We start from the raw sequence: 70,698 nt of genomic DNA on the forward strand, positions 1-70,698 counted from the left end.
TTCCTATATCAAAGATACCCAATTTTTCGCGTTTCAGGAAACCACAACCCGTCGCCGACGGCCTGGGACCCGTCGGCGACGGCCTCCCTAGTTGCTGAAATCACCCGACGGCTTGTTTGGCTGTTTACGGGCATTTTTTCACGACGGAACTTTCTAGAGCCCGTCGGCGACGGCCTAGAGCCCGTCCCCGACGCCCTCTAGTTTTTCCTGTTTCGTCCGAAACTGTTTTCTTCATAACTTCTTCGTTATAGTTCCGTTTTACTCACCGTTTTCGCCCACGTACTCGTAATTCAGCCCTCTATCATGCCATCTTCCAATATATTCATTTTAAATCCATTAACATTCCCAAAACACATCCAATCTTCGTGATTAACCCGGTTTTGTTCATTTCACATCCCCGGTTGATCCGATTCACGTCCCGGTGCTCCGTTTAGCTCCCGATTAGCTCCTTAAACTCTTTTAGACCTGTAAAACACAAATCCCATTAAAAGTAGGCTATTCAAGATTAAAAGCTATGTAAAAACATCAACTTAAGCACAAACGATAACAAGTTTTCGACCACGTATCATATACCCATCATGTGAGTTGCATGTGACAATTAATTAATTAGGGTAATGGGTTGAGTTAGACTCAGGGGCCAAAATAGTTAGTTATAGAGACCATGAGGGCATATATGTTAAAAAATTCTATTTTGGACTAATAGGGTAAAAGTGATATAACCACATGGGCCAAAATTGTAATTTACTCAAAAAGAAATTTGCCGTTCAAAAAAACTTTCACCAATTGGCATTTAACATTCTCAACTTTCGATTTGTATTATAACACTTTCAACTTATTTTGCTTTGTAACTCCAAACTAACTGAAACCTAACCCAGTTAGCTTACTCAGATGCCACGTCATCAAACAAGTGCCAAATCAGATGCCATGCCAACAAAAAATACCATATGCCATGTTAGACGTCACTTCACTAAATGGGTGCCACATGAGACGCCACATCAACAAAAAAGACCATGGAAGATGCCACATCATTAAACAAAGTGCCATATCAGCAAAAAAATTAACTGGGTTATAGTTCAGTTAGTTTGGGAGCGCCAAAACAAAATAAGTTGAAAGTTGGTATTGGTGTGGTACAAATCAAAAGTTGAAAGTGTTATCGGCCAATTGATGAAAGTTAGAGTTATTTAAATCTAATATCCCACAAACCATAGCAAAGAAGATGTAACCAATCAACTAAGTTGCACAATAAGTTAATTGTATATCTTGGTTCATCCCCTCAAACTAAAAGTATAATGACTTATTAGACGTCAATTAAAGTTGGTTGATATATAAGCATCAAGAAAAGTTGAGAGTAAAAGGAAGAAAAACAATAACAAGAGTTAAATTGATTAAACCATTTAGTGAAGATTTTGACCCAAAGGAGATTGACGTTTTGATTCTTTATTTTGAGATCGATGGTGTCAGTATAGTCCGGTGATTTTTCATAGAGAGGTATCTCTATGACAATAATATACTTTGTTTGTTACAAGTTGTGTGGCGGTCATCATGTTCCATTTTGAATTTTGAGTCACTTTATATTATTTTTAAATATTTCATTATCAGTCATTTGGACTGATCATATTGAGTCACTTTATTATTTTTAAATATTTCATTATCAGTCATTTGGACTGATCATACATATCGTATTTTTAATTTTATAAATATAATTTGTAAAGATATTGAAAATAAATAAATGAATAAATAAATAGTAGAATGTCTTTATTGAAGTCTTTTAATAAGTTTAATGAAAATAAATAAATGAATAAAACATTTAAATATATTGTTTCCCGGTTTCCCATTTTTTAGTATTCCATATTGAACCTCACACACTATATATATATATATATATATATATAGGGGAGGGTTATCTTGAGAACGCTAAATATTGCGAGAACCGTGAGAACGAATGAAAAAACCAATCAAAACCAATTTTTTTTATACAAACTCATTGTAATTAAGATACAACATCAAAACTAGAATTTATAACATCAAATAATTCATTTCTCATTTCAAAATCATTCTTTTTAGATTTTTTACACATGTGTAAATATAGCAGATTTACACATGTGTAAATGGCAAACATACACATGTGTAAATTTTCTTTATTTATGAATTCACGTAAATTTAAACGTGTAAATTGAATTTCTAACATTGTATTCGAATAATAATGATAAGTGTAGAAAATTTTTTTGAATTTGAATTGTTTTTGACCAAGTTCTCATGGTTTTTTCATTTGTTCTCACGGTTCTCACAAATATTTAGCGTTCTCATTTAAACCATTCCCTATATATATATATATATATATATATATATATATAGGGTTAGGTTAACGTACAATGGTTCTTATCGTACAATATGTACGCGATCTCAGCCGTACGATCTGGTGTGATTTCACTCTTGAACATGCGATCTGTGCTGCTGAAAAACCAATATGCGAAATTGCTTTATATACCAACATGCGATTTCATCATAGTTACCAACATGCGAAATTGCCACAAGAAAACCAACATGCGATTTCATCAAAAATACCAACATGCGATTTCACAATATCGTACGAGCGTACGATAAGCCCTAATTGTACGTTACATTTTTTCTATATATATATATATATATATAGATAAAGTATAATGTACTTCACGCCTTAACGTACATTAACGTACTTCACGAAATATATAACATGCGTAATTATTTTTTTACCAAAATAACGTGCGTGATTTTGGATCCCATGCGTGATTATGTGGTCCCATGCGTGATTATATGTTCCATGCGTGATTATATCCCTGATCCAACGGTTACCATTGTCTCCTACGTGAAGTATGATAAGCCGTGAAGTATGTTAACCTTTCTCTATATATATATTCTTTATCTGATTTACATACAACCCTTAAACTTTAATAAAGTTATCATTTTAAGTTTTTTCACGAATTTTCTATTAGGCGGTTTTGTTATGGGTTTCATTTTCTATATCAATTTCCATGCGAGTTATTTTTATCTATATTAACGTGATTATTCATAATGTTGTTTCTAAACCGACTGGTTGTTTTAAACATTTTATTTTAAACTGTTTGATTTTAAACAACCCGGCAACATTCATCTCTAAATACACCATTGCTCCGTGTATTTTTTTGTGAATTTTCTTAACGTTGTTTTCAAATCGACCAGTTGTAATACACGGTCGCCGTGTTTATCTTTATATACGTTTTGGAATAAATTTTGTTCGAATAATTTGACTGTTGTATACAATAATATAACTTTTTCGTGATTTTCAAATATACCTTTGCGAGGTGGGTTTTTGCTATTTCTATTTCTATCGTTGCGTTTGGTGTATCGATTTGACCCCCTAGTTGAAAATAGTAGAATGTCTTAATCGAAGGCATAGTGATTAGAAGAGTGTGGGGGCGTGTGGTGTAAACATTCCACACCCACTTTTCAACTCGAAATCAGAGCCTTCCAAACGGGAACAATCTTTGCCTTCATGCCCATACATCCTCCCCCAAGTGTGAGGTTACCATTTCAATGGGCCTTTGCACTTTCCTTATTTTTTTTTTTATTAAATTCCATTACTAACTTCACATGACATGAATGGCACCTCCATTCGTTATTTGGAATTAGGCTCATCTAGGGGTTTTGATTCCTATAGAGGTGTTCTCGTTTTTTTTTTCTTTTAAACAAATCGGTAAAATGATCATATTTATAAAACTAAATTTATGAAAAATAAGTGTTTCTCCACTCTTAAGGACAAAAAAGGTGATGGACGAGTAAATAGTTGTGACTATATACGTAATTTTAGGGCTGGCAAATCGTGTCTTATTGAGTTTAACAGGTCTCTAACGACGCGTGTAACACAAATATTAAACTTGAATACAACTCGTTTAACTACTTTATATCTTATGTTTATAACACAGTTTTACGTTTTATGTACCAAAAAGAAGAAATGATGGATCCTAACCTCATAATTATATTTATTTTTAAAATGTGAAAAAAATCACGTTGCGTACTTTTTCAGTAAACAGGTCTAATCGTCTCTTGTACAGATATCTATTGCAAACCTTACGTATTTTCTTAATAACTAAAATTCTTAATAGTTAAAATCAGTTAGAGTAAACTGTTAAAATGGTCCCTCAGGTTTGGTCACTTTAGTCTAAAACTCAAATCTTTTGAATCTGGGTCGTTGGTTTGAATTTTGTTGTCATTTTCATCCAAAAACAGAATCTGGTTAGATTTTTTAGTTAACATCCAGTTTTTTTTATTTTTTTTTATTTTTTTTTTGTCTTTTTCCTCTCTTTTAATAAAGGGTAAAATGGTCTTTTAACGTTTTATTATAACAAATTAGAAAAATCTGACCATTTTGCTCTTCATTAAAACGGAGGAAAAAGACAAAAAAAAAAAAAAAACTGGATATTAACTGTAAAATCTGACTAGATTTTGATTTTGGATGAAAATGACAACAAAACTGAAACAACAGAGACCCAGATTTAAAACGTTTGAGTTTTGAATTAAAGTGACAAAAGTGATGAAACCTAAAGGACCATTTTAGCAGTTTACTCAATCAGTTATGAAACTTGACTTTTATTCATAAATGTTATTGTCATTTGTCAGTGAACCATTATTTTGAGTGTAACAAATTATGCAATGTCACATTCAAAATACCAAACAAATAAAAGTATAGGGTACTAAACTGCAAAGTAACATGCTTCAAATACTATTATCATCCTTTTCATTTCAATAAAAAACAAGACATCCCATTTCATTTCAATTGTAACAACTTATGGAAAATAACACAAACCCAAATAACATCAAGAGTGTGGCCTCAACGGAACCGAATTCGACGCTTAAACGAAGATAATAACCTGCTTCGAGTGTTGTGTGGCACGCGCGGTGTGCTTTGAAGCAAGTTCTTCTAGCAGAAAAAAAGGTGAGAAAGATTAAAAGATATGAAATAATTCATTTTCTTTTATGTTGTTTTATTGTTTAATGATCAATTGTTGTTGTAGGATACATGATGAACATAGAACATAAAGAGAATGGAGAAATCGAAAGAGACAAAAGAGAAGAACAAGATAAGAAAGATGAAGGTGATTATGATCATCATCAGTTAGAGGGTCCAACAAGGCTGCAACCATGGACAAAACAAATAACGCCTCGCGGGATTGTAGCAAGTGTTATCTTAGGGTGTATCTATAGTATTATCGCGATGAAACTCAATCTCACGACTGGTATGACGCCTAATATGAACGTTTCGGCTGCACTTCTTGCTTTTGTGTTCATGAGAACTTGGACAAAGATGCTCCAAAAATCCGGGATCTCCACTGTTCCATTCACCAGACATGAGAATACCATGATCCAGACATGTTCGGTCGCCTGTTACAGCATTGCCATAGGAGGTTTACTAATTAGTGGAATTTGATTCCTTTTTTCTTACAATTTTTTTTTACAAAAATAGTTATGGTTTTTGGCGATGAATATGTAGGTGGATATGGGTCTTATTTGCTCGGATTGAACAAGAAGACGTATGAGCTAGCCGGAGGAGCAAGTTCTCCGGGGACTTACAAAGAACCCGGTGTGGGCTGGATGATGGGCTACTCTTTCTTGGTCTGTTTTATCGGCCTTTTCGTATTGATTCCACTTCGAAAGGTAAATCATAGGGCTGCCAAATCGTGTCTTAGCGGGTTTAACAGGTCTTTGACGATGCGAACACAAGTTCTAAACATAAATACGTCTCGTTTAACTAGTTTTATATCTAAGATAACACAGTTGTATGTTTTATGTACGAAGAAGGAGAAATGATGGATCATATCCTTCTAATTTTAATTATTTTAAAAAAAGTAAAAAAATCATTTGGTGTAATTTTCAATAAACAGGTCTAATCGTGTCTTATACATGTTTAAATCTTTATGATATCTTGTAATTGTAGCAAACTCGAAGTAAATTATGTAATCATAACACTTAATGGAATATTAACAGGATGATTGACACATTAGATGTGCTTTTAGATTTAAATATACACATTATATAAAAACAAATGGTATTTAAAGATCGGTTGATTGATTGATTGATTGATTGATTAATTGAGTTCTGTTTGGTTAACCACAGGTTTTAATTGTTGACTACAAACTAATATTTCCAAGCGGGATGGCGACCGGGGTTCTTATTAACGGGTTCCATAGTCAAGGAGACGATATCGCAAAGTACTTAAATTAATTGAAACTTTTTTTTAAAAATTTTTTTTCCCAGTTTTGCATCTATTCTAATAATGTAAAAAATCATGATTTTCTTATATATTTTGAATTTTTTACATGTTTGTAGGAAACAAGTGAAGGGATTTGCAAAGTATTTTTCAGCAAGTTTTCTATGGGGATTCTTCCAATGGTTTTTTACAGGGAAGGAAGGAAATTGCGGATTTGCGCAGTTTCCGACCTTTGGATTGGAAGCTTGGAAGAACATGTATGACCATCATTGCTTGTAAAGCAAGCAACTATATGGGAAAATCACGAAAATGGACATGGCCCAGTCAAAATTACAAAAATGAACATGCTTCGCGCCTATGGTAGCCTCAATCCCTGACTACTGCGTCTCTGCCATAGACTCATGAATACTAGCGAATAAGAAGTTGACATGTGTTATCATCCTTACTCCTTAGGGTTTTTTTTTTTAACTTTTCAACTACGATTTTTAAATGAGCATAACTTTTTCATACGTTAATATTTTTAAGAAAAGTTTACCCCAATGTAAAAAGATTTTTTTTATCTTTTATTTGGTGCATTTTTAATAAAAAAAATACTATGGTATAAGAAAGTAATCCTCGTTTAAAAATCGTGGTGGAAAAAAAAGTAGGCGCGGAAACCCATGGTACAATCTTAGACGCAAACTTTGAATCTCAGACGCAAACTTTGAATCTTAGACGCAATAGTTAGGGAATGAGACTACCATAAACGCGAAGCATGTTCATTTTCGTAAAGTTGAAAAGTCAATGTCCATTTTCGTGATTTTCCCCAACTATATATATATTACATTAACTGATGCCCTTGTTGATTGGTTGTAGGTTTTACTTTGACTTTAGCATGACTTATGTGGGAACAGGGATGATCTGCCCTCACATTGTGAACATATCATTGCTATTTGGAGCAGTGATTTCATGGGGTATAATGTGGCCATTGATTGGACAAAAAAAGGGAGATTGGTTTCCTCCTGGTTTGCCTGAAAGTAGCATGAAAAGCTTAAATGGTTACAAGGTCATTAATCTCCTTCCCTTTGATTTATTTTGCAACATTTGATTAGGCCTGTATACGAACCAATCTAACGCGGACCCGCGGGGGGGGGGGGGGTTCATGTTCGTTCGTTAAGAAATTAATGTGTTCTTGTTCGTTTATGTCCGCTCGTTGATATTCTCAACGAACGTAAATTAATGAACATAAATGGTAAACAAATGAAGGCATGTTCTTGTTCGTTCGTTATTCGATCACCCAAAGCTTTGTTCTAATGTTAATAACTAAAAGTAACGAATATAAACAAACATAAACAAACATAAATGAACGATCAGGGTATGTGTTCATGTCCGTTTCATTACTTAAATAACCAAAAAAAATTGTTCATATTCGTTCTTTTATTAAATAAACGAACTTCTCGCCAAACAGTTCAGTAACTAAAAGTAACGAATATAAACAAACATAAACAAATGTAAATGAACGATCAGGTTATGTGTTCATGTCCGTTCCATTACTTAAATAACCAAAAAAAAATTTGTTCATGTTCGTTCGTTTATTAAATAAACGAGCTTCTCGCCAAATAGTTCAGTGAATGTACGGTTGCACGAACGGTTCACTTAACGTTGGATCTATTTAAAGTCTTAAATGTGATTATTATATATTTATGACTTTTTCTTGGGTTGGCAGGCCTTTATTTCCATTGCATTAATCCTTGGTGATGGGCTATACAATTTCATCAAAATACTATATATCACATCCAGGAGTGTTCATGGAAGAATCAGGACCAAAAACCTTAATCCAGGTGGTTATTAATTAACATTAACACATACATTAAATATGTATATGTTTTGTTTGTTTTTATGTTTGGTTAAACAACCTTAACATGTCTTGTATTTGTAACTCTAGTTATCGAAAAGAAGGTTAGCGAAGAGGAGCAAAAGCAATATGAGATTTTCACCAGAGAAACTATACCCATGTCGATCGGAGGAACCGGATACGTTATCTTCGCCATTATCGCAGTAATCGCGTTACCATACATGTTTCCCGAGGTTAAATGGTATTACGTAATCATAGCGTACATATTCGCTCCATCTTTGGCCTTCTGTAACGCTTATGGAGCAGGGTTGACCGACTTTAACATGGCGTATAACTACGGTAAAATCGGGCTTTTCATGATGGCGGCATTGGCGGGGAAAAAGGACGGCGTGGTGGCAGGAATGGCGGGGTGTGGGTTGGTGAAGTCGGTTGTTTCGGTTTCGTGCATACTTATGCACGACCTGAAAACCGGTCAACTCACTTTGACTTCTCCTAGAACCATGCTTGTTAGTCAAGCAATCGGTACCGCCATAGGGTGCATTGTGTCACCTTTAAGCTTCTTTTTGTTTTACAAAGCTTTCGATATCGGAAACCCTGACGGTGAATATAAGGCACCGTACGCGATAATCTACCGAAACTTAGCTATACTCGGAGTCCAAGGGTTTTCGGCTTTGCCTAAACACTGTTTACAATTATGTTACGGTTTTTTCGCTTTTGCAGTGGCGGTCAACATGGTCAAAGACATGTTACCGAAACGAATAGGAAAGTGGATGCCGCTGCCGATATGTATGGCCGTGCCGTTTTTGGTCGGTGGCTATTTCGCTATAGATATGTGCGTTGGGAGTTTGGTTGTGTTTATTTGGCACAAGGTTAACGCAAAGGAAGCCGAACCAATGGTGCCTGCGGTTGCTTCGGGTTTGATATGCGGTGAAGGTATGTGGACCCTACCGGCGTCGGTTCTTGCTTTGGCGAAAATAAATCCGCCGATTTGTATGAAATTTTTAACTTCTTAAATTAGGAAGAGTTTGTTATTAGTTTCGGAAAGAACTCAAAGAAGAAATGGTATAGCCAGTTATAGTTTCTGTGTTAGTAACAGATTTGGTTGCTCTCAATATCAATATATTTCATGATATCAGTGGTTTCAACTTGAACAAACTATCCGGTTATTATGCCCGCTAGAACATCGGTTTTACCCCGTGCAAATATCGTGTAAACTAGTCGTAGAGCATCAAGCCATGAGTCCAAGTATTCCCATGAATCTGCAATCTGAAAATAAAATAAAACAGAACATACATTTAAGCATTGTAAAAGTTAGAATTTTAGAAAGGGTTAATGATGGTTTAGCCCTCAAAGTGTTAGCATTTTTCTTTTTAACTTTTTACCCTTTTAACTAGAGTAAAATGCCATTTTTGTCCCTGAGGTTTGGCCAGTTTTGCGACTTTCGTCGAAAGGTTTGTTTTTCCGCATCTGGATCCAAAAGGTTTGAAATCTTGGCATTTTCATTCGGCTTGTTAACTCCATCCATTTTTCTCCGTTAAGTTAGGGGTATTTTCGTCTTTTTTGTTAACTTAAAGGGCAATTCGGTCTTTTTCACTTTATGTACGTATTTCCGTCTTTTTTGTTAACTTAAAGGGCAATTCGGTCTTTTTCACTTTATGTACGTTGTACATAAAGTGAAAGTGAAAAAGAACGAATTGCCCCTTAAGTTAACAAAAAGACGGAAATATCCCTGACTTAACAGAGAAAAATGGATGGAGTTAACGAGCCGGATGAAAATGACAAGATTTCAGACCTTTTGGATCCAGATGCTTTTTAACTATTTTTGACAATATTTAGAGGGTTGAAACATTATTAACCCTTAAGATTCAAAACAACATATGCAGTCAACTCATTAAATTTCACAAAATGAAAAATACCAAAAAGATTTGTCCGTTAATTGTATCGATGATGATGGAAGGACCAGGTGGTAAGGTCAAATCCGAGCATACTTTTACCGATACAATATCCTGAATATCGACTCTGATAGCTGGTCTGTCATTAGTTTTTTCTTCATCATCATGGATCTAAAATAATGAATAACAAATAACAAATCACTAAATAAACGAAAGAGTAAACTGCCATTTTGGTCCCTATGGTTTGGTCAATTTTGCCACTTTAGTCCAAAACTCAAACTTTTTGCATCTGGGTCCCTGTGGTTTCAGTTTTATTGCCATTTTAGTCCAAAAATGAAATCAGGTCATATTTGTCTTATAAAATCCTGTTATTTTGTCATTTTCTGCAAGGGCAAAATGATCATTTCTTTTTTATAAATAAACACCATATTTTATAAGACAAATATGACCTGATTTGCCCCTGAGGAAAATGACAAAATTGCAGGATTTTATAAGACAAGTATGACCTGATTTCATTTTTGGACCTAAATGGCAATAAAACTGAAACCACAGGGACCCAGATGCAAAAAGTTTGAGTTTTGGACTAAAGTGGCAAAAGTAATCAAACCTCAGGGACCAAAATGGCAGTTTACTCTAATTTACGATTTAAAATTTTAAATAATCAGAAACATAAAAAGAACAGAATGATACCTGCTCGAGTCCTTCATGGTTCAAAACAAATTTAAACCGTTTCCAATCACAATGCGGAGCAACTGGATTTTCCACTGGCGGCACCGTAAGATATCCGACTTTTAGATACGGTAAAGGAAGCTGCAAAACAATTCATTATCAGTTTATCGCTAATCCTGATTCGGTAATCAAGTTTATGTATAAAAGTTTTAAATTACGTACTGACCATAGACCGCACAAGCTTTAACGCACTAGTGTAAACCTGTGATTAATAAAGCTTTCAAGTTAGAATCGAATTTAAAAACTATACCGAAATAACAGGGTAGTAACTAGTAACCGAGTAATTTGGTTTCAACGCATGAGCAGCAGCAACATAGATAGCAGATTGACTGTATAATTCATTGGAGGAAATCTCGTTTCCGATTACTAGCACTCCGGTTCTTGATGTGTCTTCTGCTAATCCGTACTGCAGAAACAGGATTAGTAGTGTCAGCCCAATGGCCACCAGCCCGCATTCTAACCCGGAGGTGGCGGGTTCGAGTCTTGCTCGTTCCCAATGCCCCTACGGTAGCGGATTTACCCCCAGACTCAGACTTGCTGGGTGGCGGTCTGCGAGGTGGGATCACCTCGGCGGTTGGGAGGACCGTGGAATATCCCCCCCCCCCTATATAGCATAAACGGGTATAAATTGGATGCAAACAAACCGAACGAACACGAACAAGACCTTGTTTGTGTTCGTTTCTTAAGGAACTATATGTGTTCACTTACCGAACAAGATTTTCTGTTCGTGTTCGTTCATTAAGGAAATGAATGTGTTCGTGGTCGTTTGTTAATTTTAGGTAACGAATGCAAACAAACGTTCATGAACACAAACACAAACACAAACTAATGTTCATGAATATAAATGGAAAAAAAACGAACACAAACAAGCCGTCATGAACAGAATTTATAATACACTAATGCCTATTAAATACTTTATTCATTGGAATTTTGAAGTATATAAATAAAATATAAAAAAAGGAATATTGGATTTTAATAATCCCAACTATTCGTCGTTGGCCGCCAATAGTCCCAACTTAAAAAATAACCACTAGCAGTCCCAACTATTGACATATTGGCCACCAATGGACCCTGACTAACGGAACCCTAACGTCGTTAGTCTCCGGTCGCTGGAAAACCGTTTTTTGGCTAGAATAAGGTTTCTAAAGGTCCGATCTAAGGTTACAGAGAGGTTTGGGATGAATACATTGAGATTTTCAGCCAAAAAGTTGAGTTTTTCGACCAAAAAGAAGTTTTCCGGTGACTTCAATAATTGGGGTTTTACTAGAAAAAAAAGGTTCTTAAAGGTCCGTAATAAGGTTTACAAAGAGGTTTGGGATGAAAATGTTGAGTTTTCCGGCCAAAAATGAGTTTTCTAGCAAAAAACGTTTTTCCGGCGACCGGAGACTAACGCCGTTAGGGTTTTGTTAGTCAGGGTCCATTAGAGGCCAATATGTTAGTAGTTGGGACTGCTAGCGGTAATTTTTGAAGTTGGTACTGTTGGCGGCCAACGACGAATAGTTGGGATTATTAAAATCCAATATTCCAAACGAACACGTTACCGAAGGTTCACGAACATAAACGAACTTCCCGCCAAACAGTTCAAAACGTTCGATTCGTTTGCAGCCCTAGGTATAATATTGGGAATGGGGTCGGTGTAAACTGACCAGAACAGTGCCGAGGTTGTAAATTGCTCGATGGAAATCAAACTGCAACCGTATTGCTGCACGAAACTTACTGATTGCGGTTTTTACTATCGTCTGTTTTTCTCGTGCAGTGACAATTGCACTCAGTTCCTGCAACACTCGTTATTTATTTAATTACTAAAATATCATATCAATGTATTAAGAATTATATAACAAGTTTTAGAACGAAGAATGTAATATTTTGACGCACCTGTAAAGCAAGTCCCCAGTTGTTGAGAGCCTGAAATGTAACCGAATATATAAATAAGAGTTAATTACTGTTTTCATCCCTGTGGTTTGTCAAAAATCACTATTTCAGTCTATTAGTTTAAAAATTGCGATTTCAGTCCCTGTGGTTTCACTTTCGTAACCATTTCAGTCCACCTCCGTTAACCCCATCCATTTATTCTGTTAAGTACACATGAATTGACCATAATGCCCTTATTAATAAAATACAAAAAAGATATCTAAATGAGTTAATTATTGTTTTCGTCCTTGTGGTTTGTCAAAAATCACTATTTCAGTCCTTGTGGTTTCACTTTCGTAACCATTTCAGTCCACTCTCCGAACACCGTCTATTTTACCGTTAAGTTTTTAATGAAATACCTAAATTACCCTTGTGTTAATTAAATATGGACTTATATGATTTTATTGTTGTATGACATATGGACTTAAATTGGATTGTAGGGTTCGACCCACCATGGCTTCAGTAGAAGTAGAAGTCTGGCACTATTTTTACATATATGGTTCCAAAATTATAATTTTGGATTTTAGAATGAGAAAATGTCCAGGTAAACATTATTTTCCAAAGTTATTATGTTAATTGATGCTGCTAGGAATATATTAATTGGGGTGGGGTAATGGGTCGCTGGACATTAAGAGGGTGGGTTGCGATGCCGGAGACTGGACTAAAATGGTTACGAAAGTAAAACCACAGGGACTGAAATCACATTTTTTAAACTAATGGACTGAAATAGTGATTTTTGACAAACCACGGGGACGAAGACAGTAATTAACTCATTTAGATTCTTTTTGTTTTTTTATTTATAAGGGCATTATGGTCAATTCACATCTACTTAACAGAATAAATGGATGGGGTTAACGGAGGTGGACTGAAATGGTTACGAAAGTGAAACCACAGGGACTGAAATCACAATTTTTACACTAATGGACTGAAATAGTGATTTTTGACAAACCACAGGGACGAAAACAGTAATTAACTCTATAAATAATTATATACATATGCATATACACAGATGATTCAAAGTAAATTGTTTTCGTAGTTACCTGAGGACTATTCCAATTTAGTTGAACGGCTTTTTCGTAACTCTTTGTTGCCTGCTTCCATAACGCTTCAGCTTCCTTTGTACGACCATGCAGTTTGGCTCGATCTGCTATGGCAATAGCCCAGTTATAATACGCCTGAAAACCGACATAATCATAGTCATAATCATAGTCATAATCATAATCATAATCACATCATTCAAGAAAATGAACGATTGCACGATTGGATAAAGCTGCATACGTCATGCAGTGCAGGGTTTAATTGGGTAGCCTCATCGTACTTTTTGCAAGCCTCTTCGAGCAATGCATCTTTAGTATGCGAATTAGCACTCGAATTAACATTATCTGCACATTCCTGTAGATAACATTAATCAAGTTTTAACAACAATTATGATGCATTTGTAATTATTCAAATTAAACAACAATATGATTGATAGTTACTTAGACCTGAAGAACAAGTGCCCAATTATAAAGTGCATCGTAATCATCCGGATTGCTCTCAATAGCACTTGCATACCTGAAAAGTTTTTATTAATAATAGAGTAAACTTCCGTTTTGCTCCCTGTGGTTTGGTCACTTTAACGGTTTTGCTCCAAACCTTTAAAAATTGATTGTTTTTCCATTTTGCTCCCCGCAGGGAGCAAACTGGTAACAAAACCAAAACATCAGGGAGTAAAATGGCTATTTTTAAAGGTTTGGGGCAAAACCGTTAAAGCGACCAAACCACAGGGAGCAAAATGGAAGTTTACTCTTAATAATATGAGCAACACATTCAAAGTTAAATGAAAGAGTTAACTTTCGTTTTGCTCCCTGTGGTTTGGTCATTTTAACGGTTTTGCTTCAATAGTTTAAAAATAGCCATTTTCCTCCCCGATCTTTCGAGTTTGTCGCCAGTTTGCTCCCTAATCTTTCGAGTTTGTCGTCAGTTTCCTCCCAGATGGAGTTAGAGGCCGGGAGCAAAATGAAGATAAGTTAGAAAAATCAGCGAGGAAAATGACTATTTTTAAACTATTGGAGCAAAACCGTTAAAATGACCAAACTACAGGGAGCAAAATGAAAGTTAATGTTTTGATCCCTGTGGTTTGGTCACTTTAACGGTTTTGCTTCAAACCTTTAAAAATAGCCATTTTACTCCCTGATGTTTCGGTTTTTTTGCCAGGCCGCCTCTAACTCCATCCAAATTGTTTGTTTTTCCATTTTGCTCCCCGCAGGGAGCAAACTGGCAACAAAACCAAAACATCAGGGAGTAAAATGGCTATTTTTAAAGGTTTGGGGCAAAACCGTTAAAATGACCAAACCACATGGAGCAAAATAAAACAGTAATCATTAGTTTATTACCTCTTTGCAGCAAATTTGAGCATTCGTTGCCTTGATCGCACGTCGTCAGAACTTATGATAGTATCGATCAAGGCCATGATAACGCTGTTTTGTTCTTTATATTGTTTGCTTTCTTGACTGAAGTGCAGAAAGAAAAGGAAAACTGTATATCAATATGAATTCTTGCTCAAGAAAAAAAAAGACATTAACCAATGCAAGAAGTAAAAATAGCATACAACAAACTAACTATAAAGATTGCAGTTAGTTAGGTAAAAATGATTTTGCTGTCACACAATGAATATGAGATTGTATATATATTTTCTTTAATTTTTACTTCACCTCTTATATTATAAATAAAATATACATTTTGTTAAAAAAGCTGAATATGTCATTTTGTTAGTTTTCCTTTCTCGACGTTCCGGTATAAATTTCGTTGAAAACAGAACTGTATTCAAAATAAAGCGTTTTTAAGTATCGTAAGCTGTCCCCCCACTTGTGGCCTAGTGGTAGGAGGCTTGGGTTTTCCAATGGAGACTCAAGTTCAATTCCCACTTGTGTCATATTGGGGTGGATATAGGCAATGAAGGATTTAGACTAGGCCTTGTGTGAGGTTGTAAGTTTGATTCCCGAGCCCAACTGGGTTTTCGTCCCACCGTTTGTTACACCAGAGAGTTCTGCTCTTGTGGTGGCACAACGACTGTCAAGTGGCAGCCAGCGGTATGGTTTCCTGAGGGAACGCACAAAAAAGCCAAACTTTGAAGCCAGCGTGGGGCCGGTTAAGACAACATAGTCTGGCCAAAGTGGGGTAATATGGGGCTCTCCGATTTGGAGAGTGTGGTAACCTTATACATGAAGTTCACCGTTAAAAACAAAAAAGTATCGTAAGCTATAGCAAGCGCCGGTGCCACGACGAACTGAACAACATTGGCACCGGTAAGGGTGTGACGGTTCAGTTCGGTTATTAGCATTAACTGTAACCGTAATCGAAGTCATTGGTTAACCGGTTCGGTTAATTCAGTTAATTCGTCGGTTTTCGGTTCGGTTCGGTTAATTTCGGTTAATAACCAAATCAAACAAGGGCTAGAATTTTTGCTTAGAAATACATGAAATAGATGTGTAAATACATGAAATAGATGTATAAATAAATGAAATGGAGATATAAATAAATGAAATGGAGGTATAAGACATGAAATGGAGATATAAAAGCTAGAAATATATGAAAATTTTAATCGTTCAGCTAATTTCAGTTAACCGATGGTACAAAAAATAACTAACAACTGACTTTCAGTTAATTCGGTTTCGGTTAATTTTGGTTTCTGTTAACAATTCGGTTATTGCTCACCCTAGGTTAGGTACCGGTATCAGCATCTAACCGTTACTGGTATTCGTTTCTATGAATATATCACTACTTTATTTTTGAGTTTCCTCTTTCCATTGCTATACCGGGACCCTACCGGGACCCGATACTGTCCAACAATGCGTGATGGAATTCCACTAGTTAGATCAAATTCAGCATGTATTATATTTTAACCCTAATTGCAGCTAAAAACAAAATGAAATTGGGGGAAAAGTCAGACCTACGAGAAGGCGTAGAAACGACAGAGGATGGAGAATTATCATTGCTATTGGTGGATCCATTCTCCAAAGCACTGAGCAATTCTTTCATTGTGACAGTTGGTCTACCATCGTCTTTACGTAGGCCAATAAAAATGGGTTGTTTGTGATCCGATTCAACAACAGCCTTAGGACTGCGAATGGGAGAGCGAGGGGCATTGTTTTCCGGTGAGGGTGGGATGGAAGCGTGTTGTGGTTCATGTGGATCGTGTTTCTGTTTCGTGTGGAGTTCTGCAGCAGGCTGATGATCAGTGTTTGTAGACATTGTTGATAGATAGATAGGATCAACAAATGTAGTGATGATGTGATTGTGGAGGATGTTATGATCAAGAGGCAGGTTTTGGTGTTACTCGATGATGATGATGATGATCAATACATTGATGTGGTAACGTAGCATGGAGTCGCCAGTTTAATTACAAAAATGGATAGGGATGTCTAATAACCGAACCATTAATCTTAACTGGACCGAAATTAATCGAAACTGAACCAGAATCCGAACCGAAATTAACCGAAACAGAATTAACCGAAAGTCGGTTATTGGTTATTTTTGTAGCATCAGTTAACCGATATTAACCAAACTAAACCACTTATATTTTCATATATTTCTAACTTTTATACCCCAACTATGTTTTTACCCGGGTTTGCTTCCCGGGCTCGGGAAACTCAGTTATATTAATTACTATTTGTTACTAATACAATCACATTACATCAACCATCTCATTTGGTTCAACAACAATGTCTTCAAATCACCGGATTAGATCATGAACTATTATTAGAGGACAAAAAAAAAAAACACAACAGGACCATATGAATAATATCATTTCCACTTTTACTTCAATGCACTTACATGATAGGGTGATTTGGGATTTTGTAAAAATTTTTGTTTTTGTACTTCTTTACAAAATAAGATGTTGACCAAATTTAAAACAGATGTTGACCAAAAGTCAATCAGAAGTTGACAAATAGTCAAACAGATGTTGAGCTTAAACAGATGTTTGGTTTAAGGTCAAACATCTGTTTAAGGTCAAACATCTGTTTAAGTCCAAATATCTGATATAGAAAGCGAAATACCTGTTTAAGGCAAAACATCTGTTTAAGGTCAAACATGGGTTTAAAGTCAAACAACTGTTTAAATTCAAACATGTAATATAAAAGGCCAAACATCTGTTAAAGGCCAAACATCTGTTTAAGCTTTAACAGATGTTTAACTTACTAAGATCTATTGTCTTCTCACACTGTTTTCCTCTTCAAAAGGCAAACAGATGTTCAAACCATTGTTTGTTATTGAACTTTTTTACAAAATTAGATAGAATTCAAGAAAATGAAACAATGACTTAAAGAACTATAATTTAACACAGGATCTAATTGGGCAAATATAAAACATAAAGTGCTAATAAAAGTGTTTTATCATCTTAGCCATATATAGCAACAAATCATCAACTTAATAATTAAAAAAAAAACATACAACATCACCATCAAAAATTCATAGTTATAGTATCTGATATCAGAACAGACTTAAATGTGTTTGTTAAACTGATGTAACTTCATTTAATACAATCTTCTGTTGCGAAGACACGTATGTGAAGTGCAACATATCACCAAACCTCAAGTTATTGCCAGTCATAAACTTTCGCCAACCGTCCAACGCATAACGTGGGTTCAATTCATTTAACTCAGACTTAACATCATAAACCTCCACAACTCCAACCATGTTTTGAACTTTCAAAGGATGAAGATCAAGAGAAAGACCTGCTCGTCTGGCAACTTCAGCAGGAAGACGCTACATGTATTGTGTGAAAAAAAAATAATAGTCAGACAAATAAACATAAATCATTAGTTTGTTATAAAAAATGGTATACGGGCCTATAGTCTCCTTTGCGATCAAAATGAAAGAACTCAGGGTCGAGAGGATGTCCAGAATGTTTTTTTGCAGTCTTTGCAATCTTATTTCTACTGTTAAGCTTTTTTTGAACGGTGGCGGCTCTCTTCCCCTTGATGAAAAAGTAAACATATACATGTGAATTAAAGGAATGTTGAATATATGCAAAAAAAAAAAAAAAAAACAGTTTATATAACATATACTAATTAACTGGCAAGTATAGATACCTTAACTTTATGAACAGACGAAGAACATCCAATATGATCACTTGTGTCGACAGGAAAGGCAGCATTTCCCTTAGTCCTATTCTTGACCATCTCCTTATATGCTGTTTTATTAAAGTAATTAAATAATATTAGAAATAATATGCAACGTAGGAAAAATAAGAGAGAGAACATCAATTTTAAATTACCATTTTGGAACAAATAGTCATCAAGAAATTTTTTTATTTTTTAATTTAACTTTAAATTTTATCATTAAAACAATGTTGGAGGAACTCTTATGTCATTCGAATGTAACGATTAAGTAAAATGGTAATTTGATTGTAATTCTAGTTTTCATTTGATAATTTCAATATATAACTAATTAACAACATCAATACTAAAAATGTGAGCAGTGACTGTTTTTTAGGGAAATAACTGATGGTCAATATCAGTGGATGTCAACAATTCCAAAGTGAGCAGTGACTATTTTTTCCTATCAGTGGATACCCAACAGTTTTTGAAACACTGATGTTTGGACAGTCAGTGGTCAACACGGAGATTGAAGAAACAGAGGTTGTATTTCAGTAGTGGATAACTTTTAACAATCAAATGTTTGAACCAATTTCAAGAATACTATACCCAAACAATCAATATGGGGAGCTTAATAATCATCACAGTGTATTTGATTTTTATTTATTAGTATAAATATGAAACAACTGTTCAATTTATAGTACAGATCAAACCACTATAGAGATGTGATAAATAATGTTACATATAAACACTGTTGTAATAAACACTGATGCAATAAAAATTGTTACATATAAAACACTGATGTGATGACATCTAACAACCTAACAGACTATAAAACACTGATGTGAAAAACACTGTTACATAAAAACATTGTTAACATAAACAAAGATAGAATAACTAATGTTGAAGCTGAACCACTTTTGTTGTTGGACACTGTTGTTGGACATCATAAATTTCAGATGTAATTTCAAAGGTAAGTAGTGTATATCCTTATATGCTGCTTTATTAAAGTAATTAAATATTAGAAATGATATGTAAAGTAGGAAAATAAAAAGAGAGAGAACGGTAATTTTAAATTATCATTTTGCATATTTTGAATTTCAAAATTACTGACATTATCAATAATTACTGACTTGATTTAAAAGCAATTGACATGATGACTTTTCTAAATTTTATTTTAACTTTAATTAAGAGATAATAACCGTCAATTTAAAATTCACATTTTGCTTAATTCAAATGTCCAAAGCTCAAAAATTAGCATTAATTACTGATTTGATTTGGAACAAATAGCCATCAAGAATTTTTTTTAATTTTTAATTTAACTTTAAATTTTATAATGAAAACAATGTTGGAGGAACTCTTATGACATTGGAATGTAACGATAAGGTAAAATAGTAATATGATTGTAATTCTAGTTTTGATTTGATAATTTCAATCTATCAATAATTAACAACATCAATAATAAAAATGTGAGCAGGGAGTGATTTTTAGGGAAACCACTGATGGTCAATATCAGTGGATGTCAACAATAAAAAAGTGAGCAGTGACTATTTTTTCCTATCAGTGGATAACCAACAATTTTCGAAACACTGATGTTTGGTAAGTCAGTGGTCAACACGGAGATTGAAGAAACAGAGGTTGTATTTCAGCAGTGGATAACTTTTAACAATCAAATGTTTGAACCAATTTCAAGAATACTATACCCAAACAATCAAGATGAGGAGCTTAATAATCATCCAAGTGTACTTGATTTTTATTTATTAGTATAAAAATAAAACAACTAAAGTGATGTGATAAATACTGTTACCTATAAACATTGTTGTGATAAACACTGTTACATATAAACACTGATGTCATAAAAATTGTTTCATATAAAACACTGAGGTGATGACATCTAACAACCTAACAGATTATTAAACACTGATGCATGGTTGCAAAAGTCGCTAGGCGCTCCCTAGTCGGTCGACTGGGGAGTTGAGAGTACTCGGCCTAGGCGGAGAGTACACGGGGAGTACTCGGACATGCCAAATTATAAAGAAATTAGTTTTCGGAATTAAATATATGTCAAATAATATAAATTTACTAATATTTATAACAAAATACGTGAAATTGATATTTATTCTTTAATATGATAGGCATAGAAATTATGTTTTATTTTATTTTAAGTCAAACTCGGCCTGAGTTGACCTACTAGATCCGATTTTGTCCGATGTTGACCGCATTTGACCGATTCCGAGTAATTAGTCGGAGTTGAAGATAGTCGCCTCGGCAACCTACCTTGTAGCGACTACTCGGAGACTACTCGGCCTTGGAGACCTTGTTTTACAACCATGCACTGATGTGAAAAACACTGTTACATATAAAGACTGTTAACATAAACAAAGATAGAATAACTAATGTTGATGCTGAACCACTCTTGTTTTTGGACACTATTGTTGGACATCATAATTTCAGATGTAATTTCAAAGGTAAGTAGTGTATATCCTTATATGCTGCTTTATTAAAGTAATTAAATATTAGAAATGATATGCAAAGTAGGAAAAAAAAGAGAGAGAACGACAATTTTAAATTATCATTTTGCATATTTTGAATTTCAAAATTACTGATATTATCAGTAATTACAGACTTGATTTGAAAGTAATTGTCATGATGACTTTTCTAAATTTTATTTTAACTTTAATTAAGATATAATAACCGTCAATTTGAAATTCACATTTTGCTTAATTCAAATATTCAAAGTTCAAGAAATTATCATTAATTACTGATTTGATTTGCAACAAATAGTCATCAACAATTTTTTTTATTTTTTAATTTAACTTTAAATTTTATCATGATAACAATGTTGGAGGAACTCTTATGTCATCGGAATGTAACGATTAGGTAAAATGGTAATTTAATTGTAATTGAAGTTTTCATTTGATAATTTCAATCTATCAAAACACTGATGTTTGGTCAGTCAGTGGTCAACACGGAGATTGAACAAACAGAGGTTGTATTTCAGCAATGGATAACTTTTAACAATCAAATGTTTGAACCAATTTCAAGAATACTATACCCAAATAATCAAGATGAGGAGCTTAATAATCATCCAAGTGTACTTGATTTTTATTTATTTATTAGTATAAAGATGAAACAACTGAAGTGATGTGATAAATACTGTTACATATAAACACTGTTGTGATAAAAACTGCTACATATAAACACTGATGTCATAAAAAGTCTTACATATAAAACACTGAGACGATGACATCTAAGAACCTAACAGACTATAAAACACTGACGTGGAAAACACTGTTACATATAAAGACTTAAAGACTGTCAACATAAACAAAGAAAGAATAACTAATGTTGATGCTGAACCACTGTTGTTGTTGGACAGTGTTTCACCTTTGGTTCATCAGTGCTTGTCTTCAACAGGACTTTGTTGTTGATCAGTAGTTTGATAATTGAACAGTGGATAATGTTCATCAGACTTTGTGTACAACCATCGTTATATCCAACAGTTGTTAGGCAGATCAGTGTTTTGCCTTATTAACTTGTTATAACCACTGTCATTGTAGGAAACTTAGCTGGGCAGTGCTTATTGGGGATCTACAAGCGATTACAAATGAATCAATGCATCAATAAACGGTAAATCAAAACGTTACAAATACCAAAAAATAAATCACACAAATTGAAGTTACCTTGGAATTGTGCAATCACTTTGATGTCCATGACAAAAGCACCTTCATAAAAAACAATGTAAAACTGATTGTAAGATTAACAAACCTGGTATCACCTTTCAACAAACCTGGTATTACCTTTTGTGCTGGTATCACCTATCAGCAAACCTGGTATCACCTTTCACATTTCCATCTCCTCAACAATCGTCCGGCAGAGGTTGCTTCTAATCAACAAACTCTATAAAATAATAACAATAAAAAAATAAGCATAAATCTATATATTCTGCTTAGAGTGCTAGAATAATAGTATAAAAGTTGAAATAAAAATAGAGGATCAAGAAACATAGGAGCATAAAAAATTACTAACATGGGTGAATAAATCAACAAAAAATCTTATAAAAGACATAAACTACAAACATATCAAAATCAGTCTACTCCTAATCACATGATACAACAAACCAAACATCTGAAACAATAACAAAGGAAAGACAAAATCAAAAGCTACAAACAGATTTATTCATAAATTTCAGATATATACAATAATAAAAAGATTATTAGAACATACCAGTGTCAACAATTAAGAGGAGTTGTACAAAAGGGTTCATCGAGTAAGATAAGAAACCTTAGAAGATCTGCTTCTTCTGAGGGTACAAAAGGGTTCATCGTTTTCAGTATGAGAAAATAGATAAAACGAAATAAAAGTTCTGAATGAAAAAACATATCTTACATGATTATTCTCTTCTTCAACCACTCGACGGTACATGATTTAGGGTTTAAAACGCAAATGTATCCAATAGAAGTAACCTCTGCCGTACGATGTTGAGGAGATGAAAATGGGAATGAGAAGGATGAACATCAGAGAGAAAGAGGATCTGAACATCGATCGGAATAGAGCAGAGCAGAGGGAGGGAGAAAGTGGGAAGCCCTAAATCAGTAAATGAGGGAGGATATAAATAGAAGAGGGCAGTGGTACTGTTGGGCGGGAAAAGAGAATTGAGGATGCCCTAATTAAGTGACACGTGACCCAAATAACTTTAATTTATTATATATAATAGATAATAGATTTCATGTATTTTATGTTTTTATACTTTTATTTCACGTATTTATACCTCTATTTCATTTATTTATACATCAATTTCATGAATTTATACATCTATTTTAGTATTTATACCTCCATTACATATATTTCTAAGCAAAAATTGTAGACAAATTAATCGAACCGATTATAACTGAATCGAACCATGCATGGCCGGCCCTGGCCGGTGGGTGCCCTGAAGGTGGGCGAGGAGGACCACCAGTCAGGGCACGTTATTTTTTATAAAGCATCGATATGTATATGTAAAAATAAATAAATTAATAGGATATACTCATACAAACACCAACATAAGCCCACTTACAAAATGATTTTTATGGTTTAGATTAGGTATTAGCCCATTGGCATTAGGTTTAAACCTTTAGTGGGCCCAATACCCAATCTCGTTAAGGCCTAAGGATATGTTTTTTCGAGTTCGAATATGGTACATGAATTCTTAGGGCCGGGCCTGGAAGTTGGAACCATGCAAACCCCTATCAGATATTTAAGTGTAAATAAAATCAAAGGATGAATAGGCACGGATCATCCGATAATGAAATGTGATACCAAACAACCAATTTTGTGATTTCTTTTACATAAAGGAGTTGATTAACATCTAAATATGTTGGGAGGTAAACATAATCTCCAATCAAAATTAAAATGGACTATCAATCTTCCTGATTAATATACTAGGTTAGAAACTCGTAAATTGGGTTAAATATATGAAACATTAAAATAGTGAATAATTTTAAAACGATATTTTAACATAAGATAGAAAATACGAAAGGGTGAAATAAAAGAAACGGGAAAAAGAATCTTGTATGTACAAAATTATGACAAATGACGTAACTAGTTATTTATTTATTAGGTATAGATTAAGATAAGAATAAATCTTAGTTTGTGATTCATATATACATCAAATTGCATTTTTTGGTCTCAACTGTTAAAGATTACATGAAATGTCATTATAAGTTTTTAGTTGTAGTTAGTTTTCTGAAAATAACCATTTTGTTCTTAACAAAACATGTAATGTTTACCATTTTTCTTTGTTTCTCTTATCAATTCATTATGTTTTTTTCCTTTACTTCCTTTTCTTTTATTTTGTTCTTAACAAAACTTGTAATGTTTTCCATTTTTCTTTCTCTTAACAATTCTTTATGTTCTTTTCTTTTACTCCTTTTCTTTTATTCTATTATTCTTTCATCACTTCTATCTTTTACTCTTTCAATAACTGACCTGCATTATAAAAACTCAATTTCTTTATAGGACTTTAATTAGTTATATATATTTTTTCAACATTTATTATTTTTACACACGATTTCTTAATAACCACTCTTGCATATAACAAAAAACTAGATTAGAACCCCGTGTATTACACGGGCTGAATAAATGTGAATTTATATACTAAATAATAAAATAATATATCTTTAAAAACTTTGTTTATTACATGGATTGAATACATATAATTTTATATACTAAAAAATAAAAAGTTATATCTTTAAAAACCCCTTGTATTGTTGTACAGGTTGAATAAATATAATTTTATACATCAAATAATGAAGACTAAATTGCCATTTTAGTACCTGAGTTTTGTCCAAATTTGTCATTTTAGTTCAAATAGTTTTTTTTTTTGCCTCTGGGTCCCTAACTTTTCCCTTTTGTTGTCATTTTGATCACATACACTAACTCAATCCAAAAACTCCATCTTTAACCAGGGGTATTTTGGTGATTTTCATTTTAAATGTTTTCAATTGTCATTTTGATCCAATTCCAAAAAATCAAAAAAATTCCAAAAAAATTCTAAAAAATCATAAAAATTCTAAAAAATCATAAAAATCCGTTTCGGCGCGAACCGTTTCGAACCCGAACCGTTTCGAGCTGAACCGTTTCGACGCGAACCGTTTCGACCCGTAATTTACAAAAAAATTATATCTTTAAAAAACCCCGTGTATTACACGTGTTGAATTTATATATCAAATAATAAAAAAATATATTTTTAAATACCTCATGTATTACACGGGTTGGATAAATGTAATTTTGTATAGTAAATGATAAAAAAAAGTTGTATGTTAAAAAACCCTGTGTGTTACACGGGTTGAATAAATGTAATTTTATATAGTTAATAATAAAAACTTATATCTTTAAAAAACCTCGTGTAATACACGAGTTGAGTTCTGATTAATTTCAGATTTTGATTTCCTGCATTTTCTCTCCTATTAAATAATAATAATTTTTCTCTCCTTAAAATTACATCTTAAGTCATATTCTTATTTTTATAAAACATATTTAAAAAATATGTAATATTTTATTTAAAATAAATATATTTAAAACATTTACTGATTATAAAAAGTTAAATATATTTAAAACATATTACTGATTATAAAGAGTCATAGACAATTTAAATATGTTACCTAAATTTGGATGTAAAAGTATAAACGTAAATATTAAAATAAAATCTCTCTACGATATAATAAAACTATAATGTAACCTATTCCTATATCTAAGGAAATTTATTATAAAAATAATAATTTAATATTAATAGTATATTTTCTAAATAAGTTTTTAATCTATACTATATCTCTACCTTATAATTATATATATTAAATAGTAGGGGATGGTTCAAATGAAAACCACTTTTATTGTGAAAACTCGAAAACTAACTAAAAAAAGCCTAAAAAACACACAAAATTTTTTTTTTTCAATTTTTTTTTATAAAAATCGCTAGTTTTTATATATAAAAAAAACTTTTTAAAAAAAAAAAAATTTGTGTAGTGCACATGTGTAATAATACACATGTGTAGTACACATACATATGTGCAGTATTACACATGTGCACTACACAAAAAAAAAAATTTTTTTTTTTAAAAATTTTTTTTTTATATTAAAAAACCTGCGAAATTTTGATTGCAAAAAAAAAATTAAAAAAAAATTTCTTGTATGTTTTTTTGGCTTTTTTTAATTAGTTTTCGAGTTTTCACAATAAATAGTGGTTTTCATTTGAACCTTCCCCTTAAATAGTATATCTCTATGTATATCTCATAAATAATTATTTAATTTTAAATAATTATTTAATTTTAATAGGCTAAAAAATAGATGGCTCCAATGAGTGACATGTGTCCTCAAAGTGGTTTCTTTTATTATATAGTATAGATAACTACGTATCTGGAAAATGCATTTAACAAATAAAAACCAGATTCATTGTTTACAAATTTTAAGTTCATATCGCAATTCAACTCATCATTTTGTATACGTTTATTTGCAATAATAAATAACACAAGTCGAGATTTATGTGACCAACTTATTATATTTCTAAGTGACCTAGTGGTTTAACGCTATGTTAAAACAGTTAATTTAACGCTAGTTTAGAACTTTTATTTAACACTAGTGGTACAATTATATAGATATAGAGCTCTAAACAAATCTAAAGTTAAACGAGTCAAACTTGAAGTTAGGTGGGCTCAGCCGGTTTACATTCCAAATATGATCTATTGTTTGTTTGAAATATAAAAATGAGAAATGAAAAAAGCAAATAACTAAACTAAATGAAAAATGCCTTAAGCATAAAGAAAGATGATTCATATAATTTTTGAAGATTAATTATAAAGGATGCAATATCTAAATACATAAAAGATGAAAAAGTGACCGATTAGGTCTGATTTTGACCGATTTTCCCTGATTTTGACCGATTTTGACCACTGCCGCCTAGTTTGACCGATTTGCCAAAATCCAGGCGGCAGACTTCCGATGAGCGTTTAATCACCGCCTAGGCGCCGCCTAGACGCGATTTCTGCAACATTGACTAACACAGCTAACATGCGTCCTCTTCTGATGAATTTGAACTTGCAAGTGGATAAACTCGTCAAGTGACGACAGGGGAATGGAGGACGAGTTTACCAAGTGCAAGCTCACGTGTTGAAATTGCATCAGGAACAAGTCAACTACGACAAAATCAGCATGGGTTGACCATGGTTCACCACCAGCAGAAGCTAAACGAAAAATGCAACATTCTACACTTCAACTACATAACAAAAACACATGTAAACGTATTTTTTTTCTAATTTCTCGACATTAAGACAAGAGCCGACATGTTTTAGAAACAAGCCACCATCACTCGACAGAGTGCGGGCACAGAAAAGACAGAAGTTCAAGTAACTTATTGAAACGAGATGTAGATGCAAGTGGAAGGGGGTGAAACGTAAATTAAAAATAGATAACGAAAAACAGTAAGAAATAAAAAATAAAGATAACCAACTAACCGCTCCTAAATCTTGTCATGGAGGGTTACAACCAAATCATGTGCATCATCTAGAAGCTTCCAAACATCCAAATGTCCAGCCATGCTATTACACTCTCTCAATATCTCATCCATGCTGCTATACTTCTCTATAATTTGCTTCCTCCGTTGTAATACACACGCCGCTATTGCATACAGCAACAGGTCATCCGTCGGTGGGGCCCGCAGCCTCATCTTCCCCCAACCCGATTTTGTAATCCCCGCTCTAATGGCGGTCTGATCCGCCCACATCACCTCCCACAGACACAATGTTTGTTCGAAGTTGAGCTCTCTTCTGAACAGAACCACCACCATTCTGTACACAAAGAAACAATCCTCCGCCTGCATCTCCTCCAGGTGGCGGTATAGATGCGAGTCTTTCCCCTTGATGATCTTTGACACTATGTTCAACTGCCGCCTGATCCCCACCTCATCGAGTCGGAAATTATGGCGGGCTTTTTTCATGAAACCGACGAAACACCAGAAGGCTTCACTGTCGTCTTCTACAACTGAAATAATCGGCGAAAGTAAATCGCTCATTCCTTGACAGTAACCGATTTCCGAGTCGTACAAAGCGTATGCTTCTAGAATTGAAACTAAACGTGCAGCGTGGAAGATTCTACACGCTTCCAGATGAGTGTAGTCCTTGAGGCATACACTCTCGGCTAACTCGTGTGCTTTAGCGGAATCCACTGCTGCTTGAGACGGTGTGTAAACGATCCATTCGTCGTTTGCACGGATGGCGTCCAGGCGAATGATTCGCTGCCATGTGGCGAAACTTTCTGACTTGTGTGGATTTATGGTTTTACCTTCCGTGTTTGAGGAAGTAGTATCGGATTCTTGTGTGGTTTTTTCGGGGCCCGTGCCATCACATTCTTCAGATGAGTCGGAATCAGACGACTCACTTTCGCTTTTGCAAGCGATTTCGTTTCCGTCACCAACTTCATCCAGTTTAACGCTGTCTGTTTGATTCTCAGGACTAGACTGGTCAATAACTTCACCACCATCTGTGCAGTCGTCCTTGCTGTCGCTTTCACAGATTTTGTTTATCTCGGTGGTTTTTTCACGTAATTTGTAAGTTTCTTGACACTGTTTCCTAAGCTTCTCATACTCTTTCCTGCAAGGAAGAAATTCCATATATAAATTAATTTTAAAAACATTATTTGGGAATTACAAATTACAAAACCAATTAATAAGTAAAATGATGGCTTCATGGGGTCAAAATGTTAGATACCTATTTTTAGTTTTCACGGCATCTCGTTCTTCTTTCGAACTTTTAAGATCATAGCTGCAAGGGAAAAAAAGCAAGTTATCAGGTTACATGATGAGTTCTTTTTTTAATGAATTATAGCTTAATTAATAACTAAACAAACAAAATGTAAATAATGTAAAAAAAAAGGTTAGAATGACTTTGCAACAAAGGAAGGTCCTGCATGAATGGTAAGAAAACAATACATGTAGAAGTTAATGCACCTTAATGTCAATGCAAAATACATATTTTCTAAAATGTTTAACATGTATAGGAACGCATGATAGGTTTTAGGGTGCTTACACTCCAAGAAGAAATGTCCAAACTTCTGCTCTTAAGCTAGGATGAACACCCTGCATAAAAATTACAAAATCAAATAACATAAGCATGCTGAAAGGCATTATAGCTAAAAGTAAACTAATTTCCAATTATAAAACACGCTTTCATGTGAATTTATGCAATAAGGTAACAACATACCCCACTTCTAACTTTCTTCAAGAATTTCACTCCACCGTCACATAGTCTTCCATCTTCATCAAATAAGCTTCTCCATTGTTTCGGCTGAACAGCATGTTTTCTTCTCTTTCTCGACCAAGGTGATTGCAGATGACCCCTACATCACAATAACCATTAAAAACATTAAACCTATTATACAGAACCACATATCAAACAAAAGTAACAAGAAATTACAGACAATATAAAACTTTAAAAACCTCTAGTGTGCAGTGATAATCAATAACAACAACTAGTGTGGAAATCAACAGTATATGATCTTCTCAGTTCTCATCACTCTTTTCACATTTTATAACTCCATAGTCAACGTAAACTCACACAATGTTCTAATATAACAATTTTAACACAGGATTAATGAATTTGTCACAGTCCATACTCCATACCGAACAGTATTAATGTGACTTTTCACAGAGTGATATAATCATAAAATCAGACAATTAAGTAATTAATTTGAACAATGTTTTGTAACTCCATAGTCAACTTAAACCTACACAATGTTCTGATACAACAACTTTAACACAGGATTAATAAATTTGTCACAATCCATACAGAACAGTATTAATGTGACCCACACAGATTGATAAAATCAGACAGTTAATTAATTAATTTGATATTAATGTGTGCTTAAGAGTGCTGGAGTAAGACATCATCCTCGCCATGAACAAATAATAATAAACAAAATCCACAGTTTGAACATTTTCACTACAGAAGTAAGAAACCTACAACAGATCTGCTACACAAGCAGAGAAAACAAGAGATTGAAGATCGAGATCTGGAAAACGAAGGAGAAATGAGTGAAGAAACTGACCTATTTGTAGAAATTGGCGAGGACGATGATGATGATGATGACGACGAAGAAGCAACGACTAATAAAACCGATCGCAAATGAATCCACGACGACGACGGAGACGACGACGGCGTCGGAGAAGACGAATCCGGTGAAGACGAAGTGTGACTCCGCCGGAGTACTCTCAATACATGTTGTTTAGGCCGTGACGCCAACATCTTTCCAGTTTTTAACTAAATCTATACCTAACTATATCTATAACAACCTATACGAGCCCTAGATACTCAAATCACAAACTTAGGGTTTCAAATTCAACCGATCTATCAATAATCCGATTTTGAATCTGAATGTGTTTTTGTTTTTGTTTTACCTATTAGAGTAAACGAGAGTAGCAGCCACAGCGAGTCCAGCCATCACCGTGACGGCAATAGCTATTCCGGCGTTAGATTGAGATCCATAACCATAACCACCACCGCTACCACCACCAACGCCGCCGCCGGTCATCCAAAAAACCACACCTACACCTCCGTCGCTCTTTCCGTCAACGAAACCGTAACTTCTCCGACGAGCATCACCACCGGAGAATAAATCAAACATCAATGAGCAAATCAGCACCAGAAGAAGTGAAATTACAACATTAACCTTGCTGTTCTTCCTCCTTATTGTTGTTGTTGTTAGCCCTAATTTTCTCCACACCATAACCTCTTTAAACACCTACTCTGGTCCCCTTTCTGAGTGCTTTAATTTGTGTTGTTTATGTTGAATTGATTAATTATTTAATTCTACTGCAAAATACTCGAATCTGATTAAGTATCGTTGATCAATGAAGATGATGATGACGATTACATATCTGGTTTCTCTCTCACACACCGAAAGTGACACACTAGAGAGAGATAATAAGGCATATTTGTGTGTGTTATCAAATGGTAGTAGTTATCGAACTTTTGCCTTTATTAGGCCCAGGCCCAAACTTTGTCAATACGCTTCTTTTGAGAAATCATCAAAGTTGAAAATATCTTGTTTGAGATAAAATAAAGTTAATTTGTCTCATTTGCACTTTGCAACATGTAACATGCGTTCATATTGTAACATGCGTTCATATGATATGTGAAGTAACAATGTAACATGCCTCTATATGTTTATATGATGTGTGACTTTGGTATTTTAAGGTTTGAATTTATTAGTCAAACAATATTATAACATAGGGTTGGAGTTGGAATGCATTTTATATAAAGAGTTAAAAGAGAGTTGTAATAAGTGTTTATATATAGTTTTGATTAGATGCAAAGAGAAAAAATCACAGTTGCGGTTGGAGCGACAGAGAATGTGGCTATAGGAAAAAATCACAGTTGCGTTTTTAATCTTTTATGAATCATATTTGAAACTATAAGGCCATAGGATGTGGCTTAGCGCCACCCCGTCATCTCATCTATTTTAGCGTCTTTGGGCGCCATCAACCACACCACCATCGTTAACAAGGGGGCGCTATGGCATCCCCACCAGCGTGCTAACGAGTGTTGAAGGGAAAAGCTGGAGAGGCCCATATGATATCAACCAATCAAATCTTTTCACTTTTTTGTATTTTGTTTAATAAGAGGCTTTAATGGGCTTTAAACAATTGTATACAAGTTAAAGGGAGTGACTTTAAAGCTCCTTATGTGACATGACACTAATGTGGCGTGATAAAGCCCCTAGAGGCTTTATACCACAACCTCTAGCCTAAGTTAGTTTTTGTAGTTCTATAGCTATTTTTTTGTAATAAATGTCCTCTAATGTTATAGTACTTATTTGCGATTTATAATTAGAAAAAGGAAAAAGAAAAAGTTTGTTTTATTTTCAAATTTTAAGGGCTTGACCATAGTTTATTCCATAAGTAAATGAGATTCCCATTCTTTGCTTTTATTAAAGGAAAAGGGTGGTTTTTGGGAATTCACTTTTGAAATACATACATACATACATACTTTTTTTTAATTGTTGAATGATTAATCATATTAAACAATTAAACAAGACTTAAATTAACAATCTATATATTAATGGATTTAGTAAACCTTGACTTAGCAATGACTAACTTCATTAGGGAAATAACTCTCTGAATTAACACAAACTACCATTGATTTGTTACAATATTAATTTACCAAACATCATAAATTAAATTCCTGCAACCAAATGTAGATCGAAATTTCCAGATTAAATGATCATTAATAAATTAATTTCTAAGTTATACAATTTGTATTATTTATCATCTCTATCTAGTAAAAAAGGATAAAGATAATACAATTTTAATATTTAATTAACAAACAAGTTAAATTTCCTCATCTTCAATGTATATCATTTAAAATCTACCTATGGAATTGGTAAAGAGGCAAGAAAACTTAACAATAAGGGAAATTTATTAATTCAAGATTAAAAATTGGAAAGTTTGGTTGTAATTGGAGAAAATTAAGAGAGTTTGCACATGGCAACTGTAATTGTATGATGTGAGGGGACAAGACAACTCCAAGGATAAACCCATCCACATGGATGTCAATTGCAAATCACGTGAGGTTTTTCGATTTCCGAATATGTTTCATTACCATATGATCATAATTGTTTGCTCCATCTTTACACATGCATATTTCATAGTTCATGCTTTTATTTATTTTAGAAATCATTCACTATCATATGTTTCGAGTACATGATCTGAAAGTACGGAACTAGTCAACTAGAGTACGTAGTAGGTACAGATTGCAAAAGAAAGTAATACCAGCCGTTTAGTAAACATAAACAGCTGGTTGTCCCAAAATGATGAACAAAAGTGTAAGTAGTTTTTCATGGTAAAACAATTCCTTACTTACCTTGAGCAGGGCCAAGAGGCTGACCGCGTAAGCCTCGGCTTTTCGATCTTCTTATCCTCTTCTAGAGAGATCATGGCAAGGTTAGATGGGTTCTCTATCATAAGCTTGGCTACAAGGTACCCCGAGATGGACCACGTTTGATACTTCCTCGCTTGCTTCCCGATGTAACGTCCCTTCTTACCGTCATAGTACTCGGGCCACGCGTCTTTTGAAAGCCGCTGCTCCACCAGCTCTATCGCTCTTTTCGCAATTTGAGGCCTTCCCGCCTTGATGCATGCGGCTGTCAGCAGCCACAGAAGAACTGCAAAACCGCCACAAATATGTTGTAAATTTTAGCCAAACATTAACCTAGATTAAACTTTTAGTTTAGCCGTTTAGGAGTCACCTGGCCAAGAGCCGCCATTGTGATAACTCCAGCGTGTGTTCTTCGGATCACAACCCGTGACGATGTTCCACTCGTAGCCCTCCAAAGCGGGGTATGCAATCTTCAACGGCATCTCGCCAATCAGGTCTTCCCAACGTTCCTCCACCAAGTCCATAATAGCCGTTGTTTGCGCCATTGTGGCTAAAGAACTCAATATAGCAATACAGTTGCCAACTAAGAACCACCTGAAGTCCATGCGAGCTGGGCTCACGTTTCCAATGAAGTAGCCGCCTCTCAACGGCATGAAATCAAACACCCAATCTGGGATGGACTCGGGTATGACATTGAACTTGTTAACAGCTGTGTGGGAATACTCCTCTGTTTTGTATCGATAGATGTTGTTAAGTTGGGTGAAATCCAGCCAGTAGTAGTTTCGGATGTGGTAACTTAGAGCTGTAATCCTTCTTTCGATCCGTTCAATCAGTTTGCTTGAATCGGTGTCCTCTTTAAGCATTTGTTGTGCACACCTCAGTGCAAAAAAGAAGAGAGCTTGGATCTCAATTGGATATCCATATACACCCTGCCACACATGCAAGTTGGAGCTGATTATGTAGTATCATAAATGATAAATCTTAGCAGACCAGGTTAAGGAAATTAAAGCTTACCATCCTCCTGTCAATCATGCTACATCCGTCGGCGCATAGGAGGGTCGGGAAAGTGTCAAAACCATCAGACAAGCAAAGGTCGAGTATTAACTTCATTCCTTTTTGCACCTCAGGTTGCTCTGCCAAGGTGTAATCTTTTGTACACTTAGTGTATGACCTTAAGAGTATAATCCACCAGAAACCGGAATCAACTGGTGCAACTCTTCCAATTGCACTGCCACCGAAGTCAGCCTTCAACACCTCCTTTTTCTGGAAAGATTCATACATGACCTTAAAACTGGCAGGCATGACACCTTCTCCGAGAGTGAAATTGTCGATTGTCTTTTTCCATCCTTGGAGATGAAGAGTCTTTAGCAAGAAGTTTTTCACAATCTCTGGCTCGTGAGATGGAACTTTCATTAAGTAGGCCAAGGCTGTAGGTACAAAGTCTCTCACAAACACCTGCACCAGAATTGCACAGTTCAAGGTTGAAAGACTATACAAATAGCATCTATGGTGGACAAGTGTATATACGTTCGTCCATAATGAATGTTATGATGTATCCATATATGTTCCACCAGTTTTGCTAGAAACCAAAGTGGAGTGACACAATTGTGGACAACACACATATGAATTATGCTACTAGACATCTACCAAATATAGATACAAATTCATACCACTATACGTAGTGATAGGATCAACGCATATCATCCCAATAATTATGCTACAGGATATCTATCAAATATAAAACATATACATTATATATCCTTGCTAATAATATGTCGACCAGTTACTACCATTTGTGCATTTTGAAAGTGATATTGATTGATTAACAAATTAAACGTAAACACTTTTCTGGTTTAAATTAATGCTGCTAGAATGTAGCATTTGTTTCTATACGTGCACGCATAGTTGTATATCATCATTGATTGAACCTATCGGACCTATGTGAATCTACAGACACATCACATCAGCATATAAGCACATTTGACATATATGCATCAAGCAAAAATGATCATACAAACACACTTGCAAACAAATCAACGATATACACAGTCAAAGACAGAACATAAACGCAAGCAATGAGTTCCACTGGATCAGATAAGCAGTGGTGAGTGGAGTAAATTAATTACAATTCACGAGCACAATATCGATCCGTTCCAGCTGTATGACACATTAAAATGATTATGTGAAACAGAAGTTAATTATAAGGATAACATGTGCAACAAATAAGCCTGTGTAATATGCATATGCACTAGTACAATTTGTCTAAGGCAAGCAGATTAGTAATATTAGGTCTTCCTATGCCTAATTAAATGTATCACACAATCGTTCATGCATTTTAAAAGTGATGATTGATCGATTAACAAAAAACTAACGTAATCACTCTTCTGGTTTGAATTAATGTTGCTAGTATGCTAACTTAGTCCAGTGCAGCACATTGTTTAGAGTGTTAAACAATGTTCAGGAGTCAGGACCTCAGCAATAGCTGGCTAAAGATATGGTACTTTTCTCATCTTCTGGCAGGCCAAACAAGTAGATTATTAGTAGGTACAAAATGCTTCAGTTAGCATTTAGATCCTATTATTAGCTAACCTAAACATCAAAACTGCCTGAAGTTTGCATTCTTTTGGTACTGCTTTGTTAACATTACATCTCAAACACTATCCACAACAGAATTTCAGATCAATTTATATCAGAGAAACATCTCCAATAGAATATAGCATATTTGTTTCTATACGCGACCGCATATCATCATTGATTGAACCTATTCGAGAGTATGTGTATCTACAGACACATCACATCAGCAAAATAAGCATATCTGACATACATGCATCAATTAAAAAATAATCATACGAACACACTTACAAACAAATCACCTATATACAATTCATGAGCAATATTAATCCGTTCTGGCTGTATGACACATTAAAATGATTATGTAAAACAAAAGCTAATTGTGAGGATAACATGTGCGATTTGTCTAAGGCAAGCAGACTAGTAATGTTAGGTCTTCCTTATGCATAATTAGATGTATCACGCTATAAAGCACTCAAGGAGTAAACTGTAAATAGATTGCACATATCTACGAAGAATTATAGAAATCATCAATGAAAATGTGCTTATAGTATATACCTGATTGTAATTCAATTCCTCTGCACTAGGATCGAGTGCTGCTGCTAGTGTTCCAACCGGTTTACTCTGAAAATAAACAAACGAGTTTTTCAATCGAGTCCACGCTTCATCCATCATTGACGGACAACCGCTATCAGATCCATTTGATTTCGCATTAGTCGCCTCAGGCAGAAGGTGAATAAGACTCGTACCGACGCTAGGAGACGGTTTCAAAATCGTTTTATTCTCGAACGAACCACGTACTCCTGACTTCTCCTTCTCCGATGACTCCTGATCAGCTGCAGACTGCAATTGCTTAGATGAATCATGAATATCAGTGATCGGAACAACTTGTTCTTCAGTTTCGAGTGCAAATGTTAATGCATTAGTTCTCTCTAATGCATGCTTCTGGAAGCAATCACGATTGCTGTTGATATTTCGCCAGATATCATCAGTCGAGTTGTTTTGCTTCATCAGTGACATCGACGATACAGATTTCTCTGCATTTGCTTGATCTTCATCCATCTGAAACTGCAGTTCGTCGCTTGAAGAGGAAGTTACTTTCTCGCTCATCGTAGCTATTTCTGTATTCTAGAGAGAGAGTTGAAGATGGAGGGAATGAAAGATGCGTGAGTGTACTACGTACTGTTTAGTGTTTAAATATCGTGACGGGGTATTCTGTTGGAAAATGTTGAATAACTTGAAGGAATTACGTGAATGCCATTCCGTTACATGTCAGAAGCTATGGGTGTGTGGCATAGCTTGTAATTACTACGTAATTGACGGGTTAATTGGATATGTAAGATGGGCAAAACGTGAACGTAAAATTCTTGTAACCAATGATGGTATAACATGTGGACGCGTAACAAACTTTATGAAGGAATGTTGAGGTGACGATAGCTTAAACTCTTAAACGACGTCGTCTTGCTTCAATTGTGTACCGTTTTCTTGGAGACACTTCTCGTCTTTCACTGATTATTGGGTGTAAACGAGCCGGATTGAGCCCGAGCCCGACCAGGCTTGAACTCGGCTCGTCATGTTTTTGTAAAGCTCGAGCTCGGCTCGGTTCGAGCCTACTTATTTGAGCTCAAGCTCGGCTCGCGAGTTAAACCTAAAGCTCGAGCTCAGCTCGAGCTATTTTAAGTACAACTTCAAACAAGTTAAAAGCTCGGCTTGCCTATGTTATCATCATTATTATTATTATATTATATATAAAAAAATAAAAATTTTGTTTTTGTAAGTCAATTCAAATGCTAACATTTTCGAATTTGTGATTTGTAAGTCAATTTAAATGCTAACATTTTGGGTGTTGCCACTTTTTAAGGCTTCGATTGTCGTCTCATGCTACTTTATTATGAACTTTTTTCATTTGACTAGGTTTAGTTGTAAATTATAACTTTGGGCATTTAACTTTGTGATGGTTTATTAGTTTTACAAACTTGTACTTTTAAAATGTTAAATAGTTTTATAAACTTGTACGTTTAAAATGTTAAATAAAAGTATGTCTTGAAATTGGAACTAAAACAAATTCTTTTTTTCCCTCAATTTGAATCCAATCAAATTAACTCGAATCCAAACCAAATTTATAATTCAAACTTGAATCAAATCAATTTTTCCAAGTTAATTGTGACTTTGAATCGAATATAAATCTAGCTTCAAATTTTGAATAATACGATTCGGTTACGACGACTAATTTCAAAATTAAAATATTGAATTCGATTCATATAAACAACTTAAATTTCAAAACAATTAGAGTTAGAGGTGCACAAAACCGAGTTTTTTAATACCCGGGGTCGGGTACATACTCGAGTACAGGTATGACCGAGTTTAGAATTTTCAGGTATTGCCAATACCTGGGTTGGGTTCAGGTCCGGGTATTGGCCAAGAAATCCATACCCTGTGTACTCGGGTATTATAATACCCTATTTCCGAGCCTGGGTAGGGTTCGGGTATGATACATGTATTAAAAAACCCGCATTAGGTATTCAAAAAACCCGGTGCGCTGAATAGAAAAGAAGATGTGCAGCGAACTGTTGTGTGGGTTTGTAAGCGATTTTTTGTAGCTTTTTGTTATTTGACTTCATAAACAGCATGCAGTCCCCAACGACTCTATCAAGGTATCCACTTTCAGTTTGGCGCCAAACTATTTTTTTGTAGCTCTTTGTTGTTTTGAAAAGAAACAGAACAAGTCCCCAACGGCTATGTTACCATTAATAATTTTCATAAAAGGCTCTTGTGAACACAACATGCAATCCAACCATACCCAGTGCAAACTCGGTTCCAGGATTTTTAAATCTAATGTCGGATATTATGTAAACCCGGGTACGGTGTTATGTAAACTTGGGTACGGGTATTTTGAAAACCTGGGTATAGAATGGGTACAAAAAAACCTGGTCACGGGTTCGGTTTCTGCGAAGAATATACATACCTGGTCCCTACCCGAGTAGAGTCGGGTTGAGTATAAAAAGCCTGGTTTCTAAAATACCCGAGTCCGTTTTTTTGCGCACCCCTCTCGCCGGCGAATCAATCAAAATCACCATCTCTGTCAACACTAACCGTCCGACGAAAGTCACGAAATCAGGTACACAATAGCTACATTTTCTCATCGTTTTCACACATAAATTCGCACTAATCAAACGAATTTACTCAGCTAGTTAGTACTAACGTACTCTGTCGTTCCTTTTCACGATCGAAATTTGTGGCTTTTATGCGGTGATTAACAGGAATCATGGATGGAGGTACAACTAATTTCAAAGCGTGGAATATACTGTATCCTGTATACATAAATTCAAAGAAGACAATTGCTGAAGGTAGAAGAATCTCCGCTTCAAAAGCATGCGAAAACCCTACCGCTTTGGAAATCGGCGATTGTTGTGGCCACCTCAAAATTCCTTTCGCTATTGAGGTTTTTCATTTTTGCATTATTTAATTAGATTTGGAATAGATGATAGCTTAATTTACCTAATGTTATCAATGTAAGTATGTTAGGTTTTGAGTTTGTTATTTGGGATTGAAGATTAGGTCCGTAAACGAACCGAACTGATTGGAGCCTTGTTCATGTTCGTTTGTTTTCGTTTAGCATTGAACTTGATCACGAACACAAATGAACATATATCATTTTAAACATAATAAAAGTACATCCTTAATCCCAAACATTAGACAGTAATCTACTTGTTAAGCACTTAATATAATAATCATAAACATAATTATCACAAAACAAAGGCATTAGTTAGAGATAAAAAGCATAAACATAAAAATCCCAAAATAATGTTTCAAAGATGTAAGTTTCTAATGACCAAACACAAACTAAACAAAACAAACGGCCATGAATGGACATAAACCAACATATTACCGAACGTTCACGAATACAATTGAACGATTGCGACCTGTGTTCGTGTTCGTTTGTTTAATTAATAGAACGAAATTTCTTGTTTATGTTCGTCCGTTTATTAAACAAACGGACATAAACGAACATCCAAACGAAGGGTTCACAAACGGTTTGCTGAACGATCGGTTCGTTTACAGGCTTACAGCCCTTTTGAAGATAGTAGTTTTTCATGTTTACTTTGGAGATCTTTAATGGTTAACTTTTGTGATGGTTTTGAAGATTGATAAGGCATATTCAAGGGACTTCATGCAAGCAGGGAGGGTGAGGGTTATGCTGAAAAGATCAGATGGGAATCTGCACAATCCCCTTATTGCATCCAGTAAGCATAATTATATTATATGTGGTTTTTACTTATTTGTTATGATCACATGACTATTAGGCCACCTGGGGCGGTCTACTTTTTGCCCGTGATGAGTGTATATCACGCGTGAAACAATCCCAAACACCACCGCCACTCAATTGTATCACGCATCAATTTGATAACGCGTTGAATGTATCACGCTTGAAGAATGAAAGAATGTGAGGGAATGTGATTAATGGGCATTTCCACTAAAATCCATCACCAGTGATGGAATAAAGCTCAATGACGTGGCGGAACTTGATTGGAAGTTGTGAGTGAGTGATGAGTGATGACCACCCCTACCCCCCTATGTTGATAGTGTTGTATTTGCTTAGATATATGTTGTCTTGCCAACGAAGCGGTGTTAATAAAACGATTTCATGTATATGCAGATTAGTTGATATATTTGGTATGAATATGTTTTAAGATTTGGTAAGTAAGTTTGGTGGAACGATATTGCAGAAAAGCAGTTGATGCTTCGCGTTGCTGAATTGGTTCCGAGACATCCGGGTAGAATAAAGAGACAAGAAGCTGCAGCTTCTGCTTCAAATGCTGCTGCACCTTCAAAGTCTGGGAAGGCTGGGAAAAAGAAGAGATAAGATTCTCATTAAAATTTATAACTTTTATTTAGGACCCCCTCTTGTTTCTATGTACAAACTGGCTTTACTTTAAACTAGGCCCTTTGGTTGCTCAATTGTGAACCACAATAGACATTCTTTTTAATGTTGTGTGTGCTTTTGATCAAGGTTTAAAAAAACGGAAACGAGTTTCGAGGCATTTTCCCTTCGCCTCACGAGGCATAAGCCTCGAGGCGAACCGAGGCGTAAGCCCGAGGCGGAGTTAAAAAATAAAAATAAATATAAATATTATATATCTTATAAAAATAGTAATACTAACTAAATTCATCATCAAATTCATCAAAATAATAAAAAACACACATAAAAAAGACGTAAATTGCTTGAAATTGACACAAAAACTCAAAAACATCAAAAACAAATATCAAAAACCCCTGAGGCGCACCTGAGGCGCAGCCTTTTTAGCGCCTCATCCCCTCTGAGGCGCACATACAGTATAAACCCCCCGAGGCACGCCTCAGAATCGTTTTTTGACCGTTTCGCCTCGAGGCGCACGCCTCAACCGTTTTTTAAAACCATGCTTTTGATATCAAGCTACTTGAGCTTATTACATTTGGTTTATGACTTTTAGGCATTTATCTGCTGTGTATAGAGAACTAATATAGAAGCAGTAGTTATGCTGAAAATGGTTCTTATTTGTTATATAAACGATACCTCTTAAATAGGCATGGAAAAACAAAACGGAATTAAAAACTGAAACTAAACAACCTGATCGTTTATTCAGCAATAACCTACGAAAAACTCACGATTATCTTGATGCATTCTTTCTCAATGGATTCTTCCAACTGTCACGTTATTTGAATTATAACTTTAACGCCTTCCCTTGATTCAAAACGATTTAGTGAGGATGTGTGCCAATTGCTCGTGTCATATGTTTTTCAACTCGCTTAAGATTTAACGATATTTTATGTCAATGTGTTTACTTCTGACATGCTTGATTGTTTCTTAGAATACGGCTCGAGTTATTGTCACAAAACAATGTAGTTGCCTCCCCTCCCTCTTGTAGTAACTCATGCATTAGTTTCCTTAACCATCGGCTTGGCATGAAGCCACTTTTGCTGCAAAATATTCAGCTTCTGTGGTAGATAAAGCTACCATTAATTGCTTCTTTGAACCCCATGAAGCTGCCCCTAACCCTATTGAGAACACACTTGCCGAAATGCTTCTTCTATCCTCATGATGCATTTGTTGTCAAAATTGTACGATTTGTATTATGATCGAGCCGGGGGTCACACTGGAAGCAGTCTCTCTATTCCTACGGTGTAAAGATAAGGCTGTCTACATCATACCCTCCTCAGACCCTACCTCAGCTTTGCTATTGGTGGGATTTACCGAGTATGATGATGATGATGAGACTGAGGGCAGTATCCTTTGATAACTAGAATGAGCGGGTTTATTTATTGAGTTTGAGGTGCACCTACTAACTACAAAAATTGTGTTAATATATTGAAGATAACATTCAAGTATCCCAATACCTCAAAAATACATAACTATAAGTCAAAAATTACAGAATAATTGAAAGATCTCAACAAGATAGTTGTACCAAACCTATTAAAAAGGAAGATATCATTGTAGCTACCCAAAACTTGAGAGATGTGATTCAGAAAAATATAATGGAGACACCCATTGTGAAACATCCAACAGCTACCCATGGGCTCAACCGCTCACCTGTTCCAAAAATCAATCACAGGTGAGATACAAACCGCATTATGATTCATGAAAGCAAATTCTTTTTATCACACACTTACCTATTCGAGCAGCCTTCCAGAAGAATCCTCGAAATCTGCATAACACATCATCAGAAAGCTACTATTAGAAAAAACTCAAAAAGTGATCGGCATAAAAGTTTTACGAGTACAGAGACATACGTTAAGACTGTGCAAATGGACAAACTACTAATTGTTAGGTGGTGTTTGTTTTTTGGCCAAAAGCTCTTCTGAGCACTTATGTCTGCGTTGCGCAGATGCACGCAGACATAAGGGTCCTGCAGCTTGTTTGTTTTCTTGAAGATCTGCAGAGCTTTTACCTCTGCCTCACCTCTTCATGTACAAGAATGTGTGTGATCCCATGGTCCATTCAATGGATGGAAAACAAATGCCAATATTTTTTCTAGATTCTAAGGAAATAGTTTGTTCATGAAGTCGTCTTCGCATCACACAGATTTCCGACATCAAAATTATAAGTCACTAAACATCACTTCTTTCAGATCTCCACATAAACTGTAGATCCTCTCCAGGTTGTGTTAATAAAAAAATAGGATTTATCACCGTCGGAAAATTCTATAATTAACCCCAGAAAAGGAATGCTGATTACAGTAGTAGGTCAAGATGACCTAAACAAGCAAAACGCTTAAGCGAATCTCACATCAGTGTAGGACGGGGAGGATGTTGAGTCCATAAGACTGTGTAGTGGGTTTAACTAAAAAGTGCAAAAGAAACTACTACGTCATTGGCACGTAGGCGGTGAGGTTTTAACCAAACCACCATTTCACAAGATTGTAGTGGCAAAGCCCCCATTGGCGCCTCTTTCACCCTTGGTCAACTTGCTAAGCAATTGTCAAATATGGGATGGTACACTGCCCGTTAAGGGCATCGGGAAACCCCCATTTCCCCATTGACGCCCCTTTTTGACGCCCAAGTTGTGGTGGTTTTGGTACCCTTTTTTGGGTGAGTTGGCATGGCTTTCACGCCCACTACGCATAGTCTAAAAATAAAAATGTCTCGCCTCAAGTACTATCAAAAAGTTTTGGACACTTAGTTGTGGTGAGAGAACTTCACAGTTAATTATGCTTGGGTTGGGCTAGAGAAATTTGTGACCTTAGGGAAGTCTCCATTTAGGTAGCAAAAAACAAACTTGTGAGCTCCCGATACGCAAAGAGAACAATAATGAGTGGTACAAAAAAACAAACTTGTGAGCTCCCGGTATGCAAACAAAACAATATTGATTGATACGAAGATGTGGATGTAATGTAACTCTTACGTCGTTTAAGATGGTGAGCCAAACCTAGGATGACGAGTTTGTAAGAGAATGAATATAACACCTTAGGCTAATCTTATATCGGAACAAGGCATATGCCATATTATCATCATACTCAGTAAATCCCACCAATAGCAAAACTAAGGTAGGGTCAAGGAGGGTAAGATGTAGACAACTTTACCTCTGCCCCGTAGGAACAGAGAGACTGCTTCTAGTAGTGAGACCCGGCTAACAAGTATTGGCCTCAAATAAAACAAACAAGTGTTGAACATTTATGATAAAACATTAATATTTCAGTTACCATAAGCCTTTTAATAACTGATCCACTTATTTGAAATTTTCACAAATTTGGGATTGTTTTCTGTTTCAACCTAGAACAATAATAAGGAATAAATTAGAAATTAAAGATAGATAAAAAAGAGAGGATCTAACCCAGTTTTCTGTTCAAGTATGGTAGGAAACTGCATCTTCAAGAAGGTGCATGTGCAGATTACAAGCAAAACCACCGTCAGAAACGAATGGAAATTGAATAGGGCCGACTGCGTTAATCAAATACAAAGTTTAATAAGATTTAATTTAACATAAACCATCACACAAATACAAAAGGTTAAGGAATCACCATGTTAGTGGAACCGTGATGAACTGATGATTAGATTAAAGAAAGGTTCTTCTTCTTAAGCTCCGATCACGCAAAAACATACACGATGTAAAAAAAGATATAAATATTACATAGAGTAAAATTATGGTAAAATTTCACGGTTAGTCTTTTCTTTTTGAAATTACATTTATGTTCCTGGTATAGGATCATATACAAAGTGGGACTTTTGTAAGAAGTATGAGAAATAATTTGGGAGTGACAAGTGTCCTTTATCCTAATTAATTCAAAAGGGTATATTAGTAATTTGACTTTCTTATCATTTAATTGATTTCAAAGATAACTGCCAAAAAAAAAAAAAAAAACTTGCGATGAGTTTTTATAGGAATGAATCGAATTTTGAATTAGGAGAAATTTTAGGAAACATTATACATCTGATTCTTTTATCTTCTTCATCATCTTTTAATCGCAACATCTTTTAATCATATATTGTTCATGACGTGGTGTTTTAAACATTTGGATACAGTGTTCATGGCGTGGTGTTTTAAACATCTGGAGACATTGACTATGATTCAAGTCATGGTGTTTTATCAGGAGACATTGTTCATGGCGTGGTGTTTTAAACATCCGGAGACATTGTTCATGGCGTGGTGTTTTAAACATCTGGAGACATTGACTATGATTCAAGTCATGGTGTTTTATCTGACTTGAATTCCAGATAAAACACCATGACTTGAATCGTCTGTTTGTTTGATGATTTACAATGTTTTTTGGATTCCAGATAAAACACCATGACTTGAATCATAGTCATGGTGTTTTAAAATATGGGAATATTTTGTATTGATAAAACACCATGACTTGAATCATAGATGTTCTGGGAATGTTGTGTATTTGATAAAACATCATGACTTGAATCATAAATGTTTAAAACACCACGCCATGAACAATGTCTCCAGATAAAACACCATGACTTGAATCATAGATGTTTAAAACACCACACCATGAACAATGTCTCCAGATAAAACATCATGACTTGAATCATAGTCAATTTATCCAGTTGTTTTAAAACACCATGCCATGAATCTGATTACAGTTCTCGTTATGATAATGTATGACGAATATGCAACCAAAGACCTCCTATAATTAAGGTGAATCATTAATTCCTATATTTAAGGAAAAAGGAGTAAATATAGGAGTTTTTTGGTCGTGTATGATATGATTACCATATTTCAAACATTAAAAAAGACACTATTGCCCTTCAATTTTACATAAGGTCCCTCTAATTAAAACATAATTTACATTTTTATACCCTATTGATCTCAACCATTAGATCAAATATCCAATGGTTTAAAACACTTCTTACCCTTCTTACATTTCAGACACTTTTTACCATATCCCTACCCTATGTTCCCTATAGTTTAATAACTTATTACTCAGAAAGTTAGTTTTTGATGTTAAATGAATGTAATGACAATAGTGAATAAAAAAAACCCAAGTGACCCCACCTGAGTAACAAAAACAATTTAATTAAAAAAAATTGTGGGCCCCACCCCACTCTAAGTGGTCAACCCCAGCTGTCGGATGATTTACCCAAGGAGGAGGAGGAGCCTGGCGCGGCAGGTGGTGATGCTGATGACGAGGATGGCGATCACGCTGTGTCTGCGGGCCCATCTCGACCGAGAGCTCACACCATCGCCACCGCAACCGTAGGGGGTGCCTCGGTACACCTTATCTTAGGCTTGATCACAACATCAAGGGGAAATTAAGTTTTGTGATGGCTCGTGCCTGGAGATTAAAGGATAAGGTATGGTCGTCTTGGAAGGGAATTCTGGGGATGGTCAGTTGGACGAGATAGGGTACAAGATCACATTCCAAGATGGTATAATTTGGATGTTTGAGCAAGACATAACTTTGCTAATGATGGTACCTCGTTCACCTAATTGCATTTACAAAATTAATCTTGAGGTTGTATCTCCAGTTTGCTTACAGAGTAAAGATGACAAGGCTGAAAATAACGACCAAATAGTCTTTGATGTGACAAAAATTAGTGACCAAATAGATCAGTCAGCAACAGGAATCAACGACCAATCTGAGCAGGTAGCGACACATCAGACATTTAGCAATCAGACTAACCCACTAGCGACATAATCTGATCAGTTAGTGACAACTTTTAACGACCAGTTTGTGACAGTTCGAAATTCAGCACTTCAATGAGTTCAAGAGGTCCGAATCAAGTCTATATTAGCTCAGAACACTTTATCAGATCAAGGGACAAGTGTGAAAGTCGAGAACTTACTTCGAGAGAACGTTAAAATGGAAAGTGGTAGCGGGGATTTGCAACCAAGACGACATCCTCACGAAAACCATGCCACGATTGAAGATTATCGAGATGAGATATCTACTTGGTATTGCAAGATTAGGTGGTGATTGTTAGATTAATCTTGCATATTTTGCTTAAGTTCGGGTTAAAAGTGACTGACTTACAAAGCTCGGGTAAAAAGTGACCTAGTTACAAACTTAGGGGTTTTTTTTTTTAATCCTAGTCTAAGTTAAATAGGCTTACTTGTTGATCAAGTTTTAGACTTATAAAAAAAGGAATTATTGTAACCTAAATCAACCAATTATCAATAAAATCGAGTTTTGTTATCCAATTCTAACAGTCACGAATTTAGTTTTTAGCTTTACTCTTTCGCTTGCTATAATGAGTGATGATACCATAACAAATCAACCAGATACCGATCAAATTCCCGTCGTGAAGTACGGAGAATCCCACTAGTTATATACAAGTACCAATTTTAATTAAGGGGTTGTTTGTTTACCTCTTAATGAGTCTCTTAATGGTTCAGACCTCTTACTGATTCAACACTTAGAGGCTGTTTGGCAACATCTGAATGGTTAAGTGCTGAACCAGTAAGAGGTCTTAGGGGCTGTTTGGCAACTTCTGAATGGTTAAATGCTGAAGCAGTAAGAGGTCTGAACCATTAAGTGCTGAAGCAGTAAGAGGTCTGAACCATTAAGAGCCAATATAATGATTAACCCTTCAGAGGCAAATATCTGACCAATTCAGATTAGAGGTCTTAACCATTCAGACTTTGTATAATACTTAACCATTCTGAGGCAAATGTCTGAACCATTCAGACATATGCTCACGAAACAAACAGTCTGAACCATTAAGTGCTGAACCAGTAAGAGATCTGAACCATTAAGAGCCTCATTAAGAGGTAAACATACAACCCCTAAACCAGTAAGACGTCTGAACCATTAAGAGCCTGTATAATGCTTAACAGTTTAGAGGCAAATGTCTGATCAATTCAGATTAGTGGTCTTAACCATTCAGACTTTGTATAAATCTTAACCATTCAGAGACAAATGTCTGAACCATTCAGACATCTGTTCGTGAAACAAACAGTTTGAACCATTAAGTGTTGAACCAGTAAAAGGTCTAAACCATTAAGAGTCTCATTAAGAGGTAAACAAACAACCCCTTAATGGTTCAGACTGTTTGTTTTGCGAGTAGATGTCTGAATGGTTCAGACATTTACCTATGAATGGTTAAGGTTTATACAGAGTCTGAACGGTTAAGCATTATACAGGCTCTTAATGGTTCAGAAATCTTACTGGTTCAGCACTTAATAGTTCAGACCTCTTACTGGTTCAGCACTTAACCATTCAATTGTTACCAAACAGCCCTTAAATAAATGTACAACATATGTTACATGACATACAACATGACAATGTTGACTTGTTTACCATGAATTTGGCTAAAGTCTAGTTCGACGTGTTTTGCATTTACACTAAGCTTTAATGTGGTACTATAAATAATACACAAATAATTAGTGAGCTTTATCCCAATCAACTTAAAACACTTGGAGATTTTAACTTTCAATCCAGTGATGTCAACTATTGTCAAGCACAAGTTTGTTCGCCATTGGGGAACATAAAATAAAATCCGTTTAACCAGATGAAAAATTCACACCAAAGCCCCTCTTGATATTTACACCTGTAGAAGCAGGAGAATTCCCAGTACTTGTTTTACTCCATGGCTATCTTCTTAATAACTCCTTTTACTCTCAGCTCAGCCATCAAATAGCTTCCCATGGCTTCATTCTCATCGTCCCCCTGGTTTCCTCTCATTCCTTTTATTAGTTTGGGATACACTGGATTTAAACAGCTTTAATTTTCACTAACGATTTGTACCACACCACTTCTAACTTTCAACTTATTGGCCGATATCACTCTCAAACTAACTCAACACTAACTTAGTTTGCTTACATCAGTTGCCACGTCATCAAAGTTGGAAATGTTGTGGTACAAATCAAAAGTTGGGAGTGCTATCCGTCAATTGGTGAAAGTTAGGTTATTTAAATCTAATATCACTGTTAGTTTTGCATATTTCCATTTAACTTGATCTTGTTTTCTTTATACCATAAACTATTGAAAGCCATCTACTGGGTGCAAGTTGCTATTTACTATCCCGCTGGTTAATAGGGTATCGATGAGTCCTCTGAAATAACGGGTGCTCATGGCTAAAAAAAACAAAGGGTTATTGGATTTTATCACCCCCAACTATTGGCTATTGGCCGCTGCCACCCCCAACTATCACTTTGACGCTCGTCACCCCCAACTTAACACCTAATGTGTTCTATCACCATATCGTTAACTGATCACTAACTTTTGATCCTGTTACTATACTTTTGTGGGTGTCATAGGGATCTTACGAAGATTTTAGGGATCTTAGGACACCCCAAATGTATGGCAACATGATCAAAAGTTAGTAAATCAGTTAACGACGTCGTGACAGAACACACTAAGTATTAAGTTGGGGGTGACGGGCGTCAAAGTGATAGTTTGGGGTGACATCGGCCAATAGCCAATAGTTAGTGGTGATAAAATCCAATAACCCAAAAATAAATCTTGGTTTTCGTAATCCGTCAGATTCATTACCATACGTTTTTCTATATATTCGTACACTTAATTAAGTTCATTAAAATTACATCTTGGGGAAGTTGGTTTTTAGGGTGTACGGGGCACCCTTCGGGGACCCCATCGGTGACCCAAAACCCCTATTAGGGGGGTGCTGCCAACCTTTAGGTGAGTTAGAGAGAGGGAGTGAAATGGGTGAGTGGTTGCCGAAGAGAGGGGAGGAGAGAGGGAGGAGAGAGGGTGAGTTTGACCAATCAAAAATTTTCTTTTTTTTTTTTTTTTTTTTTTAAACCAACTCCCCTAATAGGTGAGTGCCGCCATCAAAAAGGGGTATTAGGGGAGTGTTAGAGGGGAGTTGACGTGGCTTATTCTGGTTGGTTGTGTGTAAGAGGGGGGACTCACCTAAGAGGTGAGCACCCCTTACACCCTTATAGAGTGAACGATAGACTTTGTAATTTAAATATTTTGCAGTCTATGCTGTTAATACCTGGGTAAACGTGACAAAAATTATTATAATTTTGGTATATAAATTACTTTATATAAATGCATGAGATGAGATTTTTGTTAAGAAGTTCATGCTGATTAGCATATACAAATGTCTAAAAAATGGTGAACATAGCGAAATTAAAATAATTAGGTTTTAGGTTGTCATGTATAACTTTTAATGATACGTTCAATCCGTTTTATTCACTAAGGCTTGTTTGTATTGGCCAATTAACATTTTTAGGTAAACATATCGGCAGTTTGAAATTAGAATCAGCATTTATTATGCACATGATACTGTGACGAGAATGCTTAATTAGTTCTTATTACTTTTGTAATGATAGTATATGTAGATAAACTTTTCAAAACCAAAAAAAAAAAATACTTAGAGATTTCTTTTGGTACCATGTGACAGTTATTCAGTGACTGGAATAGACGCGACTAAAGAAATCGATTACGTGGCTCAAATAACAAACTGGCTACCCCAAGGACTTGCAGAGTTCCTTCCGTCGCATGTAAAAGGAGACCTAACAAAGCTAGGACTGGCCGGCCATAGTCGTGGCGGAAAAGTGGCTTTCGCTCTTGCTCTAAATAGAGTTAAAACCGAACTAAAGTTAAATTTTCGGCATTGATTGGGATTGACCCGGTTGATGGAACTGGCAAAGGCAGCCAAACTCCTCCAAAAGTTCTCACTTATGTTCCACACTCATTTAATCTTGAAATGCCGGTAATGGTTATTGGTTCGGGCCTTGGTGAAGTCAGGAAATACAATGTGTTCCCGCCTTGTGCTCCAAAAGGGGTGAACCATGAGGACTTTTACAACAAATGTTGTAAACCGGCTTGTTATTTTGTCGCGAAAGATTATGGGCATCTTGATATGCTTGATGATAAGACTAAAGGGATTGGGGGTATGTTTATCAATTGCATGTGTGAAAGTGGCAAGTGTAGAGAACCCATGAGGAGATTTGTTGGAGGGGTTGTGGTTGCTTTCTTGAAAGGTTATTTACAAGGGAATTTTAGTTTTATAACGGCTTTAAAAGATGATGAAACTATTGCACGTGCTTCAAAAAGTTGACTTTCTACTTTGACTTTTATGTGAAGATGACCTTTGTTTACTATTGAAGCACTACTTATGATATTGTTTGAATAAAACCATGTATTATACGGAAATAAAATATAATGTTATGTGCAGACGTTTCATTTTAGTCTACTGAGTTAACTTCATCTGTTTTTTCTGTTAACTAGAATGGCATTTCGGTCATTTTATATGTAATTATGTTAACTAAGCTAACAGAAAAAATGAATGGAGTTAACCGAGTGGACTAAAATGACAACGTTTTAAACTATTTTGACTAAAATGATAACGTTTCAAACCTTTGGACCAAACTGACAAAATATCCCAAACCACAGAGACTAAAATGACATTTAACTCTAACAAGCATACACAATTAAGTTAGGGCCTGATTTGGAACATTATAAACCATGAGGGGTATGGCTGCAATTTCCCCTTCACTAGATGTAAGCCGAGAAAACCTGGAATGTTATTACAAAACGCACATCCGTAGGTCAAGTAAACGGCAAAAAATCCGGTACCGGAAACTCTCACCAGCGTCATCGCCGTCGCCGTCGTCGTCCCTAGGTAATACTTCCTCAAAACTTTTATCTCAACTTACACAGATTCTACTTCAAGCAATCAGATCTACTACCACCATAGGTTTACACGACTTCGAATTTATTATATTTTTACTCTTTGTTTATCCGATTTGCTATGTAATATAATGAATTTGAACTTTAATTGGAAGATTTATCGTTGCTGAGCGTGCTAATTTACTCGATCGATTAACTGTTATCGTTGTTCGTTGTTATATGTCAATGTTTATTGATGATTTTATAGGGGCGTTTTAGTTTAGGTTATGGAAATTGTACATATTGATTAGTGAGGAAAGTTATTGGATCTGTATAAATATGTAGCCTTAGCTTAAGATGATGAATTACTAATTTTAATAGTTGTTTTATATCAAGGATTTGTATTTGTTTTTCAATGTGTTGGTGAGTTACTTTTGAAAAAAAAAAAAAATCTCTCTGCTCTAGAGATGATAACTTGATTTATAACTAGAAATGATAACTTGGTTTATAAGTAGAGTTCATGGTTTTAAAAAACGATTGAGGCGAAACGCCCAAAAAACGATTCTGAGGCGCTAAAAAGGCTGCACCTCAGGTGCGCCTCAGGGGTTTTTTATATTTGTTTTTGATGTTTTTGACTTTTTGTGTCAATTTCAAGCAATTTATGTCTTTTGTATGTGTGTTTTTGATGATTTTCATGATGAATTTAGTTAGTTTTATTATTTTTATAAGATATATATTTTTTATATTTATTTTTTAATTCCGTCTCGGGCTTACGCCTCGTGAGGCGAAGGGAAACGCCTCGAAACTCGTTTCCGTTTTTTTAAACCTTGGTAGAGATGATTCTTGTGAGCTATAAGCCTATGACTAGAGATGATACTTGTTATATGTAAATAATTGTGCGTATAAATGACAGTTGGCTTATGGTAACTTGATTTATGTGCTGCGTTCTACTAATAATTCAACCGTATAGAGTATAGACCATTAGTTCTTAGAGCATCTCGAGTGAGAAGCCTAAAAAACGCATCCACGTCACACTTGCCAAAAATGCTTCCTCTTTCGCTCGTCCCTCCCTTTGCTTGAAGTTTGCTTCTCTCACAAAACAAACACACAGCCAAAAATGCTTTCTCTTTCGCTCGGCTCTCACTTTTCCACTCTCACAGAGTCCGTCCAAGGGCATCTTTGGGGAGGGATGCTGCTCATCTTCTCTCTTACCCCTCTCCTCCACGTTGGTGCCACGTCCTTCACGAGAGCCAAAAATGTTTCCGTTGGGGATACTTGTGATATGCAAATGTTTTTGTGTATATTTGACAGTTGGCTTATGCTAACTTGATTTATGTGATGTATAGCATCTTGACGTTGTAATACTAATCGAAACCTTATATACCCTTAGGATTGTTACAGAGTTGTATATATTTAGATCATTAATAACATCTTTTTAACATGTCTATTTCATAATTCATAAAATAGAAAAAGGATTAAACAGTCGACTCTCATGTCTGTTCTTGTTCTATCTCATTTTCTCATATCTTCCAAACGTATGTGTTTTCTTTTAGAGGTAGCAAAACAGATGCATGAGTTGGGTTTGGTAACGGGTCAAACAGGCGGTGTTGACCCCTAAACCCTTTTCTTTATCTTCTTTTGTAATTGCATAAATGATTTATATAGTAATAATCTTATGTCAAATATTGTCTTATGCATTTTGAATACACATCAAGCAATATCTAACACATTGCCACCTCTAGTTTGTGCAACTTGTGTATTCATACTTACATATCAAGGCAATTTCTTAAAGTCATTAGTTTTTTATGCATCGATTTTCATGTTTTGTTGGTTTTTTACTACAGAACTAAAAATGGTGGGTGGCCGAGTTGCGCATCCTGTCTTGAAAGGCCCTAGTGTGGTTAAAGAACTGATCATCGGGTCAGTGCTTGGGTTAGCCGCAGGTGGTTTATGGAAAATGCACCACTGGAACGAGCAGAGAAAAACAAGGGCGTTTTATGATCTTCTAGAGAAGGGCGAGATCAGCGTGGTTGTACAAGAATGAACCGAAAACATGAACAGTTTCATCTCCTAATGTTTAATTCCGACGCTTAAATCAGAGATAATGATACTCTGGAAACTATTCGAATAAGTTTTTGTATTGGATTTGTGATGTTTCTTGATTCATATTGTTAAAGTTGCTATTGTTAAATTCGCTTCATTTGCCTTTATATAGGCAAACAATAAAACGACTTAATTTCTGCCAATCGGATCTGAATAAAAGGGACCTTAAAGTTATCTGTATGATACAATCTATCGACTATCGTTCTTATTCTTGTGTATGCTAAGTAATGCTTTGAAAAGGTTTCTGGTTTTCTTGGAGTAAACTTGGATATCTTGTCTTCTTTCTTTTTCCGAATACAACGAATAAGACCTTCTTGCCTCTGCCTGATGCTTCAGCTGTGTATTTGGACTGAACGATCGATTAATAACTGATCCAGCATACCCAACCCGAGAGACTGGGCTGACAGATGGGTTAGCAAGAGATCCCGATCGCTTAATTCTGAACCGACTTGGTGAAACTGATCTCGATCGTTTTTCTGGTTATCAGGTAAACCTTAGTTAGTACATAACGTTTGTATAGGGCTGTAATTGAGCCAGGCTAGGCTAGGCTCGAGCTCGAACGAGCAAGCTCAGCTCGACTTGATTATTTTTTCGAGCTGAAAAGTCGAGCTCGAGCTCGGTTCATAGAAACTTCGAGCCCAATTTAGCCGGCTCATTGAATTTTTTTTTTTTATTAGTTTTTTTACAAATATTGGTAACATAAAAACCAAATAAAAAATATAACACACACATTCATAAGAGCCAAAGAGCCGAGCCATCAACTCCAGCACCCTGGCACGAGCTCGGCTTGATTACAGAACGAGCTTTTCTCGAGCAAGTCTCAAGCCGCGAGCTTTCTAAACACCCCTAGTTTGTTGGTAAAATGTTTAACTTTAAAAAAAATAACACTTTTTTTAACAGTCCCACCTGATCCTTTGTTTGATGCAGCTTTTGCAAAAGTAAAATCAACCAAATCCGATCCGAATTCTTTTAAATCCCGTTTGTTACGCTCTTTCCTGCGCAAGAATCTTAAACGATGAACATGATGTTGGTGGAGCTCCACCGAATTAAAGTGATAAACAAAACATTACCTCAAAGTGAATGATTCAGTCTTTGCTTTCGCTGCTTCAGGAAACTGTCCGTCTATAATTTTATAATATTTAGTATATGCTAGCAAATAAGAACCCAAAATATAAAAAAAAAAACACATTTAATAACCTGGTAGCAGATATTGCTTATGGTACTTTGGCGTCTGTATCACCAACGATTGTTGCGAAAGACCCTCGTGATCGCTAAACGTCTGGCATGTTTGTAATCTCTGCAACAATCTCCAACAAAATCACACACGTGCAACAAACAAACGAATATTGATATGTAACAAACCTGTTTGATGCATACAACTCGAAGATTTGTTTCATAAGCTTCATCAATGTTTTCATCCAAAAAACTGTTGACTTTAGATGTCACAGAGCCCAAATGGTCAATGGTGCTGATCAGAGCTTTTGACACATAATCTTTTAAGCTTTCTAACAATCTAAACCAAGATTAAAGCAGCAAGTTAGTTGATAAATGATAACGAAATCAAATTAACAAAAAAACACATGTACTTACAAGGGATCATGTTCGGTTTTATGATACGAGTCTTCGAAAAACTCTGCAGCTGAGTATAGTTGACTTCTTACTTTCCTCAAGTCCTATAAGTTGTTCATCAAACTAGTTTAAAACAAAGTTGTCTAGATACAAAGATTGAATATATGCACAGATAAACATACTTGAAGACTGTCGGAAAAGATCAAGCGTCGTTGCATGAAGATTTCATCGTAATTCGAAGGCGGATGAAAATCATTTACAGCCTCCATAAACAACCTTGATCACAAAGAGTTGATTGGAATTTTGAAATTTAATTTTTTAGTTGTTGTTGAAGGGGAGGGGTAGGGGTTTATAAAGTGTCGGCTATAAAAGATGTATACATTAATTAATTAAATAATTAAAGTTAATAATAAAAACAAAAGGGTGGGGGCAAATCAACAACAACCTTGGTGGCTTATGTATGGTTGGTTTTGGAGGCAAGTGTGGTGACATTGATGATACAATATCAACTTTGAGAACAAATATTGATGTATCTAAACGTAATTAAAGCAGAATAGACAGGTTAATTCGTCTATAATGTAGTAAAGTATTTATGATTAGTGTTGAATTGGGTGAGTGTTTGGGGGGGGGGGGGGGGTTGAAGTTGACCAAAGAGTTGACTTGTTCAATGTATAATTGCGTGTGAGGAAGGATAACTGCAATTTAATATACTAAAAGTGACATAGTATGTGTGTTGGGGGCGTTATGCGACAAGTTGCAAAATGCATAAGAGTGGGCTTTATATCACAAGAGGGTGTAGTGGTAAGGGGGTTATATAACCCCTTCAATTATACATACATATGTATGTATATATATGTGTGTGAGTGGGGGGAAACATTGTGCAGCGTTATCACCTTCGCGTGGTTACAAAATCAACCACCCATAGCGCCGGCCGTAGTGGTGTGGCCGGTGCTATAGACCCATTTCACGCGGTATGCCGCCCACTACGGGTGACCTTAGGAAAATAAATGCATCCATCATGTGTAGATATCCAAATCTTAAAAGGACCACAAAACAATAAAAATTTAAATAGTTAATTTCATACTATTTAGAGTTGATTACACATATGGTAATGTAATGTAATATGCCGTGGTACGTCTTGAATTTTTTTAAAATTCTACTTTTTCGATCCTCACTAGTAGCTAGTAGCGGACTCAAAAATTTTTTAGAGGTACGGATGAAGGGTTCAACCATATTTTTAAGAGGTGCGATCGGGTTTTTTTGCCTAAAAAATACACTAATTTCTTTTTCAAGAGGTGCACCCGCCCACCCACCTATCAAGGTAGGTCCGCCCCTGCAAGTAACATGTTTGGTCCTTAGTATGCACAACGGTTAAAAAGTAAGTTAAAAACTAGTAGTTATTCACTCCAAGGACTAAACAAGATATATGCGAGTAAAGAGTGAGGGCCATGGATGTAATTTTCGAAACTTAAAACCAAAACTATAATATGATCTTAGAACAGGGATGATCTATGTAATTAAAGCAATTATTTATGAAATTTTCTTATCAAATTCGTTAGCATCATCATCAATCATATATCACTTGCACATTTTCTTCCTAAAATTTTTAAGTATTTCTTCTTAATATAAAGTAATTCAATATTTTTGTTTTTCTTTCTATCAAATAATATTATTTTCTTTTCAAGTGTTGTTTTCAATTGTTAATTTGACTTTGATGGGGAATCCGTGGATCCAAGCTGTACATAACCATAAATAAAGTCTAGAGTTTGAAATTTAATTTTTGGTATAAATATTAATTAAACTTAAATAACATAAGCTACTAGTATGTAATAAGTATAAGTAAATTTTATATAATAAGTATAAGTAAACTTCAATAGTTATAACAAACAAGATACATACCACTGATTTGCTTTTATAAACCACCACCATATATAAGGTAATAATTCAAAGGGTACACCTACCGTTTACTAAGTTTAAAAGTGGTTATATAATATAATATATTTGATGGTAGATATAACTGCCATGGGTAGTTGAAACTTAACTTCTTCGTGTTCATATTCCCGTGAATGTAATCAAGATATGCCACACGGTTTCAATTGACCAAATAGAAGATATGGTGTTCACGCAATCCCAGTGAAAAGAAAGCACGAACCAAATAGTACAAGTGAATGAAGTGAAAGAGGAAGACAAAAATAATTTTATTTAAATATATCAACATATACATACAGTGATACACTGATACAGATTTGATTTGCATTTATGTTTTGAAAACTAACTTTCTTTTGTTATAAGTTAACGACAGTTAACCATAGATTACAATAACTTTTAGACCATGCGTAGTGGTAAGGTTTTTGGACGTTTTACCCTTGAAAAACGCCCCTAAACGCCGATGATGCCGCTCCCGTGGGCGTTTTTTGGTCATAATGAGTTGTGGCGTTTTATTTTCCACGCCTTGGTTCACTAGTCTTGGCCAATCACCATTGATCTTCTTTTTGTTGTCCAATAAGATTTTTTGATGATTTTTTTTATTTAATTTTATTACACCTCTTTTAACATAATGCCCCACATCCCCACTACACCCATTTTAGAAAACGCCCCATAATGCCCCATTACTGACTGGTCTGCCACATGACACAAAATGCCCATGGGTAAGGGCATTACTACTACACATGGTCTTAGAATCTTGAAAGTATATATAGTTAGAAAAATTAAGTCTTTTTCATTAAATTTGGATACAAATAAGTATACATATTGATTACATATATATAATTATTTATTCATGCTTTTAAGATCTTCTTTGTGAGAGTTTTGCAACAAACTAAAATAGTGTCTAGATCTAAAGTAAATCATGTATCAGGATGTTCAATATGGTGTGTTTGAAATAAAAGCTTTGTGAGAAATTAAGTAAAAGTTATATCCCAATGTAACAAAAGAATGGGTGCGCAAACCTCGAATGAGAGCACCTCCATTTAGAGGAGCACAGATCAGGTATTTTTGATAACCGGTTTTGGTAATGTAACTCGTTTCGATTTCTCGTTTTAAGGGTTAGAACCGATTATTGCTATAACCGGTTTTGTTTTGGTTCCGGTTATTTGACCAAAAAAGCATACCCTATGTGCCCGGTTCAGAGTAGGGTTCGGTTTCGGTTCTTAAGAAACCGGGTATTAGAAAACCCATTTTTGGGTTTTTTATACCTTATTTCCGAGTTTTTTAGTTCTATATTTTCGCATATTTAATACTCTATTGCGTTTTTATCACCTTATTTTCTCGTATTTGCGAGAACAAAAAGGAACAACTCTAAATCACTAAATTTTGGGATTTAAGGTTCATATTTCTTAAATTTTATGTTTATTACATTCATATGTGTGTTATATATACATAAAAAATCATATATTTTTCCCTACACGTAGTCTACATACATGTAGGTAATTTAGTCTACAGATAACCTACATGTGTGTAGGTTATTTAGAAACTGAAGATCTTTCATATTTTGTTTTAAATTCTAGTGTGAGAAACAATAAATCTTACATTTATAACATTTTCATTTACTTTTTAGGTTTTTAGGATTGAAGAAATGAGTGATTCACTTTGTTCTGCGTGTTCTCGCAATATTTAGTGTTCTGCATAGAACCTTCCCCATTATTATTAAATATGCATTGTATAATGTAAGAAAATTAAAATAAATGCACTAACATAAATTTAAAAGAAAGATATCAGAATCATGTACCGGGTATAATTGGTTCCGATTGCGGTTCTTGTCCGATTTCGGGTATCAATCGGGTATGATCAGTTCTGGTTCTAGTTCTAGTTCCAGGTATTGAGATCAAAATGCATACCCTATCATACCCTACAAGTAGGGTCGGTTCCGGGTATAGAATATCCGAGTATTAAAAAAACCCATTCTGGATTTTTTACCGGTTCCGGTTCTAGGTACGGTTTTTTTTGCACCTCTACAAGGGCTGTTCACGAGCCGAATCGAGCCGAGCTAGGGCAAAACTCGGGCTCGGCTCGATTATAAACTGAGCTAGCTCGGCTCAGCTTGGATTTGAAACCAAGCTGGAAATCTAAGCTTGGGCTCGGCTTGGTTTTAACCCAAGCTGGCTCGACTCGGCTTAGTTTGGCTCGATTTTGAAAAGAAAAATAAATACATGGATCTCAAAATTCAGTAAGCTAAAATATTATTTAATAATTCAAAAGAACGTATCCAAATAAGCTCAACCTAATACATTACAAGCAAAAATCAAGTTTAACAACACAAAATACGTTCTTCATTTCATCGAAATACAATATAAGTTCATTAGCATGGTAACCAACCCTTAAATGTGGTATAGATACTAAATTACACTCCTAATCACATGTAAATAATAATCAATCTTTGTGATATATTATAATGTATATAAAAATAAAATGTATTAAAAGTAAAATAATTCGAGTTAAGCCGAGCCGAGCAGAGCCGAGCTAGACTCACTTTCTAACCGAGCCGAGCCGGCTCTGCTCACTTTCAAACCGAGCCACATCGAGCGAGTTTTTTCCGAGCTAAATCCGAGCGAGTTCCGACCCGCGAGCTTTTTAGACAGCCCTAACCTCTACCTCCATTCCGCTGTGCATCTATAACCAGTGCTGGCCCAATGGGCTTACAAGGCCAAGCAATAGCTTAGAACCCCCAATTTTTTAAATTTGATTACCGTATTTTGCAAAAGATATAAGCCCATAAGTTAGCTATGTTCAACTCAATAATCAAGCCGAAAAGAAAAAAAAAAAAAAAAAAAAAAAAACTAGACCCAAAACAAATCTAAATGGAGCCCAAACTTAGAACACAGTTACAGTTACACAACTTTTAAATTTAATAAAAAAAACCCCTTAGATACTAAGTAGCGGCGGAAATTGGGAGGTAGTAACTACTTTGCCATTTCCTGCCCGGAGTTTGTTTTTTCACTCCTCCGCTTTCACAGAGTCCATTCGAGAGCATCTTCAAGGTATTATTAGTAGTAAACTTAAGGGTTTATTTTAAGGGTGGAGATATAATAGGAAGTTTATTTTGCTAGGAAGGCTAGAAAGTAATCTTGACCATCAATTTGATTAATCAATGGTTGAAATTAAATGGGTGAAATTGAACAAGAAAAAAGAGGCGCGTGAGTTAGTTTGAGGGTATTCTAGTCCATTCAAGTCAATAATTTCTCTCTCCTCCAATTCCACATCGTTTTTAAAACGTTAATAACTTTTTCATACGACAATATTTTTTTATAAAAATTACACCATAAAAACGAGCGTTTTTTTTATCTTTAAAACGAGCACACTATTGTTATACTTTTGAAAAAAATTTCGAAAACCCAGATGCGTAAAACGCAATGGATAGAACAACACACTATAACCCAGGTTATAAAACGCAATCGAGTTTCATATGGTCGTGATTATGTTTTAACATGGTCATCCCTCTATTCTAACATGATCATGTTTATGTTTTAGCATGATCATGTTCTCTGCACTCAAATTATGAAGAAAACGTACCTAAAACGCAATGGGTTTCACATTGTCATGTTTCTCTTTTAACATGGCCATGCCTTTGCTTTAACATGGTCATGTTTTTGTTTTAACATGGCCATGCCTTTGTTTTAACATGGTCATGCCTCTGTTCCAACATCCAAAATCAAGGTTCTAAAACGCAATAGGTTTTAACATGATCATGTTTATATTTTAACATGGTCATGTCTTTGTTCCAACATGATCATGCTTCCCTTTTAACATGATCATGTTCTTTGATGTTATTTTACACTCCAGTTCTAAAACGCAATGAAACCCAAAATCAATATTTTGCACTACATATTCTAAAAAGCAATGAAGTTTTAACATGGTCATGTTCATGTTTTAACATGGTCATGCTTTTGTTCCAACATGACCATGCTTCTATTTTGGCATGATCATGTTCTTTGCACCCCCAGATTGTAAAACGCAATGAAACCAAAATTCAATATTTTGCACAATGGAGTTTTAACATGACCATGTTTAAGTTTTAACATGGTCATGCTTTTGTTCCAACATGACCATGCTTCTATTTTAGCATGATCATATTCTTTGTCTGTAAAACGCAATGAAACCAAAAATCAATATTTTGCACTCTAGTTCTAAAAAGCAATAAAGTTTTAACATGGCCATGTTTATGTTTTAACATGGTCATGCTTTTCTTCCAACATGACCATGCTTCTGTTTTGGCATGTCTATGTTCTTTGCACCTCATGTTATAAAACGCAATGAAAACAAAAATCAATATTTTGCACTGTATGTTCTAAAAAGCAAAAGCAATGGAGTTTTAACATGGCCATGTTTATGCTTTAACATGGCCATGCTTTTGTTCCAACATGACCATGCTTCTATTTTAGCATGATTATGTTATTTGCTTGTAAAACGCAATAAAACTAAAAATCAATATCAATGAAGTTTTAACATGGTCATGTTTATGTTTTAACATGGCCATGCTTTTGTTCCAACATGACCATGTTTCTACATGTTCTTTACACTCCAAGTTGTAAGACGCAATGAAACCAAAATCAATATTTTGTACTACAGGTTCTAAAAAGCAATGGAGTTTTAACATAGGTTCTAAAAAGCAATGTAGTTTTAACATGGGTATGCCTTAGTTCCAACATGATCATGCCTCTGTCCAAGCATCATTATGTTCTTTGCACTGCAGGTTCTAAAATGCAATGAGTTTTAACGTGGTTATACCTTTGTTCTAACATGATCATGCTTCTATTTAGCATGGTCATGTCTCTGTTTTAACATCCAGAAGAACAAAATGAAAAGAACTCTAACTAAAACATAATGATGTGAAAAACGCAATTGAGGTTTGATAACTAAAACGCAATGAAAATAAAATATAACATAACTTACAAAAGAACTGTGATTAACGACGGTGGACGGAAAAAGAACTCTGATACACCGTGGGGAAACTGGTGGCGGTGGAGCGGTGGCGGTGGATGGTGGAATGATGGTATCAGATCTGAAAAACCCAACAGGTGGTTGAAGGTGGTAGTTTCAGATCTAGTTTCCGGCAAGATGTTGGCGATCGTAGGTCGTAGTGGTGGTGGTGGTGGTGGTAGTGGAGGTGGTGTTGGTTGTGATGTGGTAGTTTATAGTTTTGAAAATGGTGGATTTGAGTATACGGGTAAGAGAAATGAATTGCAGATGCTGGGTTTTTTTGAAGATGGTGAGTTTTGACCAAAATGCCCCTCCTTATGTTTTTCATCTTTGCCACATGTCATCCTCTTATTGCTTCCTATCCTTCCTAGCGAAATTAATCTTCCTATTTGATCTTTTCCCTTTATTTTAATATGTTTTATTATAGTTGATTTATTTTAGTTAAATGGATTCTAGTAGGTTTAGGAAAGATTTAATTGTTTTAGGAGTAAATTACAAGTTTTGTCCTTTATGTTTACATCAAATTGCAGGCGCTGTCCTTTTGGCCAAAAGTTTACAAGCGGTGTCCTTAACCTTTTAAAATCTTGCACGTTTTGTCCTTTAAGCCAAACTTGGTTAGAAATCTCAGTTAAAAATTATCATGTGTAATGCACATGAGGGTAAAATGGTAATTTCTAACACCCTTCCACTTTCCCTTCTACTTCAAATGGCAAGTGTAATCTTGTTCTCTCTCCAACAACACTTGCCTTCTTCTTACCCCAATTTCATCTCTCCACACAATCATCACCGGGAACAACTCCTTTACCTATCCTCATCAACAAAGAATACCTTCAGGGGTTGTGGTGGTGGTGGTTGTGACCAGAGAAGACCGTGGCGGAGGAGGTCCGATTACAACTACGCCGGGCTTCCTCCATGTGCTTCCACAACCGTGGTAGCCGGAGAAAAGATGTTGTAAATTAAAACCGGTATCGGCGATTTTGGATCTACGATCTGGGTAAACATTAAAACTTCTTGATGTAACTGGAGTTGGAATTAGTCGCCGGAGATGGTTTCTTTGAAAAACGGATAAAACATTGATCTTTACCCCATTAGCTGGACCTAACCCGTGCCCAAACAAGCGTTTGATTTATTCGATTACTGTTTGATTTCTTGTTTCATTTCTAATTGTTATCATCTACAAGTTGTTGTTTATCTTAATCGGTGAAACAAATCTACAAGATGTTGTTTAATCTTAATCGGTGAAACAAAACAAATTGTATAAGTATGAGTTCGATTAATCAAAGCGTTGAGACGGTTAACGCTGCTGCAAAAGGACAGCGCCTGCAATTTGATGTAAACATAAAAGACAAAACTTGTAATTTACTCTTGTTTTAGAAAGGAAGTTTAGTAAATAGGGGTCTAGTTATTGTTTTTATTTGTCCTGTCGATTGAATAAAAAGAGTGTGGGTTTGTCCCTCCCAAATATTTCGTGTTCAATCTGATTGTTTGATCCGTCCGGGCCAACACATCGTTGGGGAGGGATGCTGCTCACCTTCTCTCTCATCTCTCTCCTCCACGTTGGTGCCACGTTCTTTGTGGGCAGCCAAAAACGTTTCCGCTGGGGATACTTGTGATATGTACATGTTTTTGTGCTCATTTGACAGTTTTCTTATGATACTCGTATTTTATTTAGGGGTATCATTTGTATAAAACCGGAAAAAAACAGTACGAATACGGGGTTGAGCCGTAGCCCGTGCTACGGCTCCTAACATTATAGTTCCGCCTCTGTTCATGGGGGCGGAAATTTACAAGGTCATTTGTTTATTGTTATATAATATTTTTTTGGTTGGTTCGGGTCGGGTCGAGTCAAGTCATATAAAAAAAACAAACAAACTAAATTTTATATAATAACAAAACTACGTCAAATGTCATTACAAATGCATAATGAAAATTGAAGAAACTAATACATCTAAAGTCGTTTTTTATAGTCTCTTATTTTTTTAACTTTAGTCATAACATCCACTAGGAAGACATTAAACGAAACAAATATTCATAATGTATATAATTTTATATCATTTGAGTATGATAATTGGTTATTTTTCTCAGGGTGGAGATACAATAGGAAGTTTATTTGGCTAAGAAGGCTAGGAAGTGATCTTGACCATCCATTTAGTTAATCAAGGGCTAAGATTAAATGATGGAAATTGAAGGGAAGAAAAGAGACGCCTTAGTTTGTTTAGGGGCATTCTAGTCAATTCAAGTCAATAGTTTCTCTCTCCTCCAATTCCCCCCCCCCATTTTTTAAACGTTAATAACTCTTTCATACGACATTATTTTTTTTATATAAAAATTGCACCAAAAAACGAGCGTTTTTTATCTTTAAAACGAGTATACCATTGCTGTATTTTCGATTTTTTTTGAAAACCCAGTTGCGTAAAACGCAATGAAAAAAAAAACCTAAAAATTGACATTTTTCTAAAACGCAATGCACAAAAAACACAAAGAAATGCCTTATTTGTAAAACGTAATGGCCAGAAAACACAAAAAAATGTGTTATTTCTAAAACGCAATAGCCTAAAAACTCAAAAGAAGGTGTAGTTTGTAAAACGCAATGGACTGAAAACACATAAAAATGTGTTTTACCTAAAACGCAATGCACCCAAAACACAAACACATGTCTTATTTCTAAAACGCAATGGCCAGAAAACACTTAAAATGTCTATTTTCTAAAACGCAATGGACTGAAAACACATAAAAATGTGTTTTACCTAAAACGCAATGGCCAGAAAACACTTAAAAATGTCTCATTTCTAAAACGCAATGGCCTAAAAAAACAAAAGAAAGTGTTCTCTGTAAAATACAATGGACTGAAAACACCTAAAATGTGTTTTTCTAAAACGCAATGACCAGAAAACGCATAAAATGTATTAGTTTTAAAACGCAATGGCATAAAAACACCAAAGAAAGTGTTATCTCTAAAACGCATTGAACCAGGACAATAGTTGTCTGGAATGCAGTTCTAAAAAGCAATGGCATAAAACTGTCTACGAATGCAGTTTTCCAGAGATAAATTTATAGAAAATTAATTTTTCTCATGCATTTTTATTAAAGCAATTTAATCGAAAAAAAAATTTTCCGAGCTGACCTGGCAAGATCGAAAAAGAAATTCTTCCTTCTTCTCCCCAAGTAACTTCAAAACCCACCATTTTCAAAATTCACCATGTTCAACGTTTTCTTCACTTTCTATCTCAATAATCACTACATTATAGTGCAATTTTCGTCACCAATCAATGATTCAAACACCCAATCAACGTGTTCTTCAACTTTTTTTAAGAAACCCAGTTTAACTTCATACAATATCTCATTTTTTCCCATGATTTTGAAGCGAATCACTTGATCCGTTTGATTTGATCGCTGATAAGTGTTTCTATCATTTAAATTTCGTCAATCGTTGAAGAAATCGGTTTCGATCCATGTAAGAAATTCTTGAATTGCATTTTTATGATCTGGGTTTTTTAATTGAGTCATTGCGTTTTACGATCTTGGCGGGGGTCCGGGGCAGCGTCCCTGGGAGTAGGGTCCAAGGGGCGGCAGCCCCTGGCGGGGTCCAAGGGGCAGAGCTCCTGGCTCATTTCATAGACAGTTTTTGATCTCCTGGTTCAGACAATTCACAGACAAAACATACCATGGTTCAATGCGTTTTAGAGAGAACACTTTCTTTTGTGTTTTCAGTCCATTGTGTTTTAGAAAAAAAACATTTTTAAGTGTTTTCTGGCCATTACGTTTTAGAAAAACACATTTTTGAAGTGTTTTTAGTCATTGCGTTTTAGGTAAAAAAACATTTTTATGTGTTTTTAGTCCATTGCATTTTAGAGAGAACACTTTCTTTTGTATTTTTAGACCATTGCGGTTTAGAAATAAGACATTTTTATGTGTTTTTTGGCCATTGCGTTTTAGGAAAACACGTTTTTGAAGTGTTTTAGAAAAATTCGAAATTCGATTAAATTCGATTCGATTATCAAGAATTCGTTTCGATTATAAGAATTTGAATTAGACATCGATTCAATTCGAGTCAAGTAAATTGAATACGAATCTAATACGAATTATAGTTTCAAATTCGATTCAATTCGAAATTCGAATAAAAATTAAACATTTTTATATACTAATTTTATATATAATACATATATAACTTTTATTGGGCTATACTATAAATTATTTTCAAAATTTATTCCAAGTATTAAAATTACCCATTACCAAACCTACTACATGGCCATAATTCAAACCTAAGTAACAAATCTATCAATAGATTTTTAACCCTAAAAATATAAACTTGTAATTGAGGAGTGGTTAGTCCCGACTTCTTGTCACACCCCTAATTTCCACGTGTCACCGGTGGGCCCAGTGGGGGTGTATCGTGACGTAGTTGATATCATCATAGTCAAACAACACAAATTATAATGCACAGCGGAAGCAATAAAATAGATTTATTTCAACCAAACATAGTGTAATATCCAAGTATCACATAGTAGCTGAAATAGATCCACAGGCGGATCAATATAAAAAGGAAAATTGTTCAACAGATGAATGGCATCCCAAGCTTGCGAGACTCTAACGATGCTAAGGAGTAGCCAGCCTATTACGTGTAGAACCTGCACTTAATCTTTTTGGGGAAAATACGTCAGTTTACACTGGTAAATACAATTTAACTGACTCATTTTGAAAATGTTGTAAAAACTGATTTAAATGCACATGGCACAAAACTTTTTATAACTTGGGGATAATTAATCAAATCTAATCTTGTAAAAGAATTACATGTTTGTTATGCGTTAAGTCGCCCGGTTCGTGCCGGGTTTAAGGTTAATAGACACACCACATAGTATAAATCCGCGGCGGGAAACCAACGGTTATACCTTAATAAATATGGACGCATTGTCGGGTGTACGCCTACACCCGCGTGTCAAGGTCGTGGCCATTTCGTAAAATGATACCAAGGATATCCGGGACATGGTCATTAAACTCCCAAAGGCGTAAAACAAACAAAACTAAATTTTTAACGGGTCACATTGATAATACCCAACTACTAATGAGTTAGGGTCAATTGCCCGACCAAGCGGTATTTTATATACCGTACCCCAAGCCCGTATAAGGGAAAATAAGTTAAAAGTATTTACCTGAGCAAGTATAAAACCACAATAAGCAAATGCAAGTGTCTTTTACTGGTCTCCTATTCTGGAACGAAGGTTTATAATAACCTATTAGAATCCTAACGGGTCTTTAATATAGCGTAAGCTTAGACCGGTTAGTTTCAAGGAATAAATACGGTTTAATCGCATGGAAGACGAAAACCGAGAAGGAATGTGATTTAGACCCAACAAGTTTGGAGACTTATATATTATGGGTAAACTAAGTACTTTCTGGATTTTGAGACAAAGATGATATGGTTTGACCCGTTTCGGCTATTATGCGTAAACTAGTTACATAAGCCGATCCGAACGCGAAAGCGCGTAACGGGGAACCATATAAATCATATACAAGTTTCCTGAGATTATATGCACCAAATATTTTGTGACATCAGTAAGATATGTCCTAATATGCCCCAAATGATTTTAAACTCAAGTTACGCCTCATAAGGGCATTTTGGTCATTTAAAAGGGTATAAAAGAGTTAGACTAGCAATCTGAGTTACATAACTGAATAAATCAGTAATTATACTTAGTTTATCATGTTATAACAGTAGGGTATCAAATATATGTGAATTTTATTAATTATAACCATCTTATGCACCAAAAGGGCATTTTCGTAATTTCACATAAGCCTAAAAGGTCAAAACTGGAAATCTGAGTTTCAATCTTTAGTTTACTGTTATAATATAGAATTTTACTAAATATATCAGTAGATATTGACTCTTATGCATATAAACTAGTTTTGACATAGACTATGTCGTAAACATGTCTAAAAAGGCGATTTGGAGCCATTTCCGGGTTTTAAAAGAAAAGCTATATTTTTATAATTCCAGAAGGCTCAAAATAATATATTTAACATAACAAATCAGTAGAAAAAGGTTTGAGGTTAAAATGATTATAAAACTCATTTTATAGCTCAAAAGGGCAAAACCGGCAAACTAAGTTATACTCAGCCTAAAATGGAATAAAAATCTCTAAAAATCCCAAAATATTATTTTATAACAGTAGGTATAAAGTTTTGTACAAAAATTTGGGTTTAGATAGGCTATATGCAATTTATGCTATTTAATTACTAAAGAAGCTCTTAATTACGCTAACGAGCATGACTTTGATTCTGGACCTCAAACTGAACTCAAATTTCGGTTACAAGTCTATAATTCAGTAACTAAGATGTTTACTCTTTTACATTTTCAAAAATCATATTTTATAGACATTTGGGCATAATGGTCAACATATGGGCATTTAACGAAAGTTTGCATAATAATTAGACAACTAGTGAACTAAGCCGTATAATCACAGAGGGTTATACTAACATGTTACTAGGTCCAAAAGAAACTCTAAGGCAATCTTAAACTTGACTAAAACGGGTCAGAACTGAAAGTCAAAGCGAAAGTCAAACTATGCGACTTTCGGTTTCAAACCGGGTCTAAACAGAAAATTGTCGAGTTGAACATGTTGGGACATGTTCTTACATTAGTTACCAAGTTATATTAATGATTAAACAGGTTGCATGTATCCTACATTGCTAATTATGCGTTAATTTGGATTTAAGCATTCTGTTGACTTTTTAAAGTGTACTTTGACTCGACAATTAACATGGTTAGAGTGGGAATCTGATAATACCCTTTTAAGGGTTTGTTACCCACATAATTACCTACTTATAGGTATTTTTAATTCGAGGTATTACTGAGTAATTGTGGACTAATCTCGAAGTCAAACCTTAATTACGACGGTTTGACTTTTAGCTAAATAACTAAGCTAAAAGGGATTAAGGAAGGTTAAGGACACTTACAAGAGTCCTAATGATGCTTATGGAGCCTAAGAGAAAATGGTTGCTGACCAGGAGCTCCAGAAATGTCTTGAACAAAAGTTCCAAGTGAGCAAATGAAATGGTTACCACTACATGCTCTTATATAGTGAACAAATGAGCTCAAGATCAAGACAAGCAAGTCTAGGATGGTTACAAGATCATCCCAGGTGTCCCTAATAGGCTAAATACTGCCTAGCAAGTCCCTTGTTTCGAAAACCATCTCATTAAGTCGGTGTAACAGGCTGAACAGGCAACTGTCCAAAACCTGCTGCCAGCGACAGCCTTACGGACCGTAAGCCTAAGCTCTTGCGGTCCGTATGCTCCTCTTGCGGACCGTATTCTTGAATGGTTGCGGTCCGTAACCGCCTCTTGCTGAAATCGCCCAGGTATGCACCTTACGGACCATAAGCCATGACCCTTACGGTCCGTAACCGATGGTCAGAGGACAAAAATTTGCAAACTTTCAAGTCTTGACCATGCAATTACACAAATCCGAATCCATGCCACCTTTCTCAGTTGTGGGACCTTCTTGCTCAGCCATTGCATGCTTGTATATGCCTTACATGTTTTCCATTTCACTTTGGTTTCTTGTAAAAGTTTAAGTTGACGGAAACTTCAAGGATTTCAAATCTTGGATTCTCACAAGGGTTAAACATGTTTTATTTAACTATTTCCAACTCCCATTAGACTATGATTTAATATCAGAATTTTAGTAGTAACATTCCTAATTATCCAATTTCCATATAATAGATGAAACTTTATTTATTTACAAACAACCGGATAGATGTTTATCATAATGATTTAAGGATCTTGGGATTTATGATTCGGGTCGCTCAGAGGTGTTTTAATAACATGTCGCCCCTTGGGTCGTTCAGAGGTATTTTTTAATAACATGACGCCCTTTTTAAATCCTACCATACATCTTTACTTGACCCGGGTTCCTGGCACGTTTGTCCCACATGACACGTGTCTTTATTTTTATTGGACAAGAATTTTCGAGGTGTTACACTTCTTGTTTTGAACTAATTCTTATGGTACTTTATTTGGAACTTTTTTAATGTGATATCGTGCTTTATGGTTGATTTAAAATTTATGTTTCATCTTAATAGTTTTTTTACATGTTTTAAAACAATTTGAATCAAATCGAATTTATTCGAATTCAAATATTTAATCGAATACGAATTGGGTTTTTTATTTGAATGCGAATTCGAATCGAATTCGGTATGTTTTAATCGAATTCGAACTGAATTCGAATTCAAAGGAAAATAAAAATTATTCGAATAATTCGATTCGAATAATTCGAAAATTTGATATTCGATTCGATGAACACCCCTGTCTGATTCCATAGTTCTGTTGTTCATCGATTGATAATAAAGACAATTTTTTCTGTGATACATGTTGTTTTTGACACGATTTTACCTCTATAGTACTTGTACGAGTAGTCAAAAACTAAAAAAAAAACAAAGTGGTACTAAAGCGGGTATTGTATCAATACCCGTACTCATATCCGTACCATACCAATATATTCGGTACCAAAATACCTGTACCATACCAATTGGTGGAGGGTTTCACGGATTAAACGTTGATCTAATCGAAAGTACAATGCCCTTTAGTTACATTTTCTATAAATTCTTTTTCCGAACTTAAACACCCCCTAGTAAAATCCAAAATCATACAACAAACCAAACAAAAAGGTACATCACCCAATTCCACAACAAAACAACAAAACCAAGGATGCTAACACCCCACAACATGAACCACTTACTAATTAACATATTATAGATATAAATTATAAATGTGGTATGACACTATGCCAAGCTAGAAGTTTGTAAGGGAGAGATTTGGTGTTCTAAGGGACCCAAGTTCGATTCCTGCCCTCCCCATTATTTTCTGCGGCACCTGGTGATGATGGGAGACTAGGCGAATAGGTGAAGATCGCTAGTTCGATCTTTAAACTGAGCGGGTTTTACCTCACCGCACTGTCGTGCCTT

At 35.2% G+C, this 70,698-nt stretch overlaps 8 protein-coding genes and 1 pseudogene across 13 annotated transcripts; 4 read left to right on the forward strand and 5 right to left on the reverse strand.

Moving 5' to 3' along the window:
• Window positions 1-4,731: 4,731 nt before the first annotated feature.
• Window positions 4,732-9,324, forward strand: LOC110924134 (metal-nicotianamine transporter YSL1). Its single transcript, XM_022168168.2, has 8 exons — window positions 4,732-4,951; window positions 5,031-5,420; window positions 5,507-5,670; window positions 6,130-6,224; window positions 6,343-6,480; window positions 7,079-7,268; window positions 7,929-8,043; window positions 8,148-9,324. Exons 2-8 carry the CDS (start codon window positions 5,036-5,038, stop codon window positions 9,068-9,070), a joined length of 2,010 nt encoding a protein of 669 aa, XP_022023860.1. The 5' UTR covers window positions 4,732-4,951; window positions 5,031-5,035; the 3' UTR covers window positions 9,071-9,324.
• LOC110924135 (protein HLB1) lies at window positions 9,102-16,965 on the reverse strand. 2 transcript variants are annotated; one of them, XM_022168169.2, is made up of 12 exons: window positions 16,521-16,961; window positions 14,965-15,081; window positions 14,074-14,143; window positions 13,868-13,981; window positions 13,630-13,764; window positions 12,554-12,583; window positions 12,325-12,453; window positions 10,956-11,084; window positions 10,845-10,880; window positions 10,640-10,759; window positions 9,974-10,120; window positions 9,102-9,323 (listed from the first exon to the last, which is right to left on the reverse strand). In XM_022168169.2, the coding sequence occupies exons 1-12, from the start codon at window positions 16,820-16,822 to the stop codon at window positions 9,213-9,215; spliced, it is 1,440 nt and encodes a 479-aa protein (XP_022023861.1). In that variant the 5' UTR covers window positions 16,823-16,961; the 3' UTR covers window positions 9,102-9,212. The 2 variants fall into 2 exon arrangements, with proteins under 2 accessions (XP_022023861.1, XP_022023863.1); XM_022168171.2 differs by lacking the exon at window positions 9,102-9,323 and having other exon boundaries at window positions 9,985-10,120; window positions 10,841-10,880; window positions 16,521-16,965.
• A 9,992-nt stretch (window positions 16,966-26,957) lies between these two features.
• LOC110920702 (TBC1 domain family member 15) lies at window positions 26,958-31,182 on the reverse strand. 5 transcript variants are annotated; one of them, XM_022164895.2, is made up of 6 exons: window positions 30,596-31,148; window positions 29,403-29,538; window positions 29,229-29,278; window positions 28,911-28,964; window positions 27,660-28,793; window positions 26,958-27,389 (listed from the first exon to the last, which is right to left on the reverse strand). In XM_022164895.2, exons 1-5 carry the CDS (start codon window positions 30,922-30,924, stop codon window positions 27,665-27,667), a joined length of 1,698 nt encoding a protein of 565 aa, XP_022020587.1. In that variant the 5' UTR covers window positions 30,925-31,148; the 3' UTR covers window positions 26,958-27,389; window positions 27,660-27,664. The 5 variants fall into 5 exon arrangements, with proteins under 5 accessions (XP_022020587.1, XP_035842499.1, XP_022020586.1 ...); XM_035986606.1 differs by having other exon boundaries at window positions 26,958-27,410; XM_022164894.2 differs by having other exon boundaries at window positions 26,958-27,421.
• A 1,651-nt stretch (window positions 31,183-32,833) lies between these two features.
• Window positions 32,834-36,825, reverse strand: LOC110920701 (probable alkaline/neutral invertase F). Its single transcript, XM_022164892.2, has 4 exons — window positions 36,204-36,825; window positions 34,089-34,529; window positions 33,445-34,003; window positions 32,834-33,360 (listed from the first exon to the last, which is right to left on the reverse strand). Exons 1-4 carry the CDS (start codon window positions 36,753-36,755, stop codon window positions 33,056-33,058), a joined length of 1,857 nt encoding a protein of 618 aa, XP_022020584.1. The 5' UTR covers window positions 36,756-36,825; the 3' UTR covers window positions 32,834-33,055.
• Window positions 36,826-38,629: 1,804 nt separating this feature from the next.
• On the forward strand, window positions 38,630-40,633 carry LOC110920703 (signal recognition particle 19 kDa protein). Its single transcript, XM_022164897.2, has 4 exons — window positions 38,630-38,763; window positions 38,906-39,087; window positions 39,790-39,889; window positions 40,373-40,633. The coding sequence occupies exons 2-4, from the start codon at window positions 38,911-38,913 to the stop codon at window positions 40,507-40,509; spliced, it is 414 nt and encodes a 137-aa protein (XP_022020589.1). The 5' UTR covers window positions 38,630-38,763; window positions 38,906-38,910; the 3' UTR covers window positions 40,510-40,633.
• Window positions 40,634-41,970: 1,337 nt separating this feature from the next.
• LOC110920704 (protein kish) lies at window positions 41,971-44,251 on the reverse strand. Its single transcript, XM_022164898.2, has 4 exons — window positions 44,141-44,251; window positions 43,954-44,060; window positions 42,294-42,328; window positions 41,971-42,213 (listed from the first exon to the last, which is right to left on the reverse strand). Exons 1-4 carry the CDS (start codon window positions 44,141-44,143, stop codon window positions 42,146-42,148), a joined length of 213 nt encoding a protein of 70 aa, XP_022020590.1. The 5' UTR covers window positions 44,144-44,251; the 3' UTR covers window positions 41,971-42,145.
• Window positions 44,252-47,992: 3,741 nt separating this feature from the next.
• On the forward strand, window positions 47,993-50,810 carry LOC110921404 (annotated as a pseudogene).
• A 197-nt stretch (window positions 50,811-51,007) lies between these two features.
• LOC110926540 (cytochrome c oxidase subunit 5C-1-like) lies at window positions 51,008-53,394 on the forward strand. The gene is made up of 2 exons (XM_022170323.2): window positions 51,008-51,161; window positions 52,993-53,394. Exons 1-2 carry the CDS (start codon window positions 51,014-51,016, stop codon window positions 53,190-53,192), a joined length of 348 nt encoding a protein of 115 aa, XP_022026015.2. The 5' UTR covers window positions 51,008-51,013; the 3' UTR covers window positions 53,193-53,394.
• Window positions 53,315-55,187, reverse strand: LOC110926538 (protein ABIL2). Its single transcript, XM_022170322.2, has 7 exons — window positions 55,003-55,187; window positions 54,842-54,924; window positions 54,614-54,764; window positions 54,449-54,548; window positions 54,322-54,373; window positions 54,158-54,246; window positions 53,315-53,727 (listed from the first exon to the last, which is right to left on the reverse strand). Exons 1-7 carry the CDS (start codon window positions 55,087-55,089, stop codon window positions 53,441-53,443), a joined length of 849 nt encoding a protein of 282 aa, XP_022026014.1. The 5' UTR covers window positions 55,090-55,187; the 3' UTR covers window positions 53,315-53,440.
• Between the last annotated feature and the right edge of the window lie 15,511 nt (window positions 55,188-70,698).

This window comes from Helianthus annuus, chromosome 17 (genome assembly GCF_002127325.2).
Source record: "Helianthus annuus cultivar XRQ/B chromosome 17, HanXRQr2.0-SUNRISE, whole genome shotgun sequence".
Taxonomy (NCBI): Eukaryota; Viridiplantae; Streptophyta; class Magnoliopsida; order Asterales; family Asteraceae; genus Helianthus; species Helianthus annuus.

Coding starts and splice junctions, on each gene's coding strand:
- LOC110924135 (XM_022168169.2), bottom strand. CDS start 16,822: ATGTCTACAAACACTGATCATCAGCCTGCTGCAGAACTCCACACGAAA. Junction 14,144..14,964: donor CTCAAATTTGCTGCAAAGAG/GTAATAAACTAA, acceptor AAAACTTTTCAG/GTATGCAAGTGCTATTGAGA. Junction 13,982..14,073: donor ATTGGGCACTTGTTCTTCAG/GTCTAAGTAACT, acceptor TGTTATCTACAG/GAATGTGCAGATAATGTTAA.
- LOC110920702 (XM_022164895.2), bottom strand. CDS start 30,924: ATGGTGTGGAGAAAATTAGGGCTAACAACAACAACAATAAGGAGGAAG. Junction 29,279..29,402: donor TGAAGAAAGTTAGAAGTGGG/GTATGTTGTTAC, acceptor ATTTTTATGCAG/GGTGTTCATCCTAGCTTAAG. Junction 28,794..28,910: donor GCCGTGAAAACTAAAAATAG/GTATCTAACATT, acceptor TCTTCCTTGCAG/GAAAGAGTATGAGAAGCTTA.
- LOC110920704 (XM_022164898.2), bottom strand. Junction 42,329..43,953: donor ATACTTGAACAGAAAACTGG/GTTAGATCCTCT, acceptor TGTGTTATGCAG/ATTTCGAGGATTCTTCTGGA. Junction 42,214..42,293: donor CTGGAAGGCTGCTCGAATAG/GTAAGTGTGTGA, acceptor TTTTTGGAACAG/GTGAGCGGTTGAGCCCATGG.
- LOC110920703 (XM_022164897.2), top strand. CDS start 38,911: ATGGATGGAGGTACAACTAATTTCAAAGCGTGGAATATACTGTATCCT. Junction 39,088..39,789: donor AAATTCCTTTCGCTATTGAG/GTTTTTCATTTT, acceptor ATGGTTTTGAAG/ATTGATAAGGCATATTCAAG. Junction 39,890..40,372: donor CAATCCCCTTATTGCATCCA/GTAAGCATAATT, acceptor ACGATATTGCAG/AAAAGCAGTTGATGCTTCGC.
- LOC110926540 (XM_022170323.2), top strand. CDS start 51,014: ATGGCTGCAATTTCCCCTTCACTAGATGTAAGCCGAGAAAACCTGGAA. Junction 51,162..52,992: donor GTCGCCGTCGTCGTCCCTAG/GTAATACTTCCT, acceptor TTTTTACTACAG/AACTAAAAATGGTGGGTGGC.
- LOC110926538 (XM_022170322.2), bottom strand. CDS start 55,089: ATGGAGGCTGTAAATGATTTTCATCCGCCTTCGAATTACGATGAAATC. Junction 54,925..55,002: donor TCTTTTCCGACAGTCTTCAA/GTATGTTTATCT, acceptor AACAACTTATAG/GACTTGAGGAAAGTAAGAAG. Junction 54,247..54,321: donor ACTGAATCATTCACTTTGAG/GTAATGTTTTGT, acceptor ATTCTTGCGCAG/GAAAGAGCGTAACAAACGGG.
- LOC110920701 (XM_022164892.2), bottom strand. CDS start 36,755: ATGAGCGAGAAAGTAACTTCCTCTTCAAGCGACGAACTGCAGTTTCAG. Junction 34,530..36,203: donor AGGAATTGAATTACAATCAG/GTATATACTATA, acceptor ATTCTGGTGCAG/GTGTTTGTGAGAGACTTTGT. Junction 33,361..33,444: donor CAATGGCGGCTCTTGGCCAG/GTGACTCCTAAA, acceptor GCGGTTTTGCAG/TTCTTCTGTGGCTGCTGACA.
- LOC110924134 (XM_022168168.2), top strand. CDS start 5,036: ATGATGAACATAGAACATAAAGAGAATGGAGAAATCGAAAGAGACAAA. Junction 5,421..5,506: donor TTACAGCATTGCCATAGGAG/GTTTACTAATTA, acceptor ATGAATATGTAG/GTGGATATGGGTCTTATTTG. Junction 7,269..7,928: donor AAAGCTTAAATGGTTACAAG/GTCATTAATCTC, acceptor TTGGGTTGGCAG/GCCTTTATTTCCATTGCATT.